At 37.6% G+C, this 72089-nt stretch overlaps 3 protein-coding genes and 1 long non-coding RNA gene across 4 annotated transcripts; 1 reads left to right on the top strand and 3 right to left on the bottom strand.

The window, feature by feature from the left end:
* Positions 1–18417: 18417 nt before the first annotated feature.
* LOC126819562 (uncharacterized) lies at positions 18418–20782 on the bottom strand. Its single transcript, XR_007679658.2, has 3 exons — positions 20512–20782; positions 19186–19573; positions 18418–18555 (listed from the first exon to the last, which is right to left on the bottom strand). It is a non-coding gene; the product is annotated as an uncharacterized LOC126819562 (long non-coding RNA).
* An 8372-nt stretch (positions 20783–29154) lies between these two features.
* Positions 29155–42863, bottom strand: LOC126819500 (phosphoglucomutase-1). Its single transcript, XM_050547607.2, has 9 exons — positions 42497–42863; positions 39628–39790; positions 38134–38409; positions 37256–37446; positions 35972–36126; positions 35059–35310; positions 33508–33691; positions 32815–32949; positions 29155–31997 (listed from the first exon to the last, which is right to left on the bottom strand). The coding sequence occupies exons 1-9, from the start codon at positions 42740–42742 to the stop codon at positions 31908–31910; spliced, it is 1692 nt and encodes a 563-aa protein (XP_050403564.1). The 5' UTR covers positions 42743–42863; the 3' UTR covers positions 29155–31907.
* A 474-nt stretch (positions 42864–43337) lies between these two features.
* Positions 43338–53712, top strand: LOC126819484 (uncharacterized). The gene is made up of 8 exons (XM_050547586.1): positions 43338–43477; positions 44717–44853; positions 46302–46418; positions 47209–47361; positions 48283–48922; positions 49619–49860; positions 51594–51769; positions 52950–53712. Exons 1-8 carry the CDS (start codon positions 43357–43359, stop codon positions 53587–53589), a joined length of 2226 nt encoding a protein of 741 aa, XP_050403543.1. The 5' UTR covers positions 43338–43356; the 3' UTR covers positions 53590–53712.
* A 4190-nt stretch (positions 53713–57902) lies between these two features.
* Positions 57903–71686, bottom strand: LOC126819528 (polycystic kidney disease protein 1-like 2). The gene is made up of 8 exons (XM_050547658.2): positions 71648–71686; positions 70210–70440; positions 68552–68832; positions 66442–66981; positions 65359–65615; positions 64410–64723; positions 62342–62483; positions 57903–61015 (listed from the first exon to the last, which is right to left on the bottom strand). Exons 1-8 carry the CDS (start codon positions 71684–71686, stop codon positions 59802–59804), a joined length of 3018 nt encoding a protein of 1005 aa, XP_050403615.2. The 3' UTR covers positions 57903–59801.
* Positions 71687–72089: the final 403 nt, after the last annotated feature.

Here is a 72089-nt window from a genome sequence, read left to right as displayed (position 1 = left end):
TTTATTTGGCACATTATATATGTTGTATATGTTTGTATTAGACAAGTCTACTTATCCACCATACTCACATACAATTTACATTTGTGGGAGTTTGACGGACAATATCCATACAAGCTTAATCCGGCCCAAATGCAGCCCCGACAACGGTACTTAAACCGGCCCTGAAGCTGCCCCGACAACGGTACTTAATCCGGCCCTAATGGAGTCCCGAAAATGGTACTTAAACCGGCCCTAATGTTGCCTCGACAACGCTACTTAAATCGGCTCTAATGCTGCCTCGACAACGCTACTTAAACCGACCCTAATGTTGCCACGATAACGGTACTTAAACCGGCCCTAATGTTGCCCCGACAACGGTACTTAATCCGGCCCTTATGTTGCCCCGACAACGGTACTTAACCCGGCTCTTATGTTGCTCCGACAACAGCACTTATTACGGTGTCTTATAGCCGTCGTCTACTTGTGGACAGTTCGTTTGTTACCCGAATTAGCCGTTCGTAACCGACGCTCGATGGGTTGTTCTAGATGTAGTTGAACTTGTCGATATATTTATTGTACCGAGACTGCGCATAGCTGTTACCGCCGTGTTAAAGGGTCCATTTTCTTACAATCTGATTTCAACCGGGTGTCAATTTCGTTTCGTTTCTTTTTATGGTTGACTTGTCGAATTTTGTCTTAGATTGGGGATTACGCCCGTTTCCACCTAGGCTGATATATCGAACCCTGGCTTCATAGGATAGTCAAAATTAAGGATCCTTACTTATCATAGCACTGAAGCTAATTCTTTCAGAATCGTGATCACTGTGACCATACACATATAATATCCAAAATCGAGTACGTGTATTTTGTCAAATTAGCATAAATTCAAATTGGCAGCCATAATGGATCCCGAATTACTGTTCACTCCAGACTCCAGATAGCTATAGGGTTAGATCTATTTCAGAAGGTCACCTGCAGATTTCGTCAAGGTCACGAGATGTAAACGGAGTTAGCGCTAGCCCTAACCCTAACCCAAGACCTAGCCCTATGCCTTACCCTAACCCACAATCCCTGGCCATAATAACGTGCCCTAATCCTGTTTACATCTCGTGCGTGTGGGCTTCTGAAATAGATCTGACCATCGCTATAGGAAGTCGACCCTAGAACCATTCTTCAAATGGTGGGTCTTTCTGTATTTCGACTTGCCTATGATATAGATATGATATTGCACCCGCTTCCACAGTAGTTTATAAATCGTTTACCTGTGATTTTATATTTCAGTCAATAATAAGAATGTACGGCATAGAATGTAACATACCGGAAGCGGTAGCAAAGATGACGAGAGATCTGTATCAAAGCGTGGACGCGGATCAGGATAAAAGCATCAGTTTTGATGAATTTAAGGCGGCCGTGGAGCAAAATAGCGTCCTGTTGGATTTATTACAAACCAAACAAACTAGTCGCTGATTGATCGGCAAGGTTAAACATGGTATATGAATGGATATGGTGACGCCATGTAGTACAGCAGTTCTGATTGGTTACGTTAGATTGTTGTATGGAATGGGTCGTGTGTGGTTTATTAAGAGATTGTTTCAAACTGTGTGCGCCGTATCCAAGGCAATTATTTCACGCGATAATCTCTTTCATCTTGGTGGCTATATTAATAATTTTTATAAGCATTCCTGTCTCCCATGACAACAGGAGTTATCTCCCTTCCCACGAGAACTTAAGAAAACCTGACGCCCACAACAGACCAAAATCTCGGGTATTCCTATGAAAGGCTGATAACAATAAAGGGCGATAACTCCTGTAAACCATGTTTCCAATATTTTCTTGTGACGAACACACTTATAACAACTATTTACATAATACACAATTGGTGAAATATATTTATTTATGATTTAGACGATTAACACGATGCCTGTGTATGCTTGTCGGCCTTCAGCATGGTATTTCATAATTTTACAATGTAGGCCCTACATTGTAGCCGTACGCCTAAGCTTTATGAAAGACGTTTAATCTTGCTGAAATGACGACCCGAGTTCAACCTTTCTCTTAATTCTGTAATAAAATCACACGGGTGACTGCATTGAACTATGTTTGATTTAATGGTCGAGAGCGTGACATTAGGTAATATTGATACTACACGAGGCCATCAGCCGGAGTGTTGTATCAATATGTTACGGGATGTCTTGCGCCAGACTATTAAATCAAACTTAAAATACAGACACTATTGTCAAGCGAGTCTGATATTCTATTTAGTTTAATGTACTATTGACAAGCTGTCCGTACATTATTTGAAATAATGGTACGCCAACAACAAAGGATTACATCACATCTGTATTTTAAGTATAGTTATACGTGAAAATAAACATGGCGTGTGCATTATTGTCTAGTGGAGAAACATTATCAGGAGTATGACGTTGATTGTGTACGAAACTAATTGGCCCATATCAGCAGAATTATATATTAACATATATACCACCTGAGTCCTCATTTCAACAAAATTAAATCACTCCGTTATATCGTGGGAAAATGATGACGCAGCTAATTTCAGGAAATATTCCACCCTTTTAGTAACCATTTAATTTTATTGTGCAATTTTATCACGTGACTTTAAATATTTTATGCAAAAAAATGTTTTTTCATACTTTAATGCCAATTGATCTTTTTCTCTGGGGAATTCGTTGTAGATAGGGTTGTTAGACGTTTTATCTCGAACTATTCCTAAATCTTTAACGATACATTATGGGAGATTAGATAAAGAGCTGGCAGTTCTCACTATAATAGTTAAAAACTAGATAATGTAAAGGGAATTTGCTGAAAATTTCAGTCAAATTGATCCACTCTGAACCGAGATTTTAGCAATTGAATTTTCGACCTAGCCTTGATCATCATTACTAAAGTCGGTACGATAAAAAAAACGCAGTCTCGATTATCTATTTCATGATTAAATCATGAATGAAAGATGAACAGCAAATCTGATCGCAATCCAGTAAATATCGCAGTTAAATTAATTAATGTCAGATTAATAATTAATATAACATTTCAGGCCTAAAGAAAGACCTGCAATGGGCAGATTTAGCTCTTGCATAATGTATGTTTAAGGAGTATTTTTCCCGCTCGTTTAAGGCCTAACGTAGTCTAGGTATCAGACTTGTTACCCCCATCTTCAATAGAAGGCTTGATCTCGCTTTAACTACGTAAATCTTATCAAGGCCTTCAAGTAATACCCTGCATATTGCGGCACTAATTTCGATTGGGTACAAGTCCAACTTGTGAGCCTATCAGATAGAAAGTCTCGCGCTTTCAAGCTAAAATGTCTACCTGAGATAATCGAGTTGCAAAGTTCAAGGTTCATTCAATGTCAAGTTTTCCGTGCAGGTCGCGATGTCACAACCTCTGATTGGACGCTACTGCGCACGTGTCTGTAGATAACATAGCTATAAGTCCGGGAAGTGTGAAGTAAACAAGCAATGGCCAGATGTTGTGAAACTCGCAGTCTTTGCTTCAGGAACATGTGTTACCCCATACTGTGATATTGCTTAGATAAGCAAATGCTTGACTTTATCTCGAACCATATTTGACCTTTACGCAATTCTTAAATCTTTAAAAACTAGTTATCCTTTTCGTTAGCGTCTAACGCAGTATAGGCATGTTACGTCATACCGTGGCGTTGTGCAGGTAAACAATGTTAATCGTCTTTCAAATTCCTATATCGTTGCTAAAATATGTATTACTTCTTATGACATACTGTGAGTCACAGAGTGCATTATTACTTTTCTTCCCATTTCTCAGGTTTGCCATTCATCACTTAAAGCCTATACCTTACCATGTATTATGTGTAGTGAAAGGGTTAATTTCACTTCAAGCCTATACCTTACCATGTATTATGTGTAGTTAAAGGGTTAATATCACTTCGATTTATGTGTCCAGCCTACGGAGTTTGGGTCATTTATTAATATATGTTCGCCTACGTGGGTTTTTATCACATTCTGGGTCATTTATTGTATGTTTGCTTACTGGATGTTTTTCACATTCTGGTTATTCATTACATGTTCGAGACAGAAAGAAAAGAGCTCGTTTAGCTTCTATCTAGTTAGTAAGTAATATCCGTATGCGTCCACCGTCCATGTGATAATTTGTCGGACCATAATGTCCTGATAAAACTCATTCTGTCGGTCTCTTAGTCCCACGGCTAAATCTATTTGTTAAGGTCGCTGGGATGTAAATAAGGTTAGGGCACGTGATTGTTGGCGAGATTGTGGGTTAGGTTTAGGGTAAGCATTGGCGCCAGATCTAGGGTTAGGGTTGGGATTAGCGCTAGCACTGTTTACATCTCGTGACCTTTGACCAAACTTGAAGCTCACCTTATCAAATAAATCTAACCTTAGTCGCACTGCCGAACAGTCGAATAATATCCGGTTTCACCAATTCCCGTGTATTCACCGGCTGATGATATTCGACGAATATTAGTTATCAAATTAACACAATTTGGGACATCATCATTATATTAATTTAGCTATCTTCGGCAAACTTGACCCTGTAAACTTAAACTAAAATATATTATGGATACAGCCTTTCCATTGGTTTGGGATTGAAATCCTAATACACACATTCTAGTTCTTAGCCAATGAAAAGAGTGCTTTCTTAAAATATATATTTTAATAATAATTTTCATTTTCGTAAATACCGAACTGGTGATGTATCCTCCATGGACAGCAATTTATCGGTGTACACTTTATAATTTTTCACTTTTTAAATATGATATGCACATTCTATAATTTTCACATTCAACAATAAAAATTATATACTTTTTTCAAATTTTGTTACATATATTCTGTAAATGAAATGAAATGGGGTTTAACGTTTTACTGTTCTACACCAACTAGGCTAATGAAGACGGACATTCTGTAAAATTGTGTCATTGTTAACGTTCAACAATAAACAGGATATACTTTTTCGCGTATTTAGAGCCACGGTGACTTAAGTGAGTAAGACGCTGGCTCGCTAGCCTGGAGGTCGCGGGTTCGTTCCGGTATTGGCCGAAAAAGTTCATCGAGATTTTCCGGCGTGGTTTGCCATTGTCAGTGGTGCACGGCGGAGGGCCTGACAAGGACGAAACATCGAGGTCCTGTGTACACATTGGAGTGCACTTAAAAGATCCCTTGGTAGTTGGAATTCGATATAAGAGTAGGCCGTAGCGCCGCTGTCCGGGCAAAATTTCCGTCATAGCACACTGTATGGCGTATGCCCGTCTTCATTAGCCCAGCCGGATTATAACAGTAGGACGTTAAATCCCATTTCATTTCGTTTTCACGTACTATAACATATATAATTGTGTAACACTGTTTATTATATAGGCCTATGCTATTTATACAACATATACTTTTTCACAACTTCAAGTGCCATTATTCACTTAACTTGTCTCAGTTTTCATAAATTTCTTTCTTTTTTTTCTCTATTGTGTAATATAATATTTTTATTTATACTCATGGAATAATATAAACTTGTCCTACCAAATATATCCTAAAATATATGTAGTGTTGTTCTTTAACGTCCACTTTCACCGGGGGTGATATCGCCGACATTAGCGCATGCGTAGGGCTGTGAGACGAAATCGGAGTACCGACCGGGGATAAATCCACGAGATTGAGAAGGCCCCTACGCTCACGTCGGGGATCGAAACCACAACTCTGTTGTTCTTAGTGTTTAACGTCCACTTCCCCAGGGGGTGATTTCGCAGACAAGTCGTATTTTATTATAATTAGCGCATGCGTAGGGATATTTCCTGTGGGACGAAACCGGAGTATCCGGGGTAAACCCACGAGATTTAGAGAGCTCCTCTTTCTCGGGGATCGAAATCACAACTGTGTTTAACGTCCGCTTCTAGCGGGGGTGATTTCGCAGACAATTCTTTTTTTTTTATAATTAGCGCATGCGTAGAGGTACCTGGGGTGAATCCACGAGGTTGAGAAGGATCCCTTTTACATCGAGGATTGAAACCAAAACCATAAGTCAGTGGTGACCAGCCAGCTAAAGATCACTATAGGCCATCGCAACCACCCACAATTCATCTAGTGTGTCTTTAATTTAAATCGTGGAGTGAACTACCCAATCTCATGCGGGTTTACTCCATGTGTGTAATGTCGCGTCGTATATTTGGCTCTCCTGGCGAAGGATAGTGACAAAAGTGGTCGTAGTGACGCGCAGTATATTTGGCTGTCGTTGCGAAGGTTAGTGATAAGAGTGACCGCAGTATCGCGTTCTATATTTAGAGAGAGAGAGAGAGAGAGAGATGGGGTTCAACGTCCACCCGACACAAACTAGGTCATTTCGGGACTAACATATGGTTTAATTTTATTTCAATAATTAGCTTGCGCGTATGGGTCTTTAGCAGTGGGAGGAAACCGGAGGACTCGGATGTCGTTGCGAAGAATAGAGGCAACAGTGAACGTAGTGTCGCGTTGTATATTTGGTTGTCGTTGCAGAGGATATGGTGTTACGTTGTATATTTGGCAGAGGTGACAAAGGATAATGACAATTTCTTTGACAACTTATCACAGCCTCTGACAGTTGCTTAGGATTAAACAAGTTTTATTTCACTGAAATATATCTCTGATATCTCCTTTAAAGATGCATTATGTCAGAGCTAAAGATGCATTATGTCAGAGCTAAATCTGTCTAATGCAGATCTTTAGTTTGGCCTCAAATGTTAAATAAATCATGAACAAGACATTGATTCAAATGCCAGACCCATAATCAGCTCAATAGTCCATCCAATGGTTTTAATATTCAGCGGATTTAAACACAATTATCAGTAAATAATTTAATTAAAATATTGATAATCGAGACTTTGTTTATTATCGTAACAACGGTAGCAATGGCAATCGAGACTAAAATGTTCTTTAAACGGTCATAACTCCGTTCAGAATGAAGTAATTTGACTGAAATTTTCAACGTATTCCATTGTCATTATCGTTTTTGAACTGTCATGGCGAGAACTGTCAGTTCTTTATCTAAATCTTACATAATGCATCTTTAACTTTTTTTACCCATTTTTTTTTATACCTTAAGCTTTATTTCACCAGACAAAAGCTTTTGGTTGGTGCCAGGTATTGAGAGCCCCGGGATCACAAACTTACATTGTATCATAAGATTGTAAAATAGCAAAGCTATGGTATACATACAATAATACTTAGCCTATACTTGATTTACCAGGCAATTTAAAATCACACACACACAGAAAAAAAACGCATTAGTAAGAGTTAAACGGAACGAGGATGTATTGGGTGGGGTTTGTCTAGTAAAGAAATGAAATGAAATGAAATGGGATTTAATGCCCTACTGTTCTGGTCCGACTGGACTAATGAAGACGGGCATACGCCAAACAGTGTGCTACGATGGAAATTTTGCCCTACTCTTATATCGAATTCCAACTGTCAAGGGATGTTTTACGTGCATGCCAATGTATACACGGGACCTCGGTTTTTCGTCCCATCCGAACGACTAGACAACTGTCCTTGTCAGGCCCTCCGTCCTGCACTAATGACAAGGGGAAACCTTAGCTTCCACTACATCCGGTTAGATCTTCATTTAGTTGAGGCCATCAAAAGTGAGAACGTGCCCTTATTTTGTCTTTAACGATGTGACGCAACCCTTGAGTTATCTGTCACTAGGTTTCACAATGTTTACCTAAATAATAAGAATAGGTTGTTAATACATAATACCTTTAATATCTCAAGAGGTTATAATGATCTGTACAATGTATGGTAATTATGCAATTAGGAAAATATGGAAATATGCAATTATGAAATATGCAATTATGGAATATGTAATTATGGAATATGCAATTATAAAATATGCAGTTATAAAAATGCAATTATAAAATATGTAATTAGAAAATATGAAATTAGAAAAATAAGCAATTATGAAAATAACAGTTATTCAATTGTCTAATAATTAAATTACACAAAAATATAAATATGACATCATATGTCATTAATAAATTAATTAAGAATATAATAATTCCACACCGCTGATGCGTGATAATTAAAGATGCTTTCTTGTTATTAATGATGGTTCTGACGTAACCATATTATTAGAGATCTGAACGTGAACTTGTAAGTTAATATTTGTTCTTCACATTCGATATGAACACGAAAGGTTATTTTATCGAATGTGAACGATCTTCAATACTTCGTACAACGGTATAATTATTGGAAACTAACAATATAACTCGCCTACTGTATAGCTGAAGAACATAATGACAATACTCTTCAAAAAAAGAAATGGACAGTGACATTTCGTCGTCGGTATACCCTCGCTCTACCATCGCCTCGTTTCAACATGAACCGCGACACTTCGCTGAACCAAACTGTTCTCCAGCATTGCTGTGGTCATACTCTGTGTGTCTGAACCCATAGAAGTCGGATTTGAAGGTGTCCGCGTATTTCAAAACAACAGCTCTAACGGGACGTCTGACTCGTAATACGGTTTCACGTAGTTGTCTATGGACTGTCTGGTCTGAGATCCTACGCCGTCCAGGAATTGATGCTGCAGTTGAGGTCACTGTTGTGAGCCGTTTCCGCAAATAACGAAACCGGATATGACAATCCAGGGCAGGTGGGGTCACTCTTGTTTGGCCTGAGCTTGGGCGGTCACGTGTTGTACTTCGCTGTCGGTACATATCCCAAAGGCGAGAAATGGCACTCTTGGAAACATTCAGCAGCCTGCTTGTAACCGACCGATAAAGTTGTTGAGTTGGCCTTGCGAAGTTGTAAAAAAAATGTGACTTTAATTGGTGCAATCAAGCGAAAAAAAAATTTCGGCAAAAAGTATGACCAGTCACAATTAGTGACCCTACATTTAAAACCAATAATGAATTTCTTTTATCCTTACATAATGACATCAAACAAATAAGATTTATGGAAACAACGATCCTGTTCAAATAAAACAAAAATGATGAAAAATGAGCCGGGCGTTTCTTTTTTTGAAGAGTATATATTCAACATAAAATTCCTTACCTAAATAATAAGAATAGGTTGTTAACGCATAATATCTTTAATGTCTCAAGATGTTATAATGATTATACCTCTTGAGTTTCTGGGTTTATATCCTAATTTTGGTCACCATACATTTGATGAGCGTGCATTCTAAAGTATTTAATCCTTTCTAATGGGGATGATTATAACCCTGATCAAGACATGCTAACAACCGAAGTGTAACTCGACAAGTGGGGATTATCAGTTTGAAAGCAAGCAAACGAAACGTAATATAGATCTGGGCCTTTATTCACGAAAACTTAAACTAAGATACAATCAAAATTTTAAGAAATACTGCAATTCGATTGGCTGACCAGTGAAATCAATTTGCATATATCCAATGAAGTTGCAGTATTTCTTAAAATTTCGGTTGTAACTTGGTTTAAGTTTTCGTGAATAAGAGTCCTGTATTGTAATCAAATTGGCCGTTGAGCAACATACAGGTAGCCTACACGCTCCAGTTAGTCCAGTACGATGTTGGATAAATTCTGATTTAGAATTAAGAGTCGTCTGCTTCAAGCGTTCGATAACTTATACCAATGGTTCTCAACCTGGGCCCTGTTTCTCGAAATCTTAAAGCGAGAATTTCATATTTTCATAATTATTTCTATGTCTTTTGCTCAATAGGTTGTCAACTCACTATTATACGATCATAGGCATTATTTCCCACACTTAAAATTCATTGACACCGGAAATAATAACACAATTACCTCCCTTGTTTTCCTATTCCCCCAATGGAATAGCTATCTTCAAACGTTTGAATATGAGTTGAAAATGATATTTTTGCCAATTTCTCAACTGGCAATAGTGAATTATAGGATTAATAGGATTATTCTTTAACAAGGTAGGACTGTTCATAGATACCATCTATTTTAGGGCTTTATTTTAATATATTTTAAAAATATAACTTAAAAATATGAAATTGCAACTTTAATTAAAGATAAAATCCAAATACAATGATTAGTAGATACTTCCATTTTGATTGGCTGAGCACTAAAATCAATCTAATATTATCCAATAAAATTACTAAAATTTGGATTTTATCTTAGTTCAAATTTCGTGAAACCGGTCCCAGTTTTTGCCAACTGCACACATTGGAACGCATGAAAAAATAGCGGCAGACCTGGCTAAATAAATATGAAACATATTTGAATTTTGCAAAATAAAAACATGGTAAGTCAGACGGCATACAACTGTTGAACGTGCTAACCATTCGACCACGCAACCCCCCTTGTATAAAGTACGTCCTATTTATTCAAACTAGGCCTACATTCTGTTTGTAGGCCCTACAAATGGATATATAAAACACTGTTACCACCACCATCCAGTGGACAATCCTTCTAGTAAATTACTATTATTTATACAGTAGCAAGTTTTTTCAAAACACCGATACAGAATTCACTTTTGTGGAAGCCATCTTTAAACTCTGAGAGAGTTATAACGCCATCATGGTTGGTATCCATTGACGACATGATGCTTTTAACTAACTTTTCAACTCCTTGTTTGTCTTTAAAACTGCCGCCATGTTCTAAATTGCAGATTGTCTGAAATCATGAAAAAACGTAGAGATTAAAATCTTTAAAAATCTACATTTGAAAAATTAAATGAAATAGTGCTTATAATTACATCCTACTGTTCTGCTGCGACTGGGCTAGTGAAGAAAGGCATACGACATGCAGCGTACTGTGGGGGGCATTTTGCCCGGAGAGCGACAATAAGGGCAGCACTAAGGCTTACACTAATATCGAATACCAGCTGGCAAGGGTTCAATTCGTTCAACTGTCAAGGTTGCTGGAACTTTTTTCAATTAAAAAAAAGCTTTCAACGGCTGTAAACGAATCTATTCCTTTGCGTGTTTGAATCACGTGGCCGTGATAAAGGGAGATAACTATTCTAGCAACGACTAGATGTTTCCCTCTCTTCTGCAGCGAATTCAAGTGCCAAGGTTTCTTTTACATGCATGCCAACGGTTTTCCGTACATCCGAACGACTAGACGCGGTTCGTGGCCCCCTACACCACTGAAATGAGGAATCCACGCTGACAATTCCCGGTGAACTTTCTTATCAACACGGGGTTTGAAGCCAGGCTTCACGGTTATTGAGCCAATGCCTTACACACAAGATCCTATATACCCACCGTAAGCATCTTTTTTAATTCGCCATACGTAATTGTACCATCTCCATTGACGTCATAGAACCAAAAGGCCCAATCTATCTTTTTATTAATATCATCACCAGTCAAGCTAGTCATCGTTAAAGTAAATTCTTTGAAATCAACCTTTCCATTATGATCGCGATCCATTACTCGAAATACATCACGTGCAAATGCACCCGCATCACCGCTCTTGTAAGATTTCTGATAATGTTTAATCAAGTCACTCTCGGTAAAATAATCACGGTTGCTACTTTTAGTCATAAAATCACCGATCCATGTCTCTGCGTCAGATAAACTAACTGCTCCTGTGCTCCATAATTCTTCAATTGTTCGTGGTCCGTTCTTGCTGGATTTCTGACCCATGTTGCTCTTCTAAAATGAATTGAAAGCATGTTTTCAGCACTGATGACTACGGGTTTATGCTCCCGTCAGACCGGGGTGGCGTCCTTACTGCGCTGTTGCGACCGTACGGCGACCAGAAAATGCACAAGGTCGCCGGCAAACGTGAACACAACGCGAGAAAATGTCCCCAAAAAATTATAAACTTGAAAAAAGTCGCGTTCTCACAGCTTTCCAGGTCAGATCGCAGAACCTTGGCGTTTGTTTTGAACATGCTCAAAAAAAAAACGCCGTGACTCGGCGATCTTTGGCGACTATGGAGACCACAGCACGATATCTGGCGTCTCCACCACGCCTTTAACACGCTTATAGCGATCTTGACGCGCTCTGAGACCATTTGCCGTCGCCGTAGCAGAGCAGTAAGGACACCAATCGGTCTGATTGGGGTATTACATAATACAGGGTGCAGCGCCAGAAATTGTGTCTTATTATTGAATTCTAACTGTCAAATGTTATTATAAGGTACACGGCAAAGTGTGCACAGGGCTTCAGTTTTTCGTCCGATCTGAACGCCCGGGCGTTTTTCCTTAACGGGCCCTCGATCCTTCACCACTGCCTACGAGAAAGTAACTAAACACGTTGAGAAATACTGATGTGTTTGTTTCTAGCTACGAATGGATGTCTTTAGTTTCATCTAGAAAACATTAAAAATAACATCTAGAGAACCGGGCTTTTAGAACGCACTAGGATTTTGAAAGTTCCATATCACCATTTTTATAATGTTAAAGGGACAATAACACTCTTGCTGGCTTGAAAGCTCCAGAAAATAAATAATATATCTATCTAAGTACTAGATGTTTAAGTGTCCCACCTGTTGTGTAAATTATCCATTACATCCTATTTTACTTGTCCAGAGGGTTCGAAAATATTTTTAAATCGAAGTTTCATTTGAAAAGGTTTACGTTAGACGTTTCAAACCATTATGTTGAATTTTTCAAAATTTTTAAATAAGGTGTGTTAAGATGAAATTTGTATCATCAATTAATTGAAATATACTAAAATAGTACAATTTGTTGACCAGAATAAAGATTGGGACATATTATTCAGTTACAACAAGAGTGGTATTGAGCCCTTAAAAGAATGACCTACCTTAGAATAACACCTGGTCGACAATATTTCCAATGTGTAGTCTATAATGAGATCTGGGGGATTGTAATGTATATATATATATAGGTAGAGCTCACGGCGGACCAGGAAGATGAAACATGCATATCACCATAATTATAGTATGACGTTTAATAAAAAAGGCTATTGATATACAATGTACGCAAAGAATTAAAATAGATATTCATTTTATATACGTCTAGGTAAAAAATCTCCTTTTGTTGAATTGTGTTTAATGAATGGGGAATGTGACGCGCCATATTAAAGCGACTATTAATGACACTATAGGGTTTTCATGTTTAAAAATACACTATTTAAAGTGGGATTATGGGAGATTAGATAAAGAGGTGAGTTCTCGCTATAATAGTTAAATAAAAATAGATAACGTAAATAGAATATGCTGAAAATTTCAGTCAAATTGTTCCACTCTGAACCGAAATATTAGCTTTTGAATTTTAGGCTAGCCTCGATCATCATTACTAAAGTCGGTTATCCATTTTTACGTTTAATTATTTTTTTAAGAAATGTATTCCAGTTCGCTAAACATCACAGGCTAGCGATGGCATCGAGAGTTGATTATGGTGTGGATAACTTAATTAAACATACATTATGCAAGAGCTAAATCTACCTGTTGCAGGTATTTCTTTAGGCCTGAAATGTTATCTAAATTGTTAATTAGACATTATTTAACTTATCCAGACCATAATCAACCCTCGATTTCAACGCAAGCCTGCGATGTTTACTGGATTAGGATACCATTTGCTGCTCCACTTTCATTCGTACCGTACCGACGTTAGTAATGATGATCGAGGTTAGGCCGAAAATTCAATCGCTAAAATCTCGGTTCAGAATGGATCAATTTGACTGAAAGTTTTAGCAAATTCCATTTACATTATCTAGTTTTCGACATTTATAGTAATTTTATCTAAATTATTAATTAACTCATCCAGACCATAATCAACTCTCGATGTCATCGCTAGCTTGCGATATTTACTGGATTAGGATCCGATTTGTTGCTCAACTTTCATTCATGATTTAATCATGAAATAGATAATCGAGACAATAAGGATCGAGGCTAGGCCGAAAATTTAATCGCTAAATTCTCGGTGCAGAGTGGATCAAGTTGACTGAAATTTGCAGCAAATTGCCTTTACATTATCTAATTTTTATACGCCCACATTTTCATGTGGACGTATATTGCCGTCGCCCCTGTCCGTCCGTCCGTCTACAATTGTTTGTGGACACTCTACAGATCACAATTCTTATCCGATTTTGACGAAACTTGAAATATAGGTTTATATCCAAAAGATCTCGGTTGCTTTCGATATTGGCATGTATCGGACCGAAACTTCATGGATTATGTCCCCTGATTGTACAAAAAATCACGATTTTGTTGAAACTTGAAATGTAAGTTTATACCCTAAATATCTCGGCTCCTTTCGATATTCGCGCATATCGGATCGTAACTTCCTGAATTATGGCCCCTGATTGTACGAAAAATCGCGTTTTTAGCTTGTGGACCCTATAAAGGTCATAATTTTTATCCGATTGCAAAAACCGTTTTAGTATATCACCGTTACACCCTAAGGAGGGTTGAGTTCGAATTTCGTGAAAATCGGCCCAAAACTGACAGACAAAATGGCCGTCCCCCGTTCTCAAATTCTGATTTTGATGAAACTTGAAATGTAAGTTTATAACCCAAAGATCTCGGTTCCTTTCGATATTCGCACATATTGGACCGTAACTTCCTGGATGGTCCCTGATTGTACGAAAAATCACGTTTTTAGATTGTGGACCCTATAGAGGTCATAATTTTTATCCGATTTAAAAAAACGTTTGAATATATCACCGTTACACCTTAAGGATGGTTGAGTTCGAAATTCGTAAAAATAGGACCAAAACTGACAGACAAAATGGCCGCCCCTCGTACTCAAATAGCGTAAAAATAAGGTATGAATGTTGTGGCCGCCCCTCGTACTCAAATAGCGTAAAAATAAGGTATATGAATGCTGTTGACCCTCTAGAGGTGGCAATTTTCTTCTAATTTTGATGAAACTTGAAATCTAAGTTGTGGCCGCCCCTCGTACTCAAATAGCGTAAAAATAAGGTATATGAATGTTGTGGACCCTCTAGGGGTGGCAATTTTCTTCTAATTTTGATGAGGGGATCACGGTGGCTAAGTGGGTAAGGCGCTGGCTCGCTAGCCTGGAGGTCGGGTGTTCGATCCCAGCATTGGCCGAGAAAGTTCATCCAGATTTTCCGGCGTGGTTTCCCCTTGTCAGTGATGCAGGACGGAGGGCTTGACAAGGACAGCAGTCTAGTCATTCGGATGAGACGAAAAACCGAGGTCCCGTGTACACATTGGCGTGCACGTAAAAGATCCCTTGACAGTTGGAATTCGATATAAGAGTAGGCCGTAGTGCCGTTGTCCGGGCAAAATTTCCCTCATAGCACACTGTATGGCGTATGCCCGTCTTCATTAGCCCAGTTCGGAGCAAAACAGTAGGACGTTAAATTTCATTTCATTTCATTTCATTTCTAATTTTGATGAAACTTGAAATGTAAGTTTATAACCCATTGATCATGGTTCCTTTCGATATTTGCGCATATCGGATCGTAACTTCCTGAATTATGGCCCCTGATTGTACGAAAAATCGCTTTTTGTTTAGCTTGTTCTCTATCCATCTCTTGCAAAATGTGGGCGTGTCCTGCCTGGAAGCCGCTGGTTAACTATTATAGTGAGAACTGCCAGTTTTTTTTATCTAATCTCCCATAATGTATCTTAACTCCCAGTGATTCAGTTTAAATAAATGATACGAAATGGGGTATACACTGTTCTGTCCCGACTGGGGTAATGAAGACGGGTATACGCCATACAATGTCCTATGAGGGAAATTTTGCCCGGACAGCGACGCGACGGCTATTCGGTACAAATACATGACTACAGTAATCTATTTCACAACATAACATATTCATACACCGTTCTATGATATCATAATGGCGAATGATTAGTTAACTTTGAAATTCCTTTGAATACTAGTGTCGACACACACTGATCAGCAGTGAATATTCGCTAGGCCGCTACAATCACTGATAAGGATGACATCAATGCGACTTAATGAGCAACAAATATTAACTTTTTTCCTCCGACAAATTAAATTCTAAAACATTTTTTTTTTATGTATTAGAAAAATAAATAAAGACGTTTGCCGTAAAAATTAATTCCTATTTAGTGTAAATGGGTATTAAAATGATTAAAAGACAGCATTCTTCCCGAATCAGTCACGTCTCATGTAAACAATGCACGTGCCATTGAAAAAATGATTGACGCCGCGTGATGAGACGTTACGTGTTGAAGGTAGTCATCTTTTACAGAGATATTAGAATACTTTCATAATCCTTTGTAGATTGGTGTCTACAATGGCCACCAGTTCGTTCAGATGTTAAAGGTCACCGGAAAAGCATCATTTTTTTTTTAAATAATGCAAGTAATTATGTCAACATATCCTTTCCATATGTATAACCCGAACCCGAATGTCAATATTACCTACAACAGGTAAATTTTAACATTAGTAATTTCCGCCGTTCTCCGTGGAACACGTCATGGTTTTGAGTTTTTTCGCCCTTCGCAAATGCGGAAAAAAATTACGCGGTTTCAATGTGGTTTTCAACATTGTAATCATAACCATAATGCCGAACCAGTGTCAAACATATACCGTGGGTCAGATATGGTAGAAATCGACTCTAGCATGCTGCACACCCGGTGGCACTGGGAGGGACTGTCACCCCACCCCTTCCCCGCATACATATATAAATATTCTTTTGGGGAACGGACGGGATCCTGCTCCTCATGCAAAATCATGTGTCACGACGTCCCTGGTCTGTACCGAGAAGAAATCAACACTTTAAGAAATGATGAATGGGAATGAAATAAAATGAAATGAGATTTAACGTCCTACTCTTCTGCTCCTATACTGGGCAAATGAAATGAAATGAAATGAGGTTTAACGTCCTACTGTTCTGCTCCGACTGGGCTAATGAAGACGGGCATACGCCATACAGTGTGCTATTAGGGAAATTTTGCCCGGACAGCTGCACTATTACGGATATATCCAATTCCAACTGCCACCAAGGGATCTTTTACGTGCACGCCAATGTGTACACGACTAGACAGCTGTGGGGGGGAGCGCCAGAAAATCTGGATGAACTTTCTCCGCCAATGCAGTATTGCAGGCTAGCGAGCCAGCGTCTTACCCACTTAGCCACCGTGACCCCGGATGTGAAAGTAAGCTATAGCATATATAAGTTCTTATTTTATGATCAGTAGTGGAATACCGCGTTTTATCAGTGAAATAAAAGTGTTATTCCACTGGCTAGTTGTTTTTACCTAAAATGATTGTAAAATCATAAAATAAATAGAACATTTGTCGTTTTGTCGTGAATAACATATTTTATTTCATCTCTAAGCAAGAAAACGTTTATATTTTCACTCATGCTACGCATTCGTGAAAATATAAGTTTTCTTGCTTCTCGATGAAATAAAATATGTTATTCACTCTAAAACGACAAATATCCTCTATTTCTTCCTTGTTCTTGTTCAACTGAAAAGAAACCAATTAACTTAAGAAAAGAGGAAACGTCTGTCGTTAGATTTCCATATTTATTTATGTCAGCGTCCTTTACATTGGGTCATCATATATCTATCTTCATTTTCAAGTTATTGTATTACAACTCAAAATTATCAAGGCCAGTGTGTTTTCTATAGAGCACGTGGTAGGCTAATTATGTTGGAATGATTTTTCTACGTCCATGTCAGCATTTTATTTGTGTAAAACTTGAGACTGGAAAACGTGCATTTTCATACTCAGTGCCGTTTCTTTGGAATCAGCCCCCATTACACATACGTCTAGAGTCATCTTTTTCGGTTTTTAAGAACAAACTGAAAACATTCCTTTTTGAAAGTCCTTTGTGATACTGACATCGAGAACAAATCTAGTGAACTCGAAGCGCATTAGAAACTGTGGAAGCAGTGTTTATGCGCTATACAAATACTGATATTATTATTATTATTATTTTAACCAAAAGAAGAAATATTGACAATAAACCTATTTAAATATACATTATGCAAGAACTAAATCTGCCTAGTGCAGGTCTTTCTTTAGGCCTAAAATGTTATCTAAATCATTAATCAGACATTAATTAACTTATCCAGACCATAATCAACTCTCGATACCATCGATCGGGTGGCTCCGATTTCAAGTAGGTTAAAACGGTTCGGCCATTTAATTTTAAAATGGAGATTAAAGTAATTTGAATTATAATTTTCAATATATTCATTTTGTATTATGTTTTTTTGAACTATTATTGTAAGAACGTCTTTTTTTTTATCTAAATCTTACATAATGTATCTTTAAAGAAGCAATAGCGATTGGGAGGAAGGGAATTTAGAAAAAAAAGGGGGTCATCGCTATGACACTATTACTATTATGTATTTCCTAGTTCATTGAGTCTATAAGATCGGTGAATTAAAACTCAAAAAGGGAAATGGGCCTAATGAGCTCAAGGAAGGAAGGAAGGAAGGAACTAAATGCCAATATGAACTATATACATGTAATACTATTATTTATTTCGAAGGAATAAAAAACGTAAGCGGAGAACAAAATGCAAAAATATTATCAACATGCCAATAAATTACGTAGTAAGCCGTTTCAAAACACCGAAACAGAATTCTTTCTTATGGAAACCTTCTTTAAATTCTGACAGAGTTATGGCGCCATCCTTATTGGTATCCATTAACGACATCATGCACTCTGCCATTTTGTCAACTTCTTTTTTGTCTTTATATTTGCTCCCACATTCTACATTACAGATTATCTGAAATTAGAATAAAACAAGGGAGGTTACTTTTATGCTAATATATACATTTAATATTCACAAGGACAACTGTCTAGTCCTTCGGATGAGACGAAAAACCGAGGTCCCGTGTAAACATTGGAATGCACGTAAAAGATCCCTTGGCAGTTGGAATTCGATATAAGAGTAGGCGATGGTGCCGCTGCCCGGGCAAAATTTCCCTCATAGCACACTGTATGGCGTATGCCCGTCTTCATTAGCCCAGTATAGGAGCAGAACAGTAGGACGTTAAACCCCATTTCATTTCATTTCATTTAATATTCACATAAAATACAACAATCTGTTAGTACCATGGAATCTACTTTTCAGCATCAAAAGGTCTGCCATTGAGTCAACTGGCGTGGTTTCGATTCCCCGGTTGTACAAGATACAACGCGCACGCGGTAACCATTCGCCCCCCCCCCCCCCCCCCACCACTAAATATTTAGCGTGGAATAAGTCGTGAAAATAATTTGATGTTTTAGCGAAAATGCAAATGACACATCCAGCCTTAAAGGTGCGAGATGAGAATAGACAAAGCGGAATGATTCAGTATTTAGACCCTCGGTTTTCCGTTTTATTTTATGAAATAAATATGTGCACAGTACTCACCCTAAGCATTTTTTTTAATTCGCCACCCGAAATTGTACCATCTTTATTGACGTCATAGAACCAGAAGGCCCAATCTATCTTCATATTAACATCATCACTAGTCAGGCATGTCATCGCTAAAACAAATTCTTTGAAATCCACCATTCCGTTGGAATCGCGATCCATTGTTCGAAATACATCACGTGCAAATGCACCTGCATCACCGCTCGTGAAAGATTCCTGATACTGTTTAACCAAATCACTCTGAGTAAAATAATCACGACGACAACTTGTGTGCATGAAATTATCGAGCCATTTATCGATATCAGATAAACTAAGTACCCCCGAGTCCTTTAATTCTTCTATTGTCATTGGTCCGGGCTTGCTGGAATCCTGGCCCATATTTTTTCTGAAATGAAATGGAATGGGGTTTAACGTCCTAGTGTTCTGCACCAACCCGGATAACGAAGACAGCCCCACATCTCTTGAATGGCGAATGCTAATTGACTTGTAAGCCGGTTGGGGAGGTTCGGAAATTTCCGGAGTCCACAATCGCCGCTTTATATCCCCCCCCCCACCCTAATCCAAAACATTTTTGTATTTTTCTATGAAATCTTTTAAATTTCGGATATGGTGTGTAGAATATGCATGGCTATAAAGAGATGCTATTTGTAGGCCGGTTGGGGGAGGTTCGGGAGTTTCCGGAGTCCACAATGACCGCTTTACTCACTTCGCCACCGTGGACCCATGGGAAGGAGTTTGTGGGTACTAATGGTAGACGCGGAGGCCCCTAAAGGAAGTTATCGGTAATGTTCTCAAGCTGTTTGGGAGTACGTATAGTTTCAATTTTTGATACTCAGGCTATACTCTAATAACCAACATTTCCTCGCATCGCAGGTGAGGGGGGGGGGGGCTAGAGGGTGTCACCTCATGGGGACGGGCTCAGGGGCCTTCGATACACAGTCCTTTCCTGTGTTGTCCGGTAGTTAAACATTTTCAGATCCCAATATCATGTATTTAGAGCTTAAGTTAAAAGATCCCCATCACCATTTTTATAAATCGGCTTCATGTCTTTCATGGATATAAACAGTAATTACCTACACCAATAATGTGTAGTCTAAAATTCTGTAATAACTTACATTTAAAAAGAATCATTTAGACTTCATGTCATAGATATATAAAACCTGATTATAACTTATAGAATATAACTTATAGAATATAATAATAACACGTTGTCGGCAATATTTCCCCGTATTATCACAATGTCTAGCCTAATATTCTGGAATAATTTACATTTAAAGAGAATCATTTAGACTCCATGTCATAGCTATATAAAACATTACATACCTGATTATAACTTATAGAATATAACGTAGAAGAATAACACGTTGTCGGCAATATTTCCACGTATTATCACATCTAATCTTCTCCATTGACTGATGATAGACTGACGACTGGTTAATAGCTTGTTTGATAATGAGGAGGTTTATAAGCAGGAAATACTTATATAGATTGGTTAAAGATGGGTTCCCAGAAAAGGTATTTATCGGGTGGTTATTTCCAATAAAAGGGTGGTAATTGTGGTATATATGGAAAGTAGAGATATTCAATCTTACTAGAAAAATACTGGATTCCCCGCAAAACACTCCATGGAGCGTATACAATGTAAGGGTTTCCCTAATCAACAGCCCGAATTTCTGCACGCGTGATGTCAAAGGTCACACGCGAACATTGAGCGCTTGATGTACAAGTTGATAAACTTTATGAAGCGTTAGTCGTACAACACTTTTTGAGACAAAAATGACGGAAAAAGACGCGGGTAGTGGATAATCCGAGTATTTAATTAGGATTCGATATTTGTAATAAATAGTAAGCGATTAAATACAAAATCGTCTTTGTCCGGTGGCTGAAGGGGGGGGGGGAATCGCCACCCGAGCTGTGAATATATGAGACCAAGTTTTTCTAGACCAGTTTTTTGCGTCGATTCCGAATCTGGGTGGTGATCAGGCGTTTGAGGGGGTGTTTTCAAGATATGGGGGTTCCAATGTCTACAATTGGGGGAAAATGTGATTATACTGACATAAATGGTGACCATGCCAGGACTGTCCATCTCTAAATAAGTGTATATGATGCCCTTGGACAATTGTTTTGATTTGTGGCGAGACTGGTGGGTGGTTGCAGGTGTGCTTGTGTGGAGGGGGGGGGGCGTAAATTGGCGGGAAATGAATTCACGTTGATTTAAATGATGATTTTCTTAGAACTTGATGGAACATCTCTATAAATATGTGTATAAGGTTCCCATTGTGTGGGGGGGGGGGGGCGGGGATGGGTGCGCATGGGGGGGGGGGCAACATGTATTTTTTGGCCAGAAATCATTTGGTTCAATATTGACCTTAGAAGTGGTTTGTCGTTAGCTTTTCATTCAGTACCTATATTTGGTCATTCAAAATATTAAATTATGATGGTACTTTTCAAGAGATCTGGAAATATATATCAAAAACACAGTAAATCAGAGACATGTTTAGATGTTAGTTTATTCTTAGTCTTCATCAGGAGATTCAAAATAAAAAGTTCATAATATGAGCGAGATAAATATCTTCTTGGTTGCTTACCAACAGCTCGCATATGTCCTTTGGATGTGCTTCAGATACAAGTTTACATTGTAAATCTTCATTCCAGCCATGTTATTTTTTCACCCAGAAAATCTTTCTCTTAGCGTCATCTACTGATGTAAGTCGCCTTCCGCAATATTTTCTACCTTTGCCCGTCTCATTGTCGATCAAAATGTGTATTTTTGGATTATCGTTTGCGAGGAAAACGATTTGGATGTCCATTTCGCCCGAGCAAAAACACAAAATACAATTTGTTTCAGCTCCTCCATTAATTTGCAATGCGAAGAAGAGTAGGTAAGCTATTTTGGTGTCCTCGTGGTTTGTTCGCAGTTCTAGGATATTCTAGACACTTTAATACTAATCTGGATATAAGTGTCTAGGAATATCTCGGCCTGTATGCTTTCAGTGGTAATGACTATCTCTTTTTCTTTTATAAGATAATTCCAACTTTCTAACAATTTTTAAAGAGGTGGGACAGGCAAATGGTGTTTCTGATGATGTAATTACTGGAATAGAAATAATTGTTTGTGCCATGAGGAATTTTAATTGTTTCTTTCTTTATTACCATCTTGCCTGTGTAGTCTTTTGCTGCACATTAAATGATCGAACAAGATGACCTTGCGATACAATACAAGGCTGGAATGAAGATTTACTATGCGGATGAGTATCTGAAGCATATCCAAAGGATATAATGCGAGCTGTTGATCACCCATAAAGAAGATATTTATCCCGCTCATATTATGAACTTTGATTTTGAATCTTCTGATGAAGAATATAAGAATAAACTAACATCTAAACGTGTCTCTTCTTTACTGTTTTTTTTTTCATGTGGATTTCCAGATCTCTTGAAAAGTACGGTTATAATCAATCTGATTAAAATACAGATCTATATTTCGTTTCGTTTTTTTTTTTTATACTTTCGATGACCTACACTACATGAAGATCTGACAGGTTGTAGTGGTGGGTGCCGTCAGAGGTCATACGAGTGGTTTTTGAGCCTATGACGTCAGACATTGATTAATCAACGAGCGTTGACAAGAACTCGCCGTAACAGACCGTTTCATTGGCAAATCCCTCACATTAACCAGAACGTGGCTTATATAACAACTCTTCCAGATCCTAGTGTTATGAAGACGAAATTTTGAACTATAAAAACGGAACGAAATAGGATCTCTGTTTTAATCAGATTGCATTATAATTTAATATTTTGAATGACGAAATTGGTACTGAACGAAAAAAAAGCTAACAAAAAGCCACTTTTCAGGTTAATTTTGAACCAAGTGGTTTCTGTCCCCAAAAATACATTTTGCCCCCCCACCCCCCATACAATGGGAATCTTATACACATATTTAGAGATGTGCAGCGAAATTAAAAAGTAATGTTTTTATCAAGCTCCAAGAAAATCATCATTTAAATCAACGTGAACTCATTTCCCGCCAATTTTACTCCCCCTCTCCCCCTTCCACACACGCACACCGGCAACCCCCACAAATAAAAACAGTTGTCCAGGGGCATCATAAACACTATTTAGAGATGGACAGTCCTAGAAATTTATGTTTTATTAATATATAACATGATCATCATTTTGTCAACATAACGACATTTCCCCTCAACTGTAGACATTAGACCCCCATATCTCGAAAACGTCCCCTCAAACGCCTGATCACATTTTGCCCACACCGCCACCCCCATTAAATGGGAATTTATACACATATTTAGAGATGTGCAGCGGAATTAAAAAAAAGTATTGTTTTTATCAAGCTCTAAGAAAATCATCATTTAAATCAACGTGAACTCATTTCCCGCCAATTTTACCCCCCTCTCCCCCTTCCACACACGCACACCGGCAACCCCCACAAATAAAAACAGTTGTCCAGGGGCATCATAAACACTATTTAGAGATGGACAGTCCTAGAAATTTATGTTTTATTAATATATAACATGATCATCATTTTGTCAACATGACCTGGTTTGATCGAATTTTTATATTCCTTCGCAATTACAATGTTTGAGAAGGATTTGAAGCAAAATTATGACAAATTAATTAGTTTGAATATGTTTTTAGTCCATATATACCATTAAATCACCCAGTTTGTACGCGGGAACCCATCTTTAAAGATATGTAAGATTTAGACAGACAGCTGGCCGTTCTTGTTATAATAGTTCAAAAATAGATAATGAAAAATGAATATATTGAAAATTTCATTCAAATTTCTTTATTCTGAGCGAAGTTATGGGTCTTAGTCGCGCTTATCTGTTCTGTCGTTAATTTTTTTTAATCTAGCCGGTGTTCTAATCCGTTTAAATCTCTGCCATCCGATGGTCTAAAGAGTTGATTATGGGCTTGTCATGTTAATAGATGTCTAAATAATAGTTTATAGAACACCTGAAGTCAAAATAGAGACCTGCAATAGGTAGATTTACGTAATGCATTTTTAATAATGTAGTTTATAACTACACTGTTAAAATTATATGTATATTTACAGTTATAAGTATAGTAAAAATACAGTGCAGGATTTGTCAAATCACATGGTTTGTTAACTTACATTTAAAACGATGTCGATGCATATGAATACAAGGCTTATGTAAAATTACATCAAATTTAATGTAGTAATACAACCATATGTTAGTTTACATTATTATATGGGCTGTATATTAACAGAAAGGCCGTTTGAAGTATTATTTTTACAGAAAATTGTAAATGGCGATGCATATGGATAGAAGGCTTATGTAAAATTATATCAAATTTAATGTAGTAATACAACCATATGTTAGTTTACATTATATGAGCTGTATATTAACAAAAATGCCGTTTGAAGTATTATTTTTACAGAAAACTGTAAATTTACTGTCAAATAGTGGTCACATCGGTTATTTCCCCTTTGACCACATATCGAATTTTGCGCAAAATATTGAATGTTCTGTCAGTCACTTTAGTCCATTTTAGAGAAATAGTTTATTCAAAATCTGAATGTACCGAACTGGCTAATAAAGACATACATATGCCATACATTGAGTTGTGTGGGCCATTTTGCTTGGACGGTGTCATGCCACCTATACTCTTCCAGTGTAAGGAGCAGAACAGTAGCACTTTAAACCCCATTTCATTTAATTGCTTTATTGTCTGCGATATCACCTCGGTGGAAGCGGGCGTAATATACAAATAATTCACACAATTTCTTTACATTATCGAATGTTGTGTTACGTGCTCTGCTGAAAGTTCCGCAAAACTGTCTGTGTTCGCCAGGATAGAACCTAGGACTAATTAGCCAAGCGGGGACAAACACATTCCTTTTAGTTACATAATATATAATTCTACAATAGTTATGAGGTATTGATACATAAACTCTGTCAAAATACACAACATTCTTTTGTATTAAATGTTATTGTACAAATTTATGTAAATTAACATCATGATAATTTTACATGTACTCCAATTACAGATATGTAATTTTACCTTGGATGTATAATAGCTAGAGGTAAATATACATTACAGACTGTGAAATAACATGCAATGTTAAAATACAGTTATAACGATGGCAATATTTCTGCCAGTTAAAAAAGGGTAAAAATACATAATAATGTATAATAATGTTAACAGTGTATAGGTACTCTGTCTTTCAGACATTCACCCCCCCCCCCCTCTCTCTCTCTCTCTCTCTCTCTCTCTGTTGTCCCTTTACTGGATTTATATGGTTATTTAGGCCAGGCTTGTCAAGGAAGTATATTATGTGTGGTAATTTCCATTGTATTACGCGTCCCATTTTCATTTCAAAGAATTTAAAGGAGCTAAATCTCTAACTCAATATTTTCCAAATTAAAAACACGAATTAAAATTCAATAGTGGTCCATTTCAATCAATATTGTTGTTGTTATTTTTACTTGAAAATATGGGATCCCTGCATTGGCCGAGAAAGTTCATCCTGATTTTCCGACGCGGTTTCCCCTTGTCAGTGGTGCAGAACGGAGGGCCTGACAAGAACAGCTGTCTAGTCCTTCGGATGAGACGAAAAACCGAGGTCCCGTGTATACATTAGAATGCACGTAAAAGATCCCTTGGCAGTTGGAATTCGATATAAGAGTAGGCGATAGTGCCGCTGCCCGGGCAAAATTTCCCTCATAGCACTCTGTATGGCGTATGCCCGTCTTCATTAGCCCAGGATAGGAGCAGAACAGTAAGACGTTAAACCCCATTTCACTTCACTTCACTTGAAAATATGGGATCCTAATACATGTATAATAAACATTTTAAAATCAGTACACAGGTAGTGTATTTCTATGATTTCGGGTGCCATTTGTAATCAACAAAGAAACACATATCCTATAAGACAATTCAGACGAAAACAGTAATGGCTGATTCACAAACGACAAAATAATAATAAATAAAAACCGTGTAGAATGAACATAATCGTTAGAAATTACAATAAAGATTTTAAAAAATGAATTTAATTCACTTTATATACGTTCATGTTATATAAATGTATGTGCCTTTAGGTCCATTTCGTAAAGAATAGGGCTATGTTCCTTTAAAAAAAAATGATAAAAAATAAAATGAAATGGGGTTTAATGTCTTATAACTCTTCTGCTCCGACTATGTTAATGAATTGTTTCAATGGCATTTAGTAATTGAACTGGAGTATACAGGTCACAATTCTATGGAATACAATTACTGCGTATTACTGAGCCAACGCAGGGATCAAACACAAGACCTCCAGGTTAGCGAGCCAACGTCCTACTCACTGAGCCACCGTGGCTCCCTAAAAAAGAAAGGAAATGTAATCATAATGAGTTTGTCGTGCTACCAATTGACATTTTATTCAGTGTAAATATCAATTTGGATTGCGGAAGAAGTTAGGCCTATGTCTACAATATCTTGAATTTCCCCGGGAAAGTTTAAAAGTTGCTATATCCTAGTGTTTTTCTTAGTAGGGGGTTGGGTAGCCGAATGCTTAACGTGTCCGCGTTGCATCATTAGGTCTGTTCAGGTCAAGTGGCGTGTTTTCGTTTCCCGGCTTGTACATGAGAACGAGTAGGTTTTCCGGGTCTTCAGACTTTCCCCCACTGCTAAAGACCCCAATGTAACGTGCAAGAGAATTATTGAAATAAAATTGAACCATATGTTAGTCCCGAAATGACCTGGCCTGGTTTGTGTCGAGTGGATGTTAAAGTCCCATTTCTCTCTCTCTCCCTCTCTCTCTGTTTATTTTGAACAATGCAAAATTACAATAATGTGGGTTGTCAAAATATGCATTTTGCCAAACCAAGCCGGGGTTCGTATGATTTAACGCATTTGCTTTAGTTCACAAGTGCATACATTGGACCATTCAGATACCCACCTTCCATTCTCACTTCTGAACGCAAATGTGTACCTAACCCATAGATATACTTCTTCTATACTATGAATGGGGTCGTCGTTTGGGATCTGAAAGGGGAGAGAGAGAGAGAGATATGGGGTTTAACGTCCACTCGACACAAACTAGGTCATTTCGGGACTAACATGGTTTAATTTTATTTACATAATTCGCTTGCGCGTAGGGGTCTTTAGCAGTGGGAGGAAACCGGAGGACCCGGAGAAAACCCACGAAGTTGGACAGGCGGATCTGAAAGGATGTAAATCAGGAAAGAAATGGGGTTTAACGTTCCACTTTTCAGCACCAACTGGGCTAAACAAAACGGGCATATGCCACGTGTATGGACAACGGCGTTTCCACCTGTATATATGGAGCCACGGTGGCTAGGTGGTTAAGACACTGGCTCATGCACTAGCCTGGAGGTCGGGTGTTCGATCCCTGCATTGGCCGAGAAAGTTCATCGGGATTTTCCGACGTGGTTTCCCCTTGTCAGTGGTGCAGAACGGAGGACCTGATGACAAAGACAGCTGTCTAGTCCTTCGGATGAACGAAAAATTGAGGTCCCGTGTATACATTGGCGTGCACGTAAAAGATCCCTTGGCAGTTGGCATTCGATATAAGAGTAGGCCACAGCGCCGCTGCCTGGGCAAAATTCCCCTCATAGCACACTGTATGGCGTATGCCCGTCTTCATTAGCCCAGTTTAGGAGCAGAACAGTAGGACGTTAAACCCCATTTCATTTCGCACATATAGCCTAAGCATATCCTGGTCAATGGGTTACTAAATCAATAGTGTAAGAGTACTCTTCGGGTATACATTGGAATGCACGTAAAAGATCCTTTGGCATAAGAGTAGGCGGTAGTGCCGCTGCCCGGGCAAAATTTCCCTCATAGCACACTGTATGGCGTATGCCCGTCTTCATTAGCCCAGTATAGGAGCAGAACAGTAGGACGTTAAACCCCATTTCATTTCATTCCACCTGTATACTCTTTATCAAAATCCAATATGTTCTTTTACATGCACGGAAACGTGTATACCTTGGTTTTTCGAACCATCCGAACGACTAGTCATTTTTCCCCCTTTTACTGGTGTATATTCTTGGAAAACCAGTGCTTAATTTCATTTATTTAATGCCGACTTTGATTTGCATTGGAGTGAACTTTCCGTAAACATCATAGCTGGAATTGGTTGTGAGCAGTTTCCAATAGAATTGTACGAAACTTGGTGGAACTATTTTAGGACTATTCATTTGAGCGCAAATATTAAGAATATTTCATTGTGGGTTAGGGTTAGCGTCATCTTCAATAGAAGGCTTGATGTCGCTTTAACTACGTACTTTTAGAAGGCTTGATGTCTCTTTAACTACGTACGTACATCTTATGTTGTGAAGCTCGCAGTCGTTGCCTCAGGAACATGGGTTAGCGTAAGCATTCGGGAGGGCTAGGTCACGGGTTAATGTTTGTATTTGCGCTAGCCCGTTTACATCTCGTGACCTTTGACCAACCTTGACGTAGGATTTATCAAACAGATCGAACCATGTGATGACACGCTTTATGTGCGTCATGGCATGGGTGTTTTTCCACTCCCTCTGGAGTTAATAACAAATTTCATATTCAGATTCGATTTCTGGCTCCGAGTTCTCAAAGCGTTCTCAGACTTAAGAATTTACAAAAAATTGTTGGCCTTATTTTTACTAAAACATAGAAGTTTATAAAACTTTTGTTGTTTTAATGTATCAAATACATCAATAAGAAACTATGTGCTAAGTTTTGTGTTTTTGGGTCAAAGATATTTCTCATAAACAGTGATTGAAAGTTGAGTAAATTCTTAACTTAGGCTAAGTCTGAGAATGCTTTGAACATTCTAGGTAAATTAGAAGGAGAGTTATTGTGTCCCAAAAAGTCTGACGGACAGACAGACAGATGGACAGACAGACGGACGAACCCATTTTAACAGTCCCCTGCTTTCTTCGAAAGGCGGGAGACAAAAATAATAGAATGTGAAATTAAACAAGATACGTAGTATAGTATTATAAAGCATCAACCATTTTATTTAATCAACCACGGAAGTTATTTACCCCCAGAATAAACATAACATAACAATTTCAAATATTAAAGATGCATTATGTAAGAGCTAATTCTGCCTATTGCGAGTCTTTATTTTGGCTAAAAATGTTATATGAACTATTATTTAGACCTTTATGAAAAACCCAAAATCATCTCTCTAGAGCATATAATTATGGATAATCCAGACTTAGTACTGCTGCTACGATAATAAACAATATACGCTTCATCTTAAAATACTCATAACTTCGCTCATAATAAAGTACTGTATTCATTTTTCATTATCTATGTTTGAACTGTCAGCTTTTTATCTAAATCTTACATAATGCATCTTAAAGATACATTATGGGAGATAAGATAATTCTGGCGGTTCTCACTATAAGAGTTAAAAACTAGATAATGTAAAGGTAATTTGCTGAAAATTTCAGTCATATTGATCCACTATGAGCCGAGAACGAAGCGGGTGAAATTTTTGCATAGTCTCGGTCATCATTACTAAAATCATTAATATAAACAGCATAGTCTTGATTATCCACTTTTTTTATTTAATTATCAATGGCCGTTAGCAGCATATAGGAATCTAATTCAGCCAACATCAAAGGCTAGCCTTGACATTGAGAGTTTATTACGGTCTGGATAAGTTAATTAATGTCTAATTGATAATTTAGATAACATTTCAGGCCTAAAAAAAGACTTGTAATAAGCAGATTTTTCTCTTGCATAATGTATGTTTAAATAAAGTTAACAGTTTTGGATAATTAGGAGTCTTGACAAGCTATATGTGTCTCTTTGGCATAACGCTTCAATACAATAAGTAGAGACCAGATTTCTCAGCGAATACCTTGCCCATAAGGCTTTACTGGACAGAGTTCGAACAAAAAAACGTTGTATTGGGCTAGGGTGACATGTGTGGGAACACAAGCACTATTAAGGCAATATATTCTAGCAGCACACAACAATATCAAGTTTTACAGAACATAACAAAGCACACAGCACACTGTTAAGGTGCAAACAGGTATGTTTTGATACACACTATTAGGGTGAAGTGTGCTAGCAAACAAGTATGTTTTGGTACACACTATTTGAGTGAAGTGTGCTAGCACACAGCAATGTTCCAATACATATTTGGGTGAAGTGTACTAGCACACAGCAATGTTCCAATACATATTTGGGTGAAGTGTGCTACCACACTGCAATGTTCCAATACATATTTTAAAACATGTTAAATTACAATTTCTAGCACACATTTACCTGAACATATTAAAAATCTGGGACATAAATGGTATCTAAAACATTCTTTTAAAAAGATACTACCCTATTTGACCAAATGAGCGCACATATGAGCCCCGAATTTCATGAAAATCATCTTTAGAATAAGCGCACAGTTTGAGTAGATAAAATGAATACCTGCTTCATTGGTCAAATAGAGAACTTTTGGGAATATTAATCTATTATCCTAGCTACTAAAAACATCACAATATACATATATATTATGCCAATAAATCTCAATTATTGAATTAATTAATCAATTAGTTAAAGCCACTGATCACCATTTGAGAGATTTTGATTAAAGAAATGACTGATTCATAACATTTGGTATCCTCAGCAGATGATATAAACAAGACAGAATCACCTATAAGTGTCAGATGTACTTCTTTTTAAACAATCTAATTAAAACACAGATCCTACATTGTTTCGTTTTTTATAGTTCAAAATTTTATTATTCTTGTCTGGATGATGTGAAGGATTAGCCAAAGAAAGTCTGTTCTGGCAAATTTTTGGCGTGAGGTGCACAGAACTGTTGGTAACCCAAACGCTGATTGGTTAATCAAATGTCTGATGGCATAGGGTCAAAAGTCACTCGTATGACACCTGACGCAACCTTCCGCTACAACCGGACAGATCTTCATGTAGTAGAGGCCATTAAAAGTATTAAAAAAAAACGAAATATAGATATGTATTTTAAGCAGATTATCTACTGTTTATTTTGTTTTTGTTGACTGTATTAAACTTTATCATTTCAATTTAGGGTGGATTAATCCCAGAAAAATTGTCCGAAAAATGCAAATGATGACTAGTGGTTTTAAATCACAGGAATTTATCAATTTTATAAAACAACTTTCCACTTTACAACATGGCAGAAAATAAAAGAATATATAATACAATTTGTTCTCTTTTTTTTAATTTTCATATAGATCCACATTCTCCTCAAGACAACATTGCAAAATTGATTAATTTTAGCAGGGTATTTTTACCATATGTAAATTAACATATAACAGTTACACATGTTATTGTGTGAACGACTAGTTGAAACAAGAGGTTTTTTGCCCCATCTGAATGACTAGAGGCTTTTCCTCACAAGGCCTAACTTGTGCACCACGGACCTGGTGACCTGGCCCCGAGTTCACAAAGCATTCTCGGATTTAAATTAAGGATTTACTCAACTTTCTATCACTGTTTATGAGTAATATCTTTTGATCCAGAAACACAAAACTCTGCACATAGTTTCTTATTGTGTTTATAAAGGGCAATATTTTAGTTAAAATAATGCGAACAATTTTGAGTAAATTCTTAACTTAAGTCTGAGTTATTTTGTATGGCCTTATATATGGCTCTGGTAGACATACTTAGTAATAAAGGGGAGATTGGGAGGATGAGATGTCTGTTTACTGGGGTTACCTTGTTATATACATATAAATGACTAGTTAATCTGGACATTATGTTATAACAGTAGGCTCTTGTCGTCCAGTCAGTTCTCGTAATTGTGATAACTTTAAAGCAATTTCAATTAGAGGTTTCAACACCACCTGAAATGGAAAAAACAAAAAAATAATTTTTACACAATAGTCTTAGAATTCAAACATTTAAACATACATTATGCAAGAGTTAAATCTGCCTATTGCAAGTCTTTCTTAAGGCCTGAAATGTTATATAAACTATTAATTAGACATTAATTAACTTAAGCATTGATCATTGGATAATCGAGACTATGTTTTTTTATGCCGACTTTAGTAATGATCGAGGCTAGGCTTAAAATTGAAAAGCTAATATCTCGGTTCAATGTAGAGCAATTTGAATGAAATTTTCAACATCTTCTATTTACGTTATCTATTTTTTAACTATCAGAGGGAGAACAGTTAACTCTTTGTCCAATCTCCCATAATGTATCCTTAATGTCCCCATCACAGAAATGTAATGGCTGTAATGATGTCCTACTTTTCTGCACCAACCGGGAAAATGAAGATGGATAAACATATGATATGCAGTGTGCTAAGGTGGGTGGGGGGATTTTGCCTGGAAAGCAAAAGTATGTGTTGCATGTATCAGTGTAATGTATATTTACCTGCGCATCAAGATGATGTTGTGATGTGTAATGTATATTTACCTGAGCATCAAGGTAGTGTTGTGGAGCCTGTAGCTTTTATTTTGAATAACAACCGTGACAATAGATTGCTATGACTTAGACATCCACACATACTATAAAGATTATCAAGTATCAACCACCTGGTGCATGTGGATCACAGCATGAGGTTATAGGAGGTTAATATTACTTCAATATCAACTCCTAGTGACTTTACAGAAAGTTGATACAGGTATAACCACTTTAAAAAGGTGTGTATTTACCTGAGCATCAAGATGATGTTGTGATGTATCAGCCTCATAGCCTTCTATATATAATCTAATGGTAGCCCCACTACTTCCAGTTCCGCTCAATCGAAATATTATCCTGGAATCGTCGGTGAATATAATCCTCACTCCCTAAAAGGGAACAAAACAAACTAATTTATAACACAATGTTTAGTAAGCTTATAGAGTCAAGCACATGGCACATGGCACACTTTACATGGCAGCCTCGCTGGCCTACCCTTAAAATGTCAAGGCTGGAACATTTTAGTCTGGAGTCCAGTACCCCGTCTGCTCAATCACCCTGTTGTCATGGTAAATTATTATCCTAAAAGTGTTACCCAATTATCAGGACTTCCTGAAAGAGTTACCTAATTATCAGGAATTCCTGAAAAAGTTACCCAATTATCAGGAATTCCTGATAGAGTTACCTAATTATCAGGAATTCCTGAAAAAGTTACCTAATTATCAGGAATTCCTGAGAGAGAGTTAAATAATTATTAGGATTCCTGAAATTATAAGAAATTCCTAAAATAGTTACAATATTATCAGGAATTCAAGAAAGAGTTACCTGATTATCAGAAATCCCGGATAGAGTTATCTGAATATCAGGATTTCCTGAAAGAGTTACCTGAATATCAGGAATTCCTGAAAGAGTTACTGATTATCAGGAATTCTGGAAACTATAGTTACCTGATTTTTGCTGACACTATTATCTATCGGATCTGTATAACAGAAGTTATCAGCTTTAGCTACGGTATAACTTTTACTACCTTCCGTAAACTTTTTACCAACTAACTCAGGTGAACTAATCACATTGTTTAAATTCTCCATCATTGTATTTGCTGGACCATTTTCACAATTCTCATAATCATATCTACAAAAACATCAATGAAATGAAATGAAACAGGATTTAATGTCCTACTGTTCTGCACCAAACGGGATAATCAAGGCTGATCTACAAAAACGCAAAACTAAATAATGTTGAAGACATTTTTGTTGCAATCAGAAAAAGAGACAACGAAAAATAAGGCCATTTTGTGAATAAATTTCGGTACAATTCAGGTTCTTTAGCAGTGGGAGGAAACAAAAGGGGAGAGAGAGAAATGGGGTTTAACGTCCACTCGACACAAACTAGGTCATTTTGGGACTAACATATGGTTTAATTCTATTTCAATAATTCGCTTGCGCGTCGGGGTCTTTAGCAGTGGGAGGAAACCGGAGGACCCGGAGAAAACCCATGAGGTTGGACAGGCGACCCGACACCTAGGAAACAAAAGGACCTGGAGAAAAGTCATGAGGTTAGGCAGACAACCCTACTTCTTGTCATGTACAACTGTAGAATCAAGAGGTGGGGTTTAACATCCACTCAACACAATCTTCGTCATTTCGGGACTAACATATGGTACAATTTTATTTCAATAGTTAACTTGCACATATGGACTCTTTAGCAGAGGGGGGGATCACGTGGCTAAGTGGGTAAGACGCTAGCTCGCTAGCCTGGAGGTCGGGTGTTCGATCCCTACATTGGCCGAGAAAGTTCATCCAGATTTTCCGGCGTGGTTCTCCCTTGTCAGTGATGCAGGACGGAGGGGCTGACAAGGAAAGCTGTCTAGTCGTTCGGATGGGACGAAAAACCGAGGTCCCCTGTGCACATTGGCGTGCATGTAAAAGATCCCTTGGCAGTTGGAATTCGATATAAGAGTAGGCCGTAGTGCCGCTGTCCGGGCAAAATTTCCCTCATAGCACACTGTATGGCGTATGCCCGTCTTCATTAGCCCAGGTTAGGAGCAGAACAGTAGGACGTTAAACTCCATTTCATTTCATTTCATTTCATTTCATTTCTTTAGCAGAGGAAGGAAAATGGAAAACAGGCTACCCTACTCAATGTAGGATATAATCGACTATTGAAATCAAAGATTGTTTTCAAACTGAAGATTGAAAGTCGTGGACTGAAGGGAATGTGATACAACACACAACTGTAACAAGGTCATTTTGGAACTGACATGAAAATTAATGGTAACGACTGACCCATATCTTTCTAGAATGAAAACCGTGTTGATAGACTTCTATTAATTATCTTTTGAATCAAGTGACAAACCCATTTGAATAGTTCGCTACTTTCCCAGGTAGGAAAGCCCTTTGGGGAATTGCTGTAATCTATTCCTACCCACCCGGTAAGTCCCCTACTTTCCAAGGGAGGGAAGCCCTATTGGGGAATCACTGTAATCTACTGCTACCCACCTGGTAAAGAAGTTTCTACCATATTGTTTCCAATGATCTTTAATAAGTTCTTCAACAGATTGTTTTGTGTGAGCTAAGATAGATAACCAAGCTAACACAGCCCACAAACCGTCCTTCTCACGAATATGATCCGATCCAGTTCCAAAACTTTCCTCTCCACACAACGACAATCTACCGGCATCCATTAAATTACCAAAAAACTTCCAGCCTGTCGGAACTTCGAAAAGTTCCTTTCCTTTAGCCTTGGCTACTCTGCAAATAAATTTATCATTATCAGAAGTGGGAAATAAATACACAGAATATGGTTCAGTTTTATTTCAATAATATGCTTGTGCATAGGGTTCTTGAGCAGTGGGAGGAAACTGGAGGACACAGAGAAAACCCACGAGGTTGGACAGGCGACCCTACTCCTAATCACATACAAGCAGGAAATTGAAACCATGACACTTGACTCAATGACAGACCTTATGATCTTAGACCATTCGGCCACCCAGCCCCCTGATTTAATTGGAGCAGTTAATTGATGTGAACTATGTAAAGACGTCAAAAATCTACTGAAGGAAGGAAGAATTTCTAAAACAATGGGTTTAACATCCACTCGACACAAACGCGGTAAATTTTGAAACCAACATCTCTATGTGTCTTTGGTAGTGGGAAGAAACTGGAGGACCCAGAGAAACCCCAAAAGGTTTGACAGGCATCCCTACTCCTTTTGTGTACAAGCGGGGGATCAAAACCACGCCAATGACTCAATATCTGACCATGTGATCTAACGAGCATACGTTAAACCATTCAGGCACTCAACACATCTGGGTTCAATCAGACATGATATTATAACCAAATTAGGCAATATATACACCTTGTTAGAAACTTCAATCTGACAATGTGATTAAAACTTACAGAAGATACCAACCTATCGACAGCACCTGCTGTTGGCATGCTACGGGCATAACCTTTGACCCCTGATTGTTTAAAGAAGGGAATACACTCCATATTATTAGCTATAACAGCGAGAGAATCGGACGGTGTTACAAAAAATGCATTCTGTCCTAAAATCATATTCCTGTCCTATAAAATAAAAATAAAGAACCAATTAATAATCTTTGACTCATTTTATACTTTCAGAAAATATCAAATTTCTAATGGCCTAATCCACACTATAATATATTAAGAGAGAGAGAAATGGGGTTTAACATCCACTCAACACAAACTAGGTCATTTCGGGACTAACATATGGTTCAATTTTATTTCATCAATTTGCTTGCACGTAGGCATCTTTATATATAGCTGTGGGAGGAAGCTGGAGAAAACCCACAAGGTTGGAACCTACTCCTTGTCACGTACATCCGGGGAATTGAAACCATGCCAGTTGACTCAATGACAGACCTTATGATACAGCGCGCACATGCTAACCATACGGCCATAAACAAACCTAAAATGTCAAACAGTACATTACATGTATCTCCTGGCTTGGATGCATTCGGAATAAAATGAGCCTGATTATAAGATAGTACCAAAGGTTACTGGCATATGATTCAATTATATTGTCTACTGATATTCTAGTTAACAGGCCAATATCCTTGCCCACCACTGACCCTATAGTAAAATCTGTATTCAGCAGCCACACAAGGCAATTTTTGTGACTTATTGTGACCGTTTACAAGGAGATGTCGCTTACAAGGAGATGTTGCTGAAAAGGAGTGACTGGCTGACTGCTCATACAGATTCTACTGAATTTTAGGTTTTTTATTTCAAACGGTGAAAACTTCTTGATTTCTCTAGGAAATAAAGAGAGAGAGAGAAATGGGGTTTAACGTCCACTTGACACAAACTTGGTCATTTCTTGACTGACATATGGTTTAATTTTATTTCAATAATTCGCTTGCGCGTAGAGGTCTATAGCAGTGGGAGGAAACCGGAGGACCCGGAGAAAACCCACGAGGTTGGACAGGCGACCCTACTCCTTGTCACGTACAACTGGGGATTCGAAACCACGCCAGTCGACTCAATAAAATAAAACCAAGTATGAACAATCCAAACCATAAGACAGAATTCGAAGTCCTAAAAAACGTTATAGGCAAAATAGTGTATTAAAGCAAAATAGTGTAATCAGCAAGCGCGCGCACGCTAACCATTCAGCCATCCAACCCCCCCCCCCCTCTAGGAAATAATAATAATAGTAATTATAAAATTGTACCCCATCACCATCAAACGCAGCTCCAAAACCATGTTGACCTTTTTTCAGTTCATTGACAAGGTCAGCAGCATAGGTTAAATTAGGGTCGGGATGATGTCCACCAAAATCTTCTAGTGGTACACAATTAACAGTGCTTGATTCAGGGGCACCTAACTCTCCACATACAATCTTCGTAACATAAGGACCCATAACTAAAACAAATTCAAAACGTGGACATAACTCACAATGGTGGAAGGGAGAATGGCAGTTTTAATTTTCTAATTTCTTGAATGTATAATTCAAATCTTTATGAAGGCAAACTCTACTATTTTAGATAGAGAGAGAGAGAAATAGGGTTTAACATTCACTTGACACAAAGTAGGTCATTTTGGAACTAACATATGGTTCAATTTTATTTCAATAATTCGCTTATGCATAGGATTCTTTAGCAATGGGAGGAAAGTGGAAGACTCTACGAAAACGCACAGGGCTGGACAAGCAAACCTGCTCCTTGTCACGTACAAGCGGGAAACCATGTCACTTCACTCAATGTCAGACCGTCTGATCCAATGCGCACGCTTTAACCATCAGCCACTGCAGCTCCATAAAACCGCCTACATAATATCAATATAACCAACAGATCTATATTGGAAGGTCGTGTCAGCTTTGGACCCTATGATGTCAGACATTGATTAATCAATCTGCGCTGACGTTTCTAGGGGTTTACCCACAGTTCCGTGCATTGCATGCCAAGAACACGCTGTAACAGAACATTTCATTGGCTAATCCCTCACTTCAACCAGTAAAGTAAAGACAAGTAAAATGAAATTTTGAACTATAAAAAAACGAAATGAAATAGGATCTGTGTTTTAACCAGATTGTATAACCAACTGACTTACCTCCATGCATGGAATTTAATAGAAGATTTAAAGGTGGACGCCCATCGGAACCAGACAACAAAGTTCTAATGGAGTTAAAATCAAAGATCTCCTTCATATAGTTACAGTAATCATCCACAGAATCGATGATATCAACGGTAAAAGTCTGGCCATTAACTTCAAAAGTATTCCTGCCAATAACTGAAAGATCTATTTTTAAATCCCGACATATGGGATATTCTGATATTGTTTTTGTTGCTTCAAAAATTGCATTGGTAACCGCCTCTGGTGCTGGACCTGAAATAAATGGAGAGAGGGAGAGAGAAATGAAATTTTATATTGTCTGCAATATCATTTATTGTTGAAGCAAGCACCAAGGGATTTTATGTCAACTCAAACATAAACTAGGTAATTCTAGGACTAAAGAGGGAGGAGAGAAATTGGGTTTAATGTTCACGCGACACAAACTAGATCATTTCGGGACCAACACACGTTTCAATTTTATTTCAATAATTCGCTTGCACGTAGGGGTCTTTAGCAGTGGGAGAAAACCGGAGGACCCAGAGAAAACCCATGAGATTGGACAGGCGACCCTACTCCTTGTCACGTACAACTGGGGAATCGAAACCAGGCCAGTTGACTGAATGACAGACCTTATGATACTGCGCGCACGCGCTGACCCTTCAGTCATCCACACTTCCCAATTCTGGGACTAACATACCCTTCTTACTAATACGCTTCACACACATATTTTTCGTAGTGGGAGGATACTGATCGAAGAGCCCAGAAAAAATGCAAGAGGTTAGGCTGGTGACCCTGGGAATTTGATCAAAACCAGGACGCCTGCATTGACAACCGATCTTATAGTCTAAAGTACATGTGTTAAACCATACTGTCACCCAAGACGCAACCCCCTAAAAATATGGATTGGCTTGTAGGTAGTGACAAAGGAAGAATTTAACATATAACTAATTATAATTTAGCGTAATTTAAATGTATACCGGTAATATGAGGTGGATGATTTCACCCAAGACAACATTTCTACTTCATAATTAAATTACAACTTTCAGGGGTACATAGATAAAACTTTGCTTTTCCCTACAAATGCAACTGACTGGAGTCATTTTCCTTGCCAGCTTCACAAGTGTGGCCGTGATAATTGGAGACACAATCCTTAAGCAGACGATTAGACACCGACAAATAACTAGCTCTTTTCCAAAAACCAAAACCCTAACCCTAGTTCAGAAAGAGAGATATATTCTATTTCAATTTTTCGCTTGATCTTAGGGGTCTTTAGCAGTGGGAGGAACGGTCCAGAAAGAGATATATATTCTATTTCAATTTTTCGCGTATGCGTAGGGGTCTATAGCAGTGGGAGGAAACAGGAGGTCACAGACAAAAACCATAAATATTGTCATGTATAAGCTGAGAAACTAAACCATGCTATTTGACTCGGTGGAAGACCTTATGATCTAAAACGCTTCTCAGTCCTCTTTAACTCTATTATTATTTTACCTCCATTAGCTGTGTTAAATTTGATACCAAAATCACCATTCGGTCCACCAGGATTGTGACTAGCTGTAAGTATGATACCTCCGTCAGTTTTATATTTCCTGATCACACAAGACAAGGCTGGTGTTGACATCAAACCATTTTGGCCAATCAGTAACCTTGATACCTTTCAAAAATATAAGAGCAACATAACTAAATAAAGAAACCATATACACCATAAAAATGTAAGTTTCTATTATCCCTGTCCACTAATATTTCAATATCTTATTCTAAATATATTACAAATTCATGTGAGTCTAGTGTACTTTATCTTATTCTAAAAATATTGCAGGTCTTCTTAGTCTTACAAGTCCTAGAGAGAGAGAGAGAAATGGGGTTTAACGTCCACTCGACACAAACTAGGTCATTTCGGGCCTAACATATGGTTTAATTTTTTATTTCAATAATTTGTTTGCGCGTAAGGGTCCTTAGCATTGAGAGGAAACCTGAGGACCCGGAGAAAACCCACGAGGTTGGCTTACAAGTCCTATATACCATGTATTCCCAATCCGATTATAATATATAATATATATCTATATTTCGTTCCGTTTTTTTTGTACTTTCGATGGCCTACAACACATGAAGATCTGACCAGAAATGAAATGAAATGAAATGGGGTTTACTGTCCTACTGTTCTGCTCCTATACTGGGCTAATGAAGACAGGCATACGCCATACAGTGTGCTATGAGGGAAATTTTGCCCGGGCAGCGGCACTATCGCCTACTATTATATCGAATTCCAACTACCAGGGGATCTTTTACGTGCATTCCAATATATACATGGGACCTCAGTTTTTCATCTCATCCAATGGACTAGACAGCTGTCCTTGTCAGGCCCTCCATCCTGCATCACTGACAAGGGTGAACCACGCCGAAAAATCTGGATGAACTTTCTCGGCCAATGCAGGGATCGAACACCCGACCTCCAGGCTAGCGAGCCAGCGTCTTACCCACTTAGCCATGAGATCCCCGAAGATCTGACCAGTTGTAGTGGAAGGTCACGTCAGGTGTCATAAGAGCAGCTTTTGACCTTATGACGTCAGACATTGATTAATCAATCAGCGTTGAAGTTTTTAGTGGTTTACCCACAGTTCCGTTCAACTCATGCCAAAAACACCCTGTAACAGACCGTTTCATTGGTTCCCTTACATCATCTAGAACGCGTGTTATATAACAATTCTTCCAGATCCTAGTAAAGACAAGTAAAACGAAATTTTGAACTATAAGAAACGAAACGAAATAGGATCTGTGTTTTAATCAGATTGGTTAAATTCCCCTCCTCTCCCATCACATCAATTACAGGTTACAAAAGCTGTCCCAGATCGTGTGAAATGAATTTAAACTAAGCCATCGACTATCGACCTTTTTTTTATCCTGACCTTAGCTACATGTAGCACTTGAATATATTCATTCTGTAATCTTATTATGTACTGTATGTAATTCAATCCTTTACATACATGTAAATGTACACTGCATCATGTTGATTTATATTAGGTTCATTTGAATGAGGCATGATTTAAACTGAGGTACATAATGAAAATCTGGATATAGGGTACGTGCACAGGAAATGGACTTTAACCTCCCTTTCTGCCCCAACCAGGCTAGTGATCGATCAAGAGGGGGCATATGCCAAGCAGTGCCACAGGAAATTTACTTGGTCACAGTGGCGCCAATTCAAATTCCAACTGTCAACAAAGGCTTCTTTTATAGTGCATGCATGCAAAACACTGCTAGGCCATCTGCCCTACAAAACTGTCAAGGAGAAAACATTCTGAAAAATCCTTAAGAACTTTAACAGTGAGAGAGAGAGATAGAGAGAGATATGGGGTTTAACCATTCAGCCATCCAACCTCCTTTGTTAAACAGAGGGTCCCAGAACTGATACAGGTGTTGACTGAGAAAGTTCCATGGGATGTTTTTAGTGCAGTTTCTCCTTGTTAATAGTGCAGCTATATTTGGAGGGTTTGGCAAGGAAAAGTATCTTGTTGTTTGAATGGGACAAAAAACTATGGTTCTATGTACAAAATTAACTGAAAAATAAGTGTTCAGGATGGGGCCTTAGAAAATGCTTTATTCATTTTACATTGTGCTTGGCCAGTTCTATTTTTAACAAGAACTAAGGAATTTTTTTTCTCACCCGTTTGGGAGGGAGTCATAGGGGCTCATTGAGTAAGCCCTTGGAAGGTCCTGTGTAACTCAATCCCTGCGTTAGCCGAGAAAGTTCATCTAGATTTTCCGGCGTGGTCCCCCCTTGTCAGTGGTGCAGGACAGAGGGCCTGGCAAGGTAAACTCATAGTCGTTCGGATGGTACAAAAAAACAAGATCCCGTGTAGCCTCCACATTCATGACACTGGCGTGCACTTAAAATTTCCCTTAGCACACTGTATGCTAGCCGTCTTCATTAGCCCAGTGCGATCAGAACAGTAGGACTTTAAACCCAACACATGTTTGGGAGTTTGGGTCACATCTTGGATCAATGACGAATGACCACTTCAACAAATTTAGTAATGCAAGTATCCATGGAGATATGACAGTTCATGAGCTTGTTCATGGAACTTGGCAGAACCATATAGGCCTATAGGTCTCAAAAATTAAGACCAAATTTTATAACCAATTAATAATAGCCCATGTATGGACCAAGCCTTCACGCCACTTCAAAATACAAGCAAGTTTTCTGTCAATGAAATATTCGTGAAACTGCAATGTCATTGTTTGGTACCGGTAGATACGTACGTATTTTAACCGGCCAACGTGTAGATTTTTTGCTTCTCTACTCTAGGCCTACGGTATGTTTATTTTTATATTTGGATAATAAATTTTATGTTTCCTTTACCCCATTTGCCGCACATATTTTAACAATCAATTCTGTGGCTTCTTTACCAAAATATCTTCCATCTCCACCGACAACGAGAGAACTCCCCTTCAACTTTTCTCCTAAGCCAGCTGTCAAAGTCGCCTGGACGAAATTCTCTGTATAATTCGGTTGTTGATAAACTTGCACGGCCTTGCGGAGTCCGCTGGTGCCCGGTTTCATTCCTTCGAATGGGCTTGTGGCAACCTTTTCTACAACGAGTGCCATTTTGTCTTTAAAACAATACAACTACAACACAGAAGAAAATGTAGAAAATCGGCGAAAAATCACCGCTGAAAACTAAAGCCTCCTCTTCTGTCGTCGGATCAAGTTCACAGTGGCCTCAACGCCGTCCTTGAACTCTCTACAGACGATATTTCAAGGTCATCTTGGGCCTAATTTGTAAACTCTTTTATACCGTAGTTCGATTGTCAGGAGGATTGTTTCAGAATCTGGGGAGAAAACTAAAAGTGTTTACTAAACTGAAAAAATGCCCGAAGACGCTCCAAAGCACTCAAATCTGCTACAATGCGATGCAAGTCCATATTCATGATATGTAAAGCAAAAGTAGAGATTGACTGATCCATCGATTTACCCAAAACAACCCCAAACAACTTAATTACCCAAAGCAACCTGTATTTTGAATAAAACTACACATTTTTATTGTTTTTACTTTCTTTTTATATGTATAGATGATTAATATTCCCCAAACTTCACTCTCTTTTTTATAGTTCTAAAACCAGAAACTCTTATTGTTATCGTAGGTTTGCCGATTGGCTAAAAGTTAAAGACCATTGCAGCTTCGTCATAGGTCACGTGATTTTTGACGAGATTGGAAAAACATGAATTCCGTGTTCGACTCGTTCGAAGACTGCAAGAAGGTTATTCTTGAATATCAAAGGGAAACCTCCACAAATTTTGTTTCCAAATATAATGATAAAGCATTCAACTGCGAACTTGAAGGTAATGTATGATAGAGACTTTAATATCCTCTAGCCTCCAGTCGAAGCCTGGCTGCCCCTTTTTTTCGGATGCATGCTAGGTAAGGTCTAAATATGAAGGCCACATGCATATCGTCAAGGTCGTGAGATGGAAATAGAGTTAAAGGGCACTAGATTGTGGGTAAGGGTTAGCCCTGTTTACATAAATCTTCAGACCTTCACGAAATTTGGATGTGACCTTAATAGTTAGTCTACTTCTAGGAGCAAGTTTTTTTAGTCATTAATTTATATAATTTCACTACTAACTAAAAAGTTACTGGATATTTATAACTGAAACTCCCTTACAATTAATGAATTATTTCCAATGATTCACGAAATTTTAACTAAGATAAAATCCAAATTTTAGTTATTTGATTGGATAATATTAGATTGATTTTAGTGCTTAGCCAATCAAAACTGAAGTATCTACTAAAATTTGGATTTTATCTTTAGTTAAGATTTCGTGAAACAGGGCCCTGACCCCAAACTGTACAGAGCTTAATATAAACATATAATTTAACCAAATCCCATTGAAATAAAGGTAAAGGCTTGTCGCATAATTATATGATTTGATAAAACCCAACTGCTACGCAAAATTTCTGTCCAGTTTAAAATGGCAGCCGAATCAAAATTGGAACACGCACAATATGATTTCACGTCACCTCAAAAATACAGAAAAACTGAAGATTTCAGTGTTCCACTATTTGTACCAGTAACATAATTACTTATTCCATGCAAACTGTGATGATATGTGTTGCAAATTTTGCAATTGAATTGAACCTATAATACATGTAATTTTACTTGCACAAAGCCTTGAATAGTGTAGCTGCGGACAGGATGCAGACGTACAATATTAGCTACTGTAGCTATAGGTGTGATGACAGTGTAGCCTACTGCGGTTAGGCCTATAGAGTGTACAGAAGCCTATCTAGTCCTCCCAGGGCCGGCCGTCTGTCCAGGTTTGGTTACTCACTCTTACGTTATAGGATATTATAGGATATTACCATAGTACGGCTATGTCATGAATGAAAAGTTAGTGACTTGATGTTGAGGGATCCGGCTGCGCATCTCACATGATTGTAAAGTTATTTTAAAACACCAGGCAAAGGCCAGTAGCCTAATGGCCAAGGTCCTGAAGATGATGACGTTGATTCTGTCTGTGTAGTTTTGAGTTTAATAATGACTAAAAGATTGTGAAACAGAATGACTTATCTCCTTTCAGATTGGCAAAAAATCTCCAAATACCTCCGGTTTCACACAGAAAACATTCCATTTCTTGGTTACCCATTCAAAGTAGTTGGTAGTCAGTGCCTCACCTGTCACCAAGGTGTCAGTCATGTCAAGAAGGATGTGCAGAAGGTGTGTATTTTCAACATGCATGTGATTTTAACAGTTAACTACAATCAATTTGACCGTGAAATGAAATAAAATGGGGCTTAACGTCCTACTTTGACTGCGCTTATGACGATGGGCATACGCCTTTCTGGTCTACGTGTGCTATAAGGGAAATTTTGCCCAGACAGCGGCACTATGGCTTACTCATATCAAATTCCAACTGTCAAGGGATCTTATACATGCACGCCAATGTGTATATGCTTGACCTGTTTTTTTTATCCCATCCGAACGACTATATGTTCTCCTTGCCAGGCCCTTGGAACCATGCCGGAAAATCCCAGCGAACTTTCTCGGCCAATGCAGGGATTGAACACCGGACCTCCAGGTTAGAGAGCCAACATTTTACTGAGTGAACCACCATGTCTCCCATACTAATAAGACCAAGAGTCTGTGATGTTGCTATCATAAGGTCTGTCATTGAGTCAACTGGCGTGGTTTCGATTCCCCGGTTGTACATGACAAGGAGTAGGGTCGCCTGTCCAAACTCATGGGTTTACTCTGGGTGCTCTGGTTTCCTCCCACTGCTAAAGACCCCTGCACGCAAGCAAATTATTCAAATAAAATTAGACCACATGTTAGTCCCGAAATGACCTAGTTTATGTCAAGTGGACGTTAATGGACAATATTGGTGCCAGTCATTATCACATATGTGATAGAGCTGGTTAAACACATTCCAAATATAATTTTAACACAGAGATCATTGCTACGATAGCTGAGTAATACAGGTTTCCTGAATCGGAAGTGACGAACGCCAAAGGAAAACACGAGTGATCCCTCTATATAACTGACTGATGTGACGAGTGATAACAGATACACCGCTGAATTTCTGCTCACTAATAATTCCTTTGAAGACCATAAGTTGCTGGGGATCATGGTGGCTTAGTGGGTAAGGCGCTGGCTCGCTAGCCTGGAGGTCGGGTGTTCGATCCCTGCATTGGCCGAGAAAGTTCATCCCGATTTTCCGGTGTGGTTCCCCCTTGTCAGGGATGCAGGACGGAGGGCCTGACAAAGACAGCTGTCTAGTCATTCGGATGAGACGAAAAACCGAGGTCCCGTGTACACATTGGTGTGCACGTAAAAGATCCCTTGACAGTTGGAATTCGATATAAGAGTAGGCCGTAGTGCCGCTGTCCGGGCAAAATTTCCCTCATAGCACACTGTATGGCGTATGCTCGTCTTCATTAGCCCAGTTCGGAGCAAAACAGTAGGACGTTAAACCCCATTTCATTTCATTTCATTTCCATAAGTTGCTGTTTCTCTCTCTCTCTCTCTGTTTGGGAAAATGACACCACTTTGTAGTATATTTTTTCCTGAGAATAAAAAAAAACATATCTTCTTGAGGCTGAGAATAAAAAAGTCTAAACTTATTTTCAACCATACCGATATATGATTGTCGATTTCTCCATATTTAGGATAATGAAGGGGACCATAGCTGCAGTAAGAAGAGGCGGAGGACTTCATGCTCAAAGAAAGTTGGATGTACCGCAAAGATAATTATCACCCAGATTTTTGCTTTCCCAAATTTTACGGTAAGTAAGAAAAAGTACAGTTCTAGACAAGAATTTTATTTCTTCAAATATAACAGTAAACAATTTGTGTTGCATGAAGGTGAAGCAAAGAGGATGTTTTAATTCACCACCAGTAGAATTACATAAATATCAAAAGTGCGATCTTCTTTATTATTTTTATCTTAATCATAGGCATTTGTGCTCTTTCCATTTCTTTCTACTCATCACTACAGCATTTCATTAATCTGGTCCCCACTCACCTCCTGACTGTGTTTTTCATGACATCTATGGTCTTGTCATGTTAATAAATGTCTAATTAATAATTTATATAACATTTAAGGCCTAAAGAAACTGCACTAATCAGATTTAGCTCTTGCATAAGGCTTATTTAAACATACATTATGCAAGAGATAAATCTGTCTATTGCAAGTCTTTATTTAGGCTTCAGATGTTATAGAAATTATTAATTAGACCTTTATTTACAGACAAGTTCAAAATCAACTTTGTAGACCCACAGATGGCCTGGATACACTTTGGATTTAAACAGTTGGCCATTTAAAATTAAATCGCCAATTCTCATAGACGGTGCAGACACAATTAATGCCTATTTCTAGTCCAAACTTCCAACAGTGATAATTCCATTCAGAATAAAGTAATTTGACTGAAAATTTCAACATTTTCTTTTTCTATCATCTATTTTTGAAATACTATAGCAAGAATGGCCAACTCTTTATAAAACTCTAACTAATGTATCTTTAAATGAATGAAAGTGATATTTTTCAAAGTTAGATTTATTGTTGGTTCATTCCAGTTGGATGAAGATACCAGACACAAGCGACAATTACAATCCCACCGTCTGAGAGAGGCAATAAGTAAAGAACCTAATAAGATCCATGTGGTGCCTAAGTTTTATATGTCATTGCCAGACCTAGAGGCTCACACAGGACATCCTACTGGTGGACCAGTAAGTATATAATTTGGAATGGTGTATTTGATGATAATTGAATGCTGTTCTACAAATGGCTAAAGTCATGTAGGATGTAAAAGTCCATCAAATTATTGACTACTTGCCTAAGAATTATCATTACGAAATAGGAAATTGGATTAAATTAGTAAAACTTTTGAATGGTGGCAAAGTGGGTAAAACGCTGGCTCGCTAGCTTGGAGGTTGCGGGTTTGATCGTGGTGTTGTCTGAGAAAGTTCATGAGGATTTTCCAACATGGTTTCCCAGAATGGAGGGCCTGACAAGGACAGTTGTCCAGTTGTTTGGATGGGACGGAAAACAGAATCCTGTATACACATTGACGTGTACGTAAAAAATCCCTAGGCAATTGGAATTCAGTACAAGAGTAGGCCACTGTACATCTGGGCAAAATTTCCATCATAGCACACTGTATGGCCTGTCTTCATTAGCCCAGTCGGAGCAGAACAGTAGGATGTTAAACCCCATTTCATTTCTTTTCTTGTCTTCGACATGCACTATTGGTAGAATTTGTAGAAACTTCCTGAAATTGCTCAGCTTATGTCTAATTAGAACAGGGAATAAATGCTTGTCTGTATTAGCATGGGGAGGTACATGTACTATGAATTGACTTATACTCACCACATCAGATTTTGGTCCACTTGCCCATTGGCAAACTGTTGGTAGAATTCTTTTTGCCCAGACAGGTTTTTCAATTGCCCAGATAAACAAGTGATGGACAAGAATGTTTTGCCCATTAACAAGTAAACATTAGTTACTCTGATGCTTGCAGCCTAGGAGATTTTCAGCTTGTCCTGGCCGTTGGAGCAACCAGTTTATCAAACTCCTGTGTACACTTCAGAGTCTCCAGACCATTTAAGTTAATCGAACTATATTGTAAAAAATGATAATCCCTTTTTCAGATTGCTGGACGTCAAGAACGGATAGATCCAGCCGTCACCCAGTTCTTAATTCGCGAGGCCAAAGCTGGTGTGCGGAAACTTGCGGATGCCAAACGGCATTTGGAGGCATTTGTTGAGCAGGATTTTCCAGATGTCAAAGATAAAAGGTCAAGCAGGAGATTTTTCCCGTCTGATAAAGATATATCAAATCGTTTGTATAATGTTCGAAGGACTAGTCTGTATTCCAAAGACGACCAGAAGAACCTGTCAGGGTTGGTGCGAAAATGGAGGGAGGAGCCTGATGTTCATATTCGATATAGGCCGTCCACTGGGGACGAAGATGGAGAACAACAAGATCCATTATTATTTGTCTACCAGGATGACCAGCAGCGACATCTGTTACTACGATATGGGCGAACCATGTGTCTGTTGGATGCTACATATAAAGCATGTCAGTCCAAACTCCCGTTGTTTTTTCTGTGTGTACGGACAAATTTCCAATATGTTGTTGTTGCGACATTTGTAACACAGTATGAGAAGCGAAAATCGATTGAGGAGGCTCTTGCTGTTATCAAGGACTGGAATCCGGGCTGGAAACCGGAGCATTTTATGACTGACAAATACCTCGCTGAAATGCATGCCCTGGAAACTGTATACCCGGGTAAGCTGATATTTTGTTTAGGCGGGTGTTTTTACAATAATTATTGGAAATGAAATGGGGTTTAACATCCTACTGATCTGCTCCGACGAGGGAAATTTTGCCCGGACAGCGGCACTACGGCCTACTCTTATATCGAAGTCCAACTGCCAAGGGATCTTTTACGTGCATGCCAATGTATATACAGGGTCTTGGTTTTTCGTCCCCTCCAAACGACTAGATAACTGTCCTTGTCAGGCCCTCCATCCTGCACCACTGACAAGGGGAAACCACATCAGAAAAACCCAATGAACTTTCTCGGCAAATGCAGGGATTGAACAGTTAATTATTGGCTCACCTGTGACTGTGAGTATGCAATCACACAGTGTCTGTTACCACTGAAGCCACTGACCTCAAACTTGGCACACATATATGTATATATCCCTGGGTAACATGCTACTCAGATACCAAATTGTGGCTTGATATGATTCCAAGTTTGGCCACTGGGGGGTGTGGGGGCCAAATAAAAAAGTGAAACCATTGTACCATGGGGATCTTCGGAAATAACTACTGTTGTATCACCAAGTAAGAGATATATTCACTTCAGATGTGTTTTTAGCTTCCAGTAGAATGATTGTCCAGTCCAATAGAATGATTGTCCAGTCCAGTAGAATAAATGACTACCAATCAGCTATAGGCTTGTTATTACTATCGTTTCAGGATCTACTGTCCTTCTCTGCGACTTCTACCGGGAAAAAGCCTGGACAGAATTTTTAAACAAAAACAAAGGAGAAAAGAAGGACAATAATGAGGCTATCGAGAGACTTTTAACAGGAGTTGCAAAGGCCAAAACCAAGCCACTATTTGAAGAAGCTGTGAAAAACCTCAAATCCAGTCCAGAGTGGAAAAATAGTGCATCTCTTCAAAGGTGGTACAAAACTTATTGGGAGCCATGCATAGAGGTAAATATTAATTTTGCTTTAAATGCGGGAGCGGATCCAACCAGAGGGAGGTTGGGGGGTCTAAACCACACACGCTGCTCGGCTACATAAAAAAAATTGTAAAACAACACTTATGAGAAGAGTGTCACGGTCGTGTGCTTTATCCTTTATCATCAGATGGTGGGATAGGATGGGCATTCAAAGCGCAAAATAATGATATAAACATATGTGATATCACAATTAATTAATGCTTTGCATCAATGAAATTAAATCCTAATCAATGAAATTAAATCCTATGTGATCCTATTAATTCACAATAAAAATTGACGTCAAATGATGATTGCAACATGCATTGTCAACTGGCAAATTCTCTTAACAGGAACCTGGCAAACCCCCTCCTGCGAAAATTCCTGTATCCGCCCCTCATATGTTATGTGTCGTTATAAAGTATGTTATGCATACATTCTATGTGATACCTGAAGTTATTTTGCCACAATGGCTCAGTAAGTAGGATATATTGGCTCGCTAACATGGAGGTACCATGTTCCATCAGTGTGTTGGCCGAGAAAGTTCATAAGGATTTTCCGGTGTGGTTCCCTGCTTGTCAGTGATGTAGGAAGAAGGGTCTGGCAAGAGATAACGTATAGTTGTTCGTATGGGAAAAAAAACAAGGTCCCATGAACACATTGGCGTGCATGCACAAAAACCCTTAACAGTTGCAATTCGAAATAAGATTAGTATTCCATAGCACTGCCATCAAGGCAAAATTTTCCCCATAGCACACTGCATGGCATATGCCGGTCTTCATTAGCGCTGTAGGAGTAGAACAGTAGGACGTTAAACCCCATTTTGATTTTGTGTTGATGTCATTTGAATGAAATGAAATAAGAATGTTTTTATCATCTCGCCTCTGATCTTCATCTCTCTGCTACAATAATAGAAGATAGAGCTGATTCTGTAAGTTGGCAGAATTTCTTAACTTTACTGTTTTGCTCAGCTAGGACATAAAATATCAGTGCACTGCACAACAGCACTCGCACATGTTTACAGCATCGTATTGTTGGAAATGAAATGAAATGGAGTTTAACATCCTACTGTTCTGCTCCTAACCTGGGCTAATGAAGACGGGCATACGCCATACAGTGCCAAGGGATCTTTTACGTGCAAGCCAATGTGTACACGGGACCTCGGTTTTTCGTCCCATCCGAACGACTAATCGTATTGTTGGAGTAACTGCAATCTGATTAAAACACAGATCTTATTTCGTTTCGTTTTTTATAGTTCAAAATTTCGTTTTTACTTGTCTTTACTACACTTGGATCTGGAAGACTTGTTATTTAACTCGTGTTCTGCTTGAAATGAGGGGTCAGCCAATCAAATGGTCTGTCGAATCGAGCATTTGACCTTTTTTGCGCAGAACTGTGGGTAGACATTACCAGCGATAGAAATCAAAACAAAGCAAAAGTAGATTTAAAAAAGCATGGCGGTCGCTAATTGGTTAATCGAATGACTGACGTTATCGGGTCAAATGTCGCTTGCTTGGTACCTGACGTCATAGAACGTGAACTCCCACTGTAACTTGTTAGATCTACATGTAGTGTAGGCCATCGAAAGTATAAAAAATATAGATCTATATTTTAATTAGATTGGAGTAACTGCCAATGGTCCGAAATGACATCTTTGATTCGACTGTGATACCGTTACATCGTTTATTGTTGGACCTGACATTCAATGTCACTATTTTTTCCTTTCAGAGATGGGCAGCTGTGTATCGTTCAACTCAGCTGAAAGTGGCCATCACTATCAACAACGGTATAGAGCTTCAAAATGAGACACTTAAGCACCCTCGCTTCATTGAATACAAACGTTGCTCGTTATCCGATTTGCTGACTGTTGTGATAGATCAGTTTTTGATCAATGAATTTGACATGTAAGTTGGAAATGCTCATTAACCAGACTACAGTTGAACCTTGTTACAAAATAACTCTAGGAACATTAAAGATACATTATGGGAGATAAGATAAAGAGTTGGCAGTTCTCACTATAATAGTTAAAAACTAGATCATGTAAAGGCAATTTGCTTAAAATTTCAGTCAAATTGATCCAACATGAACCAAGAATTAAGCGATTGAAATTTCGGCCCAACCTCGATCATCATTACTAAAGGCTGTACGATAAAAAAACATAGTCTCGATCATCCATTTCATGATTAAATTATGAATGGAAGTCGAGCAGCAAATGGGATCATAATCCAGTAAATATCGCAGGCTAGCGATGCCATTGAGTTTCAGGCCTAAAGAGTGACCTGCAATTGGCAGATTTAGCTCTTGCATAATGTATGTTTAATAATTTGTACCTTGTACACATAGTATGTACTTTAAATAGTAGCTGTTTAAACTAAGATCATACATTTGGGATGTTTGATAACACAAAAAGTTATGTTTATTTCGTACTAAAAAAAGGAGATAAAGAAAATTTTCTCTGTACCATTTAGCTGATAATTTAGCTGAAATATTAATTTTAATTTTAACCCCCATTTACTCTGTAGTCATGGTTCAGTGATTAAGACTTTGGCTCACTAACCTGGAGGTCCTGCATTGGCCAAAAAGTTAATCAGGATTTACCGGTGTGGATCCTCCTTGTCAGTGGTGCAAGACAGGGGGCCTGTGTCAGGGGCAATGTATAGTCATTTGGATGGGCCAAAAAACAGAGGTCCCGCGTGCACATTGATGAGCACATAAAAAATCCCTTGGCAGTTGGAATTCGATGTAATTGTTCGTCTTATTTTAACTAAAATATAACCCTTTCTTTATAAGACTTTTGTTGTTTTAATGTATCAAATAAATCAATAAGAAACTATGTGCAAAGTTTTGTGTTTCTGGATCAAAGATATTTATCATAAACAGTGATTGAAAGTTGAATAAATTCTTTCCAAATCATTGCTTTTTCATGGGCAAGAAACGTCTCCCATAGACATGGCACATTGCCGTTATGATTGAGAAAACTTGGGAATGGTCCAGAGTTGCAGTTGTGCGTCTGGTAATCAGGTGAGCACATTTCCCCATAACTATTCCATAGTACAATAAAGGTACCGATATGCTTTTTTTCAGATACAAGAATGCTAACATTGATTCCTTTCAAGAGTGTGGGAAGCTTGAAAGTGAATTACCTTTTATCAGTCACAACATGCCAAAAGATATCGTCCACCATATTGCTAATAATTGGGGATCCATACAAAATGCAGAGGAGATCGTCAACGAAGGGAACGGCAAGTTTATGGTCGGTAGTGAACGTTTGAGGTACATTATAGACCTATGGGTTCCATATTGTGAGTGTTTTAACTGGGCCAAGGACAAACTACCTTGCAAGCACATGTGTGCCGTTTTTAAGTTTTACCCAGAAACATGGATGGAGGTACCAGAATATTATCGAAATAGCCCATTTCTAACTATTGATTGGTATTGTATTACAGGACAAAGATCAGACATGTTGATTGAGATGCCACACTGTGAAATGAGTGTTAGTAATTGTGAATTTTCAGGTAGCGATGAAGAGGAACAGAAACAATTTGCTCCCCTGCCTCTGAAACATCGCATGCGTCATCGTTGTAATGAAGTTTTAAAAGACCTGCAGGATGTTGTTTTAGACATCTCTGATCTTGATTATTTGAAATCCTTGGAAGAACAATTGTTGAAGACCCTTCAGCAGGCCAAGGCCATGAGGCCAATGGAAGCAGGTCTTAATGTATGAAAATTCATCAAGAAATATTTCAAACAAACACATTGGGGTGCATGGCAGTTGGAATTTGATAAAAGAGCAGTCCAGACAAAATTTCCCTCAACACACCATCTTCATTAGTCCAGTTGGAGCAGAACAGTAAACTACATTTCATTTTATTTTCCATGCCAGCAACATGACAATTGGTTACGTATACATACTGTAATAAGTATATATTTGTTAAGACTGCACCTAACCAACTCTGGCCAGTAGATTGTGTAATAAATGGGTAAAAGCACATATTAATGTAATACGAATGTTTATTAAGTGATTTATAGTCAATTTGTAAAAGATTTATTGTAATTTCTAATCAGTTATGTTCGGTGAAATAATGTAAACAGGCCAATTTGAACAAAAGTTGTTTACGCCTGTGTAGTCCATTCTACACGTTTTTTAATTGTTATTTTGTTATTTGTGAATCAGTCATTACCAATTACTACTGCATTGTCTTATATATGCTTTCTTTGTTGGTTACAAATGGCACCCGAAACGACAGAGTATGAGACTCATGTACTGATTTTAAAATGTTGATTGTGTCTAAATATTGGATATTAGGATCTTTTAATTTCACAACAAGATAACAACATCAATATTGATTCATATTTTTTATTTCCAATATCATGGAAAATATTGAGTTAGAGATTTAGCTCCTTTAAGATTAGGGTGAATTCTTTATGATAATTAAAATTTTCACTTTGATGGAGTATTGAATACATAATGATCAAAAATGCAATAAACCCACTGTTGAATTTTACTTAAGGCCAAATAAAAAAATATTCTCGTTCTCAGATAATCCTGACCTATTTTTATTTTTTAAAAAAATAAAAAATAAAAACATTCTGCTTATGAGAGATTATGATTAAATAAAGAGCTGACAGTTTTCAATACAATAGTTAAAAAATAGATAACTTAAAGAAAATATGCTGAAAATTTCAGGCAAATTGATCCACTCTGAACCAAGATATTAGCTTTTGAATTTCAGGCTAGCCTTGATCATCATTACTAAAGTCAATACGATAAAAAACAAAGTTGATTATTCATTTTTACGTTTAATTATCCTTCATAAAATGTATTCCAATCCGCTAAATATTGCAGGCTAGGGTTGACATCGAGAGTTGATTATAATGGTCTGGATAAGCTAATTAATGTCTAATTAATAATTTAGAAAACATTTCAGGCCTAAATAAAGACCTGCAATAGGCAGATTTAGCTCTTGCATAATGTATGTTTAATTACTGCACATAGATCTTTTCCTCTGGTTATAGGAAATAACTCTATAAAATAATTTGAATGAATCCAGAAGTGTGGCATAGGCTCATTTATCAAGTACAACCCTCAGAAATGTTACTTACAGTGACAATCATGAATGAGACTTGATAATCATATATTCCTATATTCAATATGATGAGATAAATGTAGTGCCCTGAAATGTGATGGTCAGACCAGTGATCATTAGACAAAATAAATACATAAAAATAAAAACCTCCCTCCCACATCAGATTTTTCGTAGGGATTATCTGAGAACCAAATTTTATTATTATTTTTTTTTGTATGGCCGTATTATTTGGAAAAACTGACCCCATATGCATTTAACCCATTTTGGTTGATGAGTAGTGGCCAAAGTTTAAGGTGGTCTCAGTCTGTTATTGACCAGTGAAGACCCTGGAATTTTAAGTGCATTTTTCTTGGGAAAGCTAACTATATTTTGTACAGTTTGTATAAATCATTCGTATAAATGTATGGCTCATTGTACTAGACTAGTTTAGGTGTAGGTTAAAATCCTATATTATTCTCAGGTAACATGTTAAAAGGTGGAAGTAATTTTTATACACCCACATGGAAATGTGGTCATATATTGCTGTCTGTCTGTCTGTCGTCCACAATTTCTTGTAAACACTCTACAGACTACATTTATCATCTGATTGTTTTAAAATTGATATATGTTGTTTACATTAGTGAGATGAAGAAGCCTATTTAATTTCGAGTTATGGCCCTTGTTTCACCTTGTGAACGCTTTAATGACAAAAGTTACAATCCAATCTGTTTGAAATTTGTATGCATCATTTGAATTAGTGAAATGAAGATGCCTATTGAATTTCAGCTATTTCTGTTAATTGCGTCTTAGAGTTATGGCCCTTGTTTCACTTTGTTGAATCTTGTGAATGCTCTTATCGCAAAGGTTAACATCTGATCTGTGTGAAATGTATATGCATCATTAAGATTAGTGAAATGAAGAATCCTATTGAATTTCAGAAATTTCTGTTGGTTATATCTCGAAATATGGTCTTTGTTTCACTTCGTTGAATCTTGTGAACGCTTAAAGTTACCATCCGATCTGTATGAAGTTTGTATGCATCATTTAAATTAGTGAAACATGGAATATTATTTAATTTCAGCGTTTTCCGTCAATTGTATCTAGAGTTATGACCCTTGTTTGACCTTGTGAACGCTCTACTGACAATAGTGATCATTCGATCTATGTGGAATTGATATGCATTATTTAAATTAGTAAAACGAAAAAGCCTGTTGAATTTCAACAGTCTCTGTAAATTACTTCCAGAGTTAAGGCCCTTGTCAGTTTGTAGAATCTGGTGAACCCTGAAACAACGAAAATTATAATCTGATCTGTATGAAATTGTTTGTTAAATGCCCTCCCCCTCAAACCCCTCTACCAATAAATGAATAAATATGCGACAACCCTTGTTGTTTGCTTGGACGATTTAGCTGCTGTGGGCATTTTTTTTGTTGTTGCTTGGCAATCTATCTTTTAATAAATTGATAATTTCTTGGCACAATATACATGTTTGTGTTTATATACTTCAGAAGTGCAGTTCATCTTGCTACCTGCTCACTGAATGGGGGCAATGTAGCATTTTAGCAGTAGCTTAGCTCCACATGCTTATGCTCCACTGTTTAAGAAACTTTTAGAAAGACAAGTTCATAACCATTGTGATGCAGGTAACTGTGGATTTCAGAGAAAACACAATGCTTGGTGAAGACGGAAAAAAAAAACAGGACCCAGAGAAAAGCCTCAAGGTTGGACAGGCAACCCTACTCCTTGTCACATACAAGCGGGGTTCAATCCCTGCATTGGCCGAGAAAGTTCATCCAGATTTTCCAGGGTGGTTTCCCCCTTGTCAGTGATGCAGGATCGAGTTGTTCGAATGGGACTAAAAACCGAGGTCCCGTGTACACATTGGCGTCACATAAAAGATCCCTTGGCAGTTGGAATTGGATATAGGAGTAGGCCGTAGCGCCGCTGCCTGGGCAAAATTTTCTCTCGTCTTCATTAGTCCAGCCAGTCTGGAGCAGAACAGAAGGACGTTAAACTTCATTTCATTTCTGTCATGAATAATGAACTATTAATTCCACAATACTAGAGGAAGAAGTTTGTACTATGAATCGTTGATGTAGAACATTAGTATTATGGCAATTCGGCTCAGATTTAATGTAGTCTTATTGAGGAGGTTCTATAATGGTAAATACATGATGCGGGTAGGTTGTAGAAACCAAACTGATTTCTGCATAGTTTTCTTTATATGAGCATATTATCAATAACAATCCAAGGGAGGCAACTACATTTATTGAAATGGTCTCGGACTAGCAATTATTTGCCCATTGACTGTAACATCACAGGTTGTAGCTTTTTGCTCCACATTCCGTTCCAATCTTTATTGGCACGTAAGGGACTGCATTTGGCAATCTCCTCATCATAATTTTGTAGGGGGTTGACTGTTTAGATTTTTTGCTATGACGATTTTATGTTGACTAGGGTCAAAATCTTATTTCGGACACAATGACTGCTCTGCAGAAAGACACTTTACACTCCCTATCCCTCTGCTGTAATATCATCAGTATTACCCCCCAAACTGCTATGAAATTGCAAATTTGATCCCTTTTCTCCAATTCTATACCAAAAAGTCAACTCCAAAATGGAGGAGAAAGGGAAAAATTGTCTATAATTCGCACTACATTTGTTCATCATGAAAGAAGGGGAAATAATTACTAGTCTTAGTCCAATCAGTTTTGCTTTTCTGGCTCAGCATATCAGTTTACCACCCAGTTATTCGAGGACTTTCATAAGATTCCCATCAAGCTCCATCATTTTCCTACCTGACAAATGTTTAAAACAACTGCCTGTCAAGTAACCCAAACAATAAATGACCAAATAGTCCATATTAAAATATTTTAATTATCAGAAGAATTCTGTAATTGCATTTAACAATTTTCCAAAAAAAAAAAAGGTTTTAATTTTTTTAAATTAATGAACAAAATATTCCAACAAAATTTTCAAAAACAATTAAAGCCTATCAATAAACACTAGGGTAAATATGTATTACATAAGTCCCTGATATTAACTAACATGATATTATATAAAGTCCCTGTTATTAAACATACATTATGGGAGATAAGATAAAGAGATGGCATTTCTCGCTATAATAGTTAAAAACTAGATAGTGTAAAGGTAATTTGCTGAAAATTTCAGTCAAATTGATCCACTACGAACCGAGAAAGAAGCGGGTGAAATTTTTGCATAGTCTCGGTCATCATTACTAAAATCATTAATATAAACAGCATAGTCTGGATTATCCATTTTTACTTATACTTTACTTATCAATGGCCGTTAGCGGCATATAGGAATCTAATCCAGCCAACATCGAAGGCTAGCCGTGACATCGAGAGTTTATTATGGTCTGGATAAGTTAATTAATGTCTAATTGATAATTTAGATAACATTTCAGGCCTAAAGAAAGACTTGTAATAAGCAGATTTTGCTCTTGCATAATGCATGTTTAACTAACAAAATATTACAAAAAGAAAACTGCCAGTATATTATATACTGTATACTGTATATATTATATACTGTATATATACACACATTGTAAGTAACACATGCATATTACATGTAATTATATGTATATTATATATACACACTATAATTAGTAGGGGGATCTTCATTCGTGGGTTTCAGTATTGAACAATTTCCACCTGACAAAGGTGACCACAATATATACATCCAGTTAAATTTAAGCATATACACCTACAATTTATTTTAATGACAGATATTCATTGCTACTTAAAAATAAAATTTCATAATCAAGATTGTCACATATTTAAAGTAAACATGATAGGAATTTCCTGTAGGATTAATCAAGATAGGAACTTCATTTAAAGATTGCCATCTGTCATAATACAAGTTTCCTGGTAACTTTCAGAAAAATCTGATAAAAACTGTAGCCTTTATTGCGCTGACAAGAAAGTGTGGACGGACTAAGGGACGGAAAGGGTTATTACAATATATGTTCACATTTATGTGGGCTATAAAATACATGGGGTTTAAAGTCCACTCAACAAAAACTAGGTCATTTCGGAATTAACATATGGTTTAATTTTATTTCAATAATTTGCTTACGCAGTGGGAGGAAATCTTACTCCTTTTCACGTACAACTGGGGAATCAAAACCACGCCAGTTGACTCAATGACAGAGCTTATGATACAACGCGCACATGCTAACCATTCGGCCATCCAACCCCCCGTATAAAATACATCTTGTTTTACTACTGTAGCAATATTTAAAAAAATCAGCGGCTGTCAGACAGGATACGCCCACATTTTCGAGAGATGGATAGAGAACAAGCTAAAAAGGAAGTGATTTTTCCTACTATCAAGGGCCATAATTCAGAAAATTACAATTCGATATGCGCAAATATCGAAAGGAACTGAGATCTTTGGGTTATAAACTTACATTTCAAGTTTCAACAAAATCGGATAAAAATTATGACCTCTATAGGGTCCACAACCTTGATATACCATATTTTTACGCTATTTGAGAACGAAGGGCGGCCATTTTGTCTGTCAGTTTTGGGCCGATTTTCACGAAATTCAAACTCGTACAATCAGGGACCATAATCCATGAAGTTACAGTCCGATACATGCCAATATCGAAAGGAACCGAGATCTTAGGGTGATAAACCTATATTTCAAGTTTCATTAAAATCGGATAAAAATTGTGACCTGTAGACTGTTCACAAACAATTGTGGACGGACGGACAGGGGCGACGACAAGAAAATGTGGGCGTATAAAAACACGTAAAGGTTTCAAAATCACCAAATTATAGAGAGACACCTGTTGTTGATGTGTCCTACATGATTTAGTACTGTAACGAGATTAAAACACACATCATTAATGATTATCCTCTATCATAAGTTTGATTCTGTTTAATAAAAACCTTATCATGTGAACTTCATCACGTTTTCCTTTTCGTTCTCTTCGCACTGCGTTAAAAGAATGGTAGACAATGATTAAAAACATTGTAACCAGGATATACTGGAAAAACAGTGAAAATACGAAGAAGAAAAGAGGACCGAGTATGGAATTAACAACCGTTAATCCAAAATAGTCAGACACCCCTAACACAAAATTAAACAAAGTCATTATAGTTTTACCCATATCCGAATAGCCTTGTAATTGTGATCCAAATACAAGATAAGCAAAGTGAGCAAAAGACATAGTTGCTACAGTTATCATTAAGAAAAAACCTGCCAATAATGGTCTTCCTTTTTTAAAAGTGGCTGATAAGGAGGACATACTTTTATTAAAGTTTAACAATTTGAAGAATTTAATAATGACTAACGTGACTAAGCAGGCTAATAGATACTGTAAAATAAAATCCCAGGATATACAGGTATAAAAACTTGTAAACTTCTCCTCCCTAGAAGCTTTATAATTCTCTAGAACACTGCTTACACTTATAATTCTCTGTGCATATATTCCGATTGCAGCGTAAGACAGAGTTAAGATAGCTACTTCTACGTAACTCCATACATCCTGAAAATACCCTTTGGTGTCTCGAGAGAACCTTTTGACCTCATAATACGTAAATACCAGAATAAAGATTACAAAGGTTGCCTCACACACTGCCACAGCAATCTCAAAATCTTTCTCATAATGATAAAGTGTTGAGGTAAAGATATGAAAATGAGGAAAGACTCCACCATAGTTTGTAAACTCAACTAAAAGAATCATGACACTAAATAAGTTATTATTAGGATTGTATACAGTAAACTCAATAAAAATAGCTCTAGTTCTATCATCTATCCAGTCAGTATTCTCTACCTCTTGTAGCTTTGACAACACATCAGCTTTATTGACAGGTAACTCTATCACATATCCTCCACCAGGATAAGTGGCATAATCACCAGCATATGGAATGGTACTTAAATCAAAACTTGTTTGATGGTCCCATTCCGATATGAAGGTGTTATTCAGTGGTTGAGGGAGTTCTTTTTTCCAGGTTTTGTTAAAATAGCCAGTTTGATCATCTCCGATCCAATATGAACCTGAACAATCAATATGTTCTAGACCACCCATCGGTAGGTAAGGAAGATCACAAGTACCTGAAAAGAGAGAGAAATGGGGTTTAACGTCCACTCGACACAAACTAGGTCATTTTGGGACTAAAATATGGTTCAATTTTATTTCCATAATTCGCTTGCACGCAGGGGTCTATAGTAGTGGGAGGAAACCGGAGGACCCAGAGAAAACCCAGGAGGTTGGACAGGCGACCCTACTCCTTGTCACGTACAACCGGGGAATCGAAACCACGCCAGTTGGCTCAATGACAGACTTTATGATAAAGCGCGCACGTGCTAACCATTCAGCTATCCAATACCCCACACAAGTACCAAAATAAAATGAAATGAAATGGGGTTTAACGTCCTACTGTTCTGCTCCTAACCTGGGCTAATGAAGACGGGCATACACCATACAGTGTGCTATGAGGGAAATTTTGCCCGGGCAGCAGCACTACGCCCTACTCTTATATCGAATTCCAACTGCCAAGGGATCTTTTACGTGCACGCCAATGTGTGCACGGGACCTCGGTTTTTTTTACCATCCGAACGACTAGACAGCTGTCCTGCATCACTGACAAGGGGAAACCACACTGGAAAATCTGAATGAACTTTCTCGGCCAATGCAGGGATCGAACACCCGACCTCCAGGCTAACGAGTCAGCATCTTACCCACTTAGCCACGTGATCCCCCACACACAAGTACCTGAAATATAATATAGGTTGCCAGGCAATGAAAGCCACACTCAAAATATGTAATAAGATTATTAATTTTGCCATGAACATAAAACACTGGGTTTAAATTTCAAGGATCTAAATCGCTATTCTTTGGCACCTAAAAATGGACACAAATGGGTCGCAATAAACTGACCGACATTCAATCGTTTGAATTTACTGTAATTTTTAATCAGTTATGTTCGGCAAAATACGTGAAGAGTCTGAATTGAATGGCCGTCTTTGCTGTCTGGTTATTACATTTTACACCAGTAGTATTCTCCTACATGGGATATGCTTAGCCTCGTTCATCAAGTCGCTTCATACAACTGGCGCTCGAAAGCATTCTGGCACACGATTTGTGTACCAATTTTAAAATTTTCATTTTGTCTTAAATATTGGATATCGGAATTCATCTCTTCACGGTAAGATAACAACATCAATGTTGATTTAAACTGACCAATAACTCGTGTTTGCAATGTCAAAGATTGCGGATGATATTGAGTTAAAGACTTGGCTCCTTGAGACTACTAGAGGGTTCACAAGATAAGGGCAATGACTCTGAAAGTAATGAGTCAGAAAAGCTGTCTGCACTAAATACATCATAAAACACTGCATAGTGTATGATAGCATGCCCTTCTACATTAGCTGGTTTACCTTTTTGTTGTCTTATTTGTCTTAATCTGGCTTTTCCTAGGACATAAGATACATTATCTGTGGTTGTTCTATCCTGGCCAACTCTTAAATTATTTGCCAAGGTTGTCTGAGTATAATTCCAAAAATTTGCGACATTTTTTATCTAAAAAAATATACAATAAATTTAATAACATTTTAGTTTATCAAGTCTAATTTCAGGGGAAATTCCTGTTCTAAATAAATTTACAAACAGATGCAAGATATGCCCACTATTTGCATACATAGAGCGTCCATTTTGTCCAGAGGTTTTTTTTTGATATCGGATAAAAATTGTGAGCTCCATGGCAGGCCCGGCGGAGTGGGGGGGCTAGGGGGGCTTTAGCCCCCCCAATAATTTGGCCGCAAGTACTCTTTTCTCCAGGTTATTGTGGCCCCTGGACCCAGGCCTATAAGGACCTAGGATGGAAGCCCCCCCAATCAAGAATTGCTTCCGCCGGCCCAAATAATTTGGCCGCAAGTACTCTTTTCTCCAGGTTATTGCGGCCCCTGGACCCACGCCTATAGGGAACTAGGATGGAAGCCCCCCCCAATCAAGAATTGCTTCCACCGGCCCTGCATGGGGACCGCAAGCTAATACCGAGATTTTTCGTATAATCAGGGGCCATAATCCAGGAAGTTGCTGTCCGATATGCGTTATAATAAATATACATTTCAAGTTTCATCTAAATCGAATAAAAATTGTGACCTGTAGAGTGTCCACAAGCTAAAACTGTTAATTCTCATACAATCTGGGGCCATAATCCAAGAAATATCGAAAGGAACCAAGATCTTTTGGAGATAAACCTATATTTCAAGTTTTGTCAAAATCGGATAAGAATTGTGATCTGCAGAGTGTCCACAAACAAATTATGGACGGACAGGGACGACAACAATATACATCCACATGGAAAGTTCTTCAGTATTACTATGTCTACAGTAGATGTTGTAAATGCTTTTGCTTTGTCTCTTCTTGCACCCAATTGTGTTCAACTGATATTGAAACAAGCATGTTGTAGTTTTGTTGGTTTCATATATTAAAGATACATTATGGGAGATTTTAATAGAGAGTTGGCCATTCTTGCTATAACAGTTCAAAAATAGATGATGAAAGAAGAATATATTGAAAATTTCAGTCAAATTACTTTATTCTGAACAAAGTTATCACCATTGTAATTTTTGACTAGAAATAGGAGTCAACTCTCTCTTCACCGTCTCCGAGAATGGCCGATCGTTTGATTGACAGCCTAACTCCACCTACATAATCTCGATTATCAAGTAACGTTTTCAATGGCTGTGGTATACCGTTAGCCTATTCGGTTTGAGACGGGGTTGAAATTCAATTCGTATCACATTTATTTTTACTACAAATTAAAAATAAGACTTTTAATATATAGATATGAAAGGAATGGACCAAATCAATGAGGCATAATTATAGCCGACTTCTTGTTAGCCTGTGTGTGTACTCTTGTACTGTAACTGGTAGGCCTACATAACTCCTGCAGCAGACAAATACTGAAATAGGAAACAGTGATCCAATGGGGCTGCAATTCAACTGGGGTGATCTTAGCTGCCATGTTTATCAATTTCCATAATTTTTCGGTAAATGCAAGTGACAAAAGAGCGTATAATACCGACATCCAAACTCTCATTTTAACCACAACTAAACATAATATCAAGGCCGTATATATCGAACTTTCAATCAAATTCTAAAAAAGACTGACATGCAGCCTCGCTTCTTACACTCTATCATTCACGACGCCATTTGAAAAGTTAATCAATCAATGAAATCCTGTTTAAATCCAAGCCATCCGTGGGTCTACAGAGTTGATTTTGTGCTTGTTGTGTAAATAAAGATCTAATTTATGATTTCTATGACATCTGAAGGCTAAATAAAGACTTGCAATAATCAGATTTAGCTCTTGCATAATGTATGTTTAACATTTATAGGCCATGATATTTTTTGCTTGAAATTTATGCATACTTAAAATCTATCTTCTGCTTTAATTAAAACATTTCTCTCTCTTTACACACAAGAACATTAAAATCTTACCTTCATAAAGGGGAATTGAGGTGCATAATTGGCTTTAATAAACACATTCTTATTGACTTCATTAAAGAGAAAACAATTATTAACATTTCTGTGACCATATACAGTCATTACTACTACTCCAACAAAAAAAAAGTACATGAAAATCTCTCTCCAGGAATCCCTCATAAAGGCCTCTAACTTGAGTCTTTCTCTGATAGATTGAATCATGTTGTTAGACATTGGTGGTACATAATATCTTTCTCTAGCTGTATGTGTTTGCTGCCACATAGTCTGCTTCTTTATAATTTTATCATGTAGATATTCTTCATTATCATCTAAATAATTAAAACCATAACAAATTACAGAATTATGAAATAAATTCCAGTACTCTAATTTGTTTTTATATAAACGGATTATCATCTAAATAATTAACACCATAACAAATTACAGAATTATGAAATGATTCGAAATTATGTGTAACTATATGTAAGAGCTAAATCTGCCTATTGCTGGTCTTTCTTTAGGCCTGAAATTTAATCTAATTTGTTAATTAAACATTAATTAATTTATCCAGACCATAATCAACCCTCGATGCCATCGCTAGCCTGTGATAGATAGCATATTGGAATACATTTTGTGATGGATGATTTAACGTCAAAAAATGGATAATTGAGACTTGTTTTTTTATCGTACTGACTTTAGTAGTGATGATCGAGGCTAGGCCGAAAATTCAATCGCTAATATCTTGGTTAAGAGTGGAGTAATTTGACTGAAATTTTCAGCATGTTCTCTTTACATTATATTTTTTTTTTATAATTATTATAGTGAGAACTGTCGCCTCTTTATCTAATCCCAATAATACCAATTGGAGCAAATCTCAAAATGTGGGATGAAACTTTGCCGCAACATTTTTTTTTGTGTTTTTGCCTTGAAGTGAGAATGACTAAACACCATCTGAAAAAATCCTTACCTATTTCTTGATCTGGTATTGGTGGTTCATAATTGGCCGGTCTTTTTAAGATTAGTGTCGTTAATGCAGCTATTATAATAACTTTAGATGGCTGAGTTATTATAGCACTCTGAACAAAAGAAGTAAAAAAACCAACCAACCAGGCAACACTTTTGGCATAACCATATTTCAAACCGTATAGCATAATGAAATAGGAACAAATGAAGCATGTTAACAGGGTTATTGTCCAGGCTATATACATAAACCACCATGGTAATCTGAAATATATAATCATTTCCTTAATCATAAAATAATCTACTCCATCAAGAGCTTGAATATTTCCTCAATATGTGCCACTGAATATATGAAACTACAGAGAGAGAGAGACTGGGTTAACATCCACTCAACCACAAACAACAAACTAATTCATTTTGGGACTAACACATGGTTCAATTTCATTTCAATAATTTGCGTACAGGTCTTTAGCAGTGGGAGGACCCGAAAGATCGCTTAATTTGAGCATTGAAATGAAATGAAATTTAAAAGTCCTACTGATCTGCTCCGACTGGGCTAATGACGAAGAGCATACTCCATACAGTGTGCTATGAGGAAAATCTCGCCCGGAGAGTGGCACTATGGCTTACTCTTACAGGGATCTTTTACTTAGTCCTTTTCGAATGACTAGACAGTGGTCTCTTGCCAGGCCCTCCGTCCTGCATCGCTAATAAGGGGAACCACGCTGCAAAACCCTGATGAACTCTCTCAGTCAATCATGGCTACAATTTGAGCATTGAGCAAAAACGACCACCATTTTTTCTTATTCTTTACAATAGTTTTAGTATTTAATCTGGTAATACCAATATAGCACTCTACTAAAATGTCTGCAACGATAATCACAAAGGTAGGTTGCCAGGCAACAAAACATATGCCTATAACTCTATAGGCGTCTTTGTATCAATTATGTTAACAAAATACATAAATTTCAAAATGACCAGATAATAAATGTAGTCTGTAGAGTGTTCACAAGAAATTGTAGACGATGGATGGAGATAGGCAACCACAATATACGACCACATTTCCATGTGGGCTTATAAACATACTCACTTGAAATCAGTTTTCTTACTATCTTTACATTTATCTGATTCTATCTCATATTCATTCTTCACATGTCTTTCTCTAGGCCTGGGAGATAAGCGGATGAATAGCTGAACTATTATTAAGTTGACCGGAAACATTATCAAAGCTGATTGTATACCAATTATAATATCATTCCAATTAAATTCAATAGGACCTTCCGTAAATTGTGCTAGAGGATTATCTGCACTGTGCACACCTAGAAACATCAGATTTGCCAACATACAGGTCAACAGCAGAGATAACCCACACGTCAAACGCTGACATCTGCTAAAATCACTAGTAGCTGACTTTGAGAATATGCTAATCCACAAATGGTCATTTCTGAAATTCTGACTAGATTTTAAGGCAAATTGATATGTTCTTTTCTTAAAGATCTCTGCTTCTAATAATGCTGGTATTTCAGCTTTTAATTCTTTTGGTCCAAGTTCCACACTAAGCCAATTGTCGTAAAGACAATGCCATGTTTCACCAGTCTGTACATCTTTTATTATAAGTTCTTTTAGATACCTGAATATAAAAAATAATTATAATTTATGTGTGGTTTATTGGACGAGTGTGAGACATTAAGTAATATATTGATATTGCACGAATGTGTCAGAACGAGTGCTATATCTATATATTATGCAATGTCTTGCACAAGACCACTGATCATACGCATGAGTCATTGAGGCGTTCCTGTTTCATTTCTGAATGCATAACAAGTTTCTTTTAATTACCATTTCAGTAAAGGAGTTCTCCGGTAATTAAAGGCTGATTGAATGGCCGAATGGTTAGCGCATACGCTTTGTATCGTACAACTGGGGAGTCGAAACCACGCTAGTTGACTCATTGACAGTCAACTGGCATGTTTTCGATTCCCCAGTTGTACATGACGAGGAGTAGGATCCCCTGTCCAACTTCGTGGGTGTTCTCCGCAGGGCTCGACACTGCCGTTGGCCTCGGCGGCCATGGCCTCCGAATTTTAGAACTTGGCCGCAGATTCGTGGCCGATTTTTAATTATCCACGGCCATGTATGGTCGCCGATGAGTGCTGGGTATCGAAAGAGTTATTTTTACTGTCGGTAATTGCCATTGAAATGTCAATTGATAGTATCAAAACAATCTTATTATTGTTCTTTATTTTTAAATAATGTAGCCTTGGTTCTGAATGACGAAATACCGTTGATATGCCTATGTAGGTGCAGAAACCAAAATAAAATGAGCACGAGTCGATTCAAAACATTGCGTACGTGAGCGCGACAAATACCAACATGACGGACAATTCGTTATTGATTCGCGTGCAAAAACTAAAGAAAATTTAATAGCCTCAAGAGCTTGTTATCACGAATTCGTAAATTGTTTATTATTATTAAAATAATGTAGCCTTGATTCCTAGGAAGAAATACAAACGTTTTTGTCATCCATCAGTTCTATGTCATTTATAATGAGCAGACGAATTCTGAAAGGGAAAAAACTCTGAAATATTTACACATCCGGGTATCTCCAATTTAGCGAATTCCATACCATGATATGGCGGTTATTGTTTCAAACTAAAGTATTGTTTAAATGAGGGCGAATTTATTTTTCCATTTTTTAAAAATGCTACATTGAGATTGAGACTTTGAAGTAAATATAAAGTGACCGATGTAGGGTATTGTATTGTTATATATACGAAGGATTAAGTCACAGAAAACATCGAGTCGACTCCTACGCACGCACGAAAAATAGACGAATAGAACGATACTCGATAGGCCTGTAACAACATTTTTTTTGACTGAGAAAGAAGATCTAGTGATCCACAATAAACAGATTCACATATGACATATTGAAACCTTCTGAATAAGCTGATAACATCATAATTCATGACTTAAAAATTGGCCTTGGATTTTCAATTTTTGGCCTTGGATCAAGGTTGCACTTTGGCCCAAAGTTGGCCTTCAATCGAAAAAACGAATTTCAAGCCCTGGTTCTCCAGGTCCTCCGGTTTCCTCCAACTGCTAAAGACCCCTACGAGCAAGCAAATTATTGAAATAAAACTGAACCATGTGTTAATCCCCATTCCCCTCTCTCTCTCGGCTAATTAAACTAAGGAACCTACCAGGAAGGTGATACACCAGAGTTATTATGCCATATAACAACAGATTTCAGTCTTCCAATACGAGAAGGTGTTGTCATTAGAAACCAATCTTCACTGCCAGACGAAAACAGTGTTCGATCTGAATCAATTAAAGCATGTCGAGGACTCTGTGAATATCGCGTACGTAGATATATAAATACGTCTGCTGTAGTACTTGCTCCTCTCCACCATCCAGTTGTAACACCTATCAGATATATATATTTATCTTCCGTATCATTATCTTCCAATACTGTCACGCCTCTCTACAATGATAAATTAATGTTCTTGAAATAATAATTCAGGCTCTGTAATTAAAGATACATTATGGGAGATTCGATAACAAGTTGGCAGTTCTCACTATAATAGTTAAAAACTAGATAATGTAAAGGCAATTTTCTGAAAATTTCATTCAAATTGATCCACTATGAACCGTGAACTAAGCGGTTGAAATTTCCTGCTAGCCTTGATCATCATTACTAAAGTCAATACGATAAACAGCATAGTCTCGATTATCCATTTAATCGTTAAATCGTGAAGGAAAGTTATGCAGTAAATCGGCTCATAATCCACTAAAGATCGCAGGCTAGCGATGTCATCTAGAGTTGATTATGGTCTGGATAGGTTAATTAACGTCTAATTAATAACTTAGATAATATTTTAGGCCTAAATAAAGACCTGCAATAGACAGATTTAACTCTTTGTATAATGTATGTTTAAAAACAACTTTTCAATAAATAAAGCACAATCTGATTAAAACACAGATCCTATTTCGCTTCGTTTTTTATAGTTCAACATTTTGTTTTACTTGTCTTGACTACTCTTGGATCTGGAAGAATTGTTATATAACCCACATTCTGGATGATGTGAGGGATTAGCCAATGAAACAGTCTGTTACAGCGAGTTTTTAACGTGAGGTGCACTGAACTGTGGGTAACCTACAAGAACCATCAACGCTGATTGGTTAATCAAATATCTTCATGTAGAGGCCATCGAAAGTATAAAAAACGAAACGAAATATAGATCTGTATTTTACTCAGATTGAATAAAGCAGAAATATTTGTTATATTGTAAACCTTAAAGTCAAGAGTGATGCTCATATCTCCTGCTTTAATCCCCTAATTAATTAATTTTATCTTTTTATTAAGCATCGAGCAATCAAATTACTTATCACTCTGCTTAACCCCTTAACTGTGTAATTAATTTGACGTTAACTACCCCCTATTGCGTAATTAATTTGACGAAAAACGTCATTTTTGGGCCTATTTTTTTCCTGAATACAAATTTTAGTGGTCTTAAACCATATTAAAACTAACAGTAGAGTTGTCTCCCTTCAATTAGATTTCCTCGACCAGGCGTAATATAACGTCTTACACAATGCCGAGATCGTGTTGGAAGAATAGGTTGGGGAAAATACCTCCAGGGCTTATATTACATCCTTGCTCTTAGGGGTCTTTAGCAGTGGGTGGAAACCGGAGGACCCGGAGAAAACCCACGACGTTGGAGAGGCGACTCAATGACAGACCTTATGAAACAACACGCATGCACTAACCATTCGGCCATCCATCCCCCAACTGACCGACAGACACATGAGGCAACATATGGGTAAGATAAAGAGAATTTAAAAAGGGTCTATGGCTAACTTTATACCAGTCCTTTTTATCTTCTGCTCTTGCCCAGATCAACAGGAACATATATTGCATCCATATAATTATAACGGTCATCATCACAACAGGATTGTCAAAAAAAGTTAAAAATAGGTAAGCATCACTAATAGGATGAAGCATATTGGGTACAACAAACATGGCTCCACTGAAAGCTGTTAAATGATTACATAAACAATGCAGATTTTCAACTGTAGAAAATTCTGTCAACTGAAAAATAAAGAATATTTTTTAAGTTTGTTTTCATACATTTGCCATCTTCACACTGGATTTTTCAAGAGAGAGAGAGAGAGAGAGAGAGGGAGAGAGAGAGAGTGAGAGATGGGGTTCAATGTCAACTCGACACAAACTAGGTTATTTCGGGACTAACACAGGGTCCAATTTTATTTCAATAATTCACATGCGCGTAGGGGTCTTTAGCAGTGGGAGGAAAGCAGAGGACCCAGAGAAAACCCACGCGGTTGGACAGGCAACCCTACTCCTTGTCATGTACAACCAGGGAATCGAAATCACGCCAGATGACTCAATGACAGACCTGATGATACAACGTGCACACGCTAACCATTCAACCATCCAACCCCCCCTTAAAAATATCATAGCTCCACTGACTGACTCATCAGTATTATAAGTCAGAACATTGTCCAACAACCATACCATGATACTGTCAATTGCATCCACATGATGTTGTTTCCAGTGTCGGCCAAAATCCACAAGCTTCTGACAGTCCAAAGATAATCGCTTTAAATTACTTGCAGGATGTTTTGTAAAGTCGAACCAGACCATGCTCATTCCTTGCTTGCAAAGAAAATATTCTGAATGTTTGGCTGTTGGATATTTTCATATCACTTTTTTAACATAACTGAAGATCTTTATGCCTTATATATAATCGATAGAGTCTATCAAATACAATCAGATTAAAACACAGATCCTATTTCGTTTCATTTTTATAGTTCAAAATTTCATTTTACTTGTATTTACTACACTAGGATCTGGAAAAGTTGTTATCATTGACGTGTTCTGAATGATGTGAGCTAGTATTAGCCAATGAAACGGTCTGTTACGGCGAGCTTTAAGCTTGTTTTCCACGGAGCTGTGGGTAATCCACTAGTAACAGCAATGCTGATTGGTTAATCAAATGTCTGACGTCATAGGGTAAAAAGCCGCTAGTATGACCTTTGACGCGACCTATCGCTACAAACGGTCAGATCTTCGTGTAGTGTATGCCATCGAAAGTATAAAAAAACGAAACGAAACATAGATCTGTATTTTTATCAGATTGTATCAAATATAACTTTAACAAAATGAAAGCCCACCTCGCAACCTTCATCACTCCAGATCTCCTTCTTCACATCCCAATATACACAACGACTTGAAAACACTTCTACATGAACAGTTATACTAAAACTACCATCATTACCTGAATCTCTAATATCATCCATAGAAATAATCTCCCCATATTTACCCGCGATACCAATATAAATCTCACTAACGTTAGACATTTCGGGAAAAAACAACAAGTATGGATCCTGTTTTAGGTTTTTATACGTTTTAAGGCTGGAGCTATTGAGAGGAATACTGTATCCATCTTCCTGAATATCTTCTGTACTAATATTTCGACTCTCATAATGTGGAAGAATCATAACAGGGTAGTCTGTATTCATGGGTTTTATCATAACTATAATAGTATTATTAAAGTTAGCTGGTATAACTATTAGTTTAGAATCACTTTCAATAACATCAAGTTTTTCAAGACCGTAAGTCATTGACAAGGAGATTTCATACGCTCTGTTGCCATAAGATGGCTTTTCTAAAATTAGAAATAAAATTAAGAAATTAATGTACCACCCGTACATTAAAAA

The sequence above is a fragment of the Patella vulgata genome, chromosome 4 (genome assembly GCF_932274485.2).
Source record: "Patella vulgata chromosome 4, xgPatVulg1.2, whole genome shotgun sequence".
Lineage (NCBI taxonomy): Eukaryota > Metazoa > Mollusca > Gastropoda > Patellidae > Patella > Patella vulgata.
The sequence above is the reverse complement of the archived record's forward strand: the minus strand, read 5'-3'. Positions and strand labels throughout refer to the sequence as shown.

Bases quoted from the DNA above. Each gene is read 5' to 3' on its own strand.
- LOC126819500 (XM_050547607.2), bottom strand. From the start codon at position 42,742: ATGGCACTCGTTGTAGAAAAGGTTGCCACAAGCCCATTCGAAGGAATG. The intron at 35,311-35,971 runs GTTGGTATCTTC...ATTTATTTGCAG, and splicing joins ACAGCAGGTGCTGTCGATAG to AGTAGCCAAGGCTAAAGGAA. The intron at 32,950-33,507 runs GTAACTATAGTT...GTTCCCTTTTAG, and splicing joins ATAGTGTCAGCAAAAATCAG to GGAGTGAGGATTATATTCAC.
- LOC126819484 (XM_050547586.1), top strand. From the start codon at position 43,357: ATGAATTCCGTGTTCGACTCGTTCGAAGACTGCAAGAAGGTTATTCTT. The intron at 46,419-47,208 runs GTAAGTAAGAAA...GGTTCATTCCAG, and splicing joins TTGCTTTCCCAAATTTTACG to TTGGATGAAGATACCAGACA. The intron at 51,770-52,949 runs GTAAGTTGGAAA...GCTTTTTTTCAG, and splicing joins TTGATCAATGAATTTGACAT to ATACAAGAATGCTAACATTG.
- LOC126819528 (XM_050547658.2), bottom strand. From the start codon at position 71,686: ATGGGGAGATTATTTCTATGGATGATATTAGAGATTCAG. The intron at 62,484-64,409 runs GTAAGATTTTAA...ATATTTTTTTAG, and splicing joins CTCAATTCCCCTTTATGAAG to ATAAAAAATGTCGCAAATTT. The intron at 61,016-62,341 runs GTAAACCAGCTA...CTCTCTTTTCAG, and splicing joins ACAAATAAGACAACAAAAAG to GTACTTGTGATCTTCCTTAC.